The following is a 72,089-nucleotide window of genomic DNA, read 5'->3' as shown; positions in this document are numbered from 1 at the left end:
TCTGATACAACCTCCCAGGTTCCGGTACATCTCAGCCCCTACAACTGAGGCTGCCTCCCGTCAGCTCAGGCCCTCAGTTGTGACACCCAACACATTATATGCCACACAGCGCCCCAACACATTATATGCCACACAGTGCCCCAACACACTATATGCCACCTAGAGCCCTAACACAATATATGCCACCTAGCGCCCTAACACATTATATGCCACATAGCACACCCAAACAAATTATATGCCATACAGAGCACCAACACATTATATGCCACATAGCATCCCCCAAACACATTATATGCCACATAGCACGCCCAAACACATTACAAGCCACACAGCGCCCCAAAACATTATATGCCACAAAGTACCCCTAAACACATTATATGCCACATAGCGCCCTAACACATTATATGCCACATAGCGCCCCAACACAGTATATGCCACATAGCACCCCCAAACACATTATATGCCCCACAGTTCCCCAACACATTATATGCCACATAGCACCCCCAAACACATTATATACCACACAGCGCCCCAAGACATTATATGCCACATAGCGCCCTAACACATTATATGCAACATAGCATCCCCAAACACATGATATGCCACACAGTGCTCCAACACATTATATGCCACATAGCGCCCTAACACATTATATGCCACATAGTGCACTAACAAATTATATGCCACATAGCACCCCCAAACACATTATATGCCACACAGTGTTCCAAAACATTATATGCCACATAGCGCCCTAACACATTATATTCCACATAGCGCCCTAACGTACTATATTCCACATAGCACCCCCAAACACATTATATGCCACACAGCGCCCCAACACATTTTATGCCACATAGCACCCCAAAGACATTATATGCCACATAGCACCCCCAAACACATTATACGCCACACAGTGCCACAAAACATTATATGCCACATAGAATCCTAACACATTATATGCAACATAACACCCCCAAACACATGATATGCCACAAAGCGATCCAACACATTATATGCCACATAGCACCCCCAGACACATTATATGCCACATAGTGCCCTAACACGTTATATGCCACATAGCACCCTAACATATTATATGCCACATAGTACCCCCAAACACATTATATGCCACATAGCATCCCAACACATGATATGCCACATAGTGCCCTAACACATTATATGCCACATAGTGCCCTAACCCATTATATGCCACATAGTGCCCTAACCCATTATATGCCACATAGCATACCAAAACACATGTGCCACATAGCGCCCCAACACATTATATGCCACATAGCAACCCCTAACACATGTGCCACATAGTGCCCCAACACATCATATGACACACAGCACCCCAACACACTATATACCACCTAGCGCGCTAACACAATATATGCCACCTAGCGCCCTAACACATTATATGCCACATAGCACCCCCAAACAAATGATATGCCATACAGAGCGCCAACACATTATATGCCACATAGCACCCCCAAACACATTACATGCCACATAGCACCCCCAAACACATTATATGCCACACAGCGCCCCAAACACATTATATGCCACATAGCACCCCAAAACACATTATATGCCACATAGCGCCCTATCACATTATATGCCACATAGCGCCCCAACACATTATATGCCACATAGACCCCCAAACACATGATATGCCACACAGTTCCCCAACACATTATATGCCACATAGCACCCCTAAACACATTATATGCCACATAGTGCCCTAACAAATTATATGCCACATAGCACCCCCAAACACATTATATGCCACACAGTGTTCCAACATATTATATGTCACATAGCGCCCTAACACATTATATTCCACATAGCGCCCTAACATACTATATTGCACATATCACCCCCAAACACATTATATGCCACACAGCGCCCCAACACATTAAATGCCAAATAGCACCCCAAACACATTATATGCCACATAGCACCCCCAAACACATTATACGCCACACAGTGCCACAACACATTATATGCCACATAGAGCCCTAACACATTATATGCCACATAGCGCCCTAACACATTATATGCAACATAGCACCCCCAAACATTATATGCCACACAGCGATCCAACACATTATATGTCACATAGCACCCCAAACACATTATACGCCACACAGCGCCCCAACACATTATATGCCACATAGCACCCCAAAACACATTATATGCCACACAGCGCCCTAACACATTATATGCCACATAGCACCCTAACACATTATATGCCACATAGCACCCCCAAACACATTATATGCCACACAGCTCCCCAACACACTATATGCCACCTAGCGCCCTAACACAATATATGCCACCTAGCGCCCTAACACATTATATGCCACATAGCACCCCAAACAAATTATATTCCATACAGAGCACAACACATTATATGCCACATAGCACCCACAAACACATTATACGCCACATAGCACCCCCAAACACATTATACGCCACACAGCACCCCAACACATTATATGCCACATAGCACCCCAAAACACATTATATGCCACATAGCACCATAACACATTATATGCCACATAGCGCCCCAACACATTTTATGCAACATAGCAACCCCAAACACATTATATGCCACACAGTTCCCCAACACATTATATGCCACATAGCACCCTAACACATTATATGCCACATAGCACCCCCAAACACATTATATGCCACACAGCGCCCCAAGACATTATATGACACATAGCGCCCTAACACATTATATGCAACATAGCATCCCCAAACACATGATATGCCACACAGTGCTCCAACACATTATATTCCACATAGCGCCCTAACACATTATATGCCACATAGCACCCCCAAACACATTATATGCCACACAGTGTTCCAAAACATTATATGCCACATAGCGCCCTAACACATTATATTCCACATAGCGCCCTAACATACTATATTCCACATAGCACCCCCAAACACATTATATGCCACACAGTGTTCCAAAACATTATATGCCACATAGCGCCCTAACACATTATATTCCACATAGCGCCCTAACATACTATATTCCACATAGCACCCCCAAACACATTATATGCCACACAGCACCCCAACACATTTTATGCCACATAGCACCCCAAAGACATTATATGCCACATAGCAACCCTAAACACATTATACGCCACACAGTGTCACAACACATTATGGGGGTCATTCTGAGTTGTTCGCTCTGTATTTTTTTCTCGCAACGGAGCGATTACTCGCTAATGCGCAACGCAATGTCCGCAGTGCGACTGCGCCAAGTAAATTTGCTATGCCGTTAGGTATTTTACTCACGGCATTACGAGTTTTTTTCTTCGTTCTGGTGATCGTAATGTGATTGACAGGAAGTGGGTGTTTCTGGGCGGAAACTGGACGTTTTATGGGAGTGTGCGAAAAAACGCTACCGTTTCTGGGAAAAACGCGGGAGTGGCTGGAGAAACGGAGGATTGTCGGGGCGAACGCTGGGTGTGTTTGTGTTTGTGACGTCAGACCAGGAACGAAACTGACTGAACTGATCGCAGATGCCGAGTAAGTCTGGAGCTACTCAGACACTGCTAAGAAATGTCTATTCGCAATTCTGCTAATCTTTCGTTCGCAATTTTGATAAGCTAAGATTCACTCCCAGTAGGCGGCGGCTTAGCGTGTGCAAAGCTGCTAAAAGCAGCTTGCGAGCGAACTACTCGGAATGACCCCCTATATGCCACATAGAATCCTAACACATTATATGCCACATAGCACCCTAACACTTTATATGCAACATAGCACCCCAAACACATTATATGCCACAAAGCAATCCAACACATTATATGCCACAAAGCACCCCCAAACACATTATATGCCACATAGTGCCCTAACACGTAATATGCCACAAAGCACCCTAACATATTATATGCCACATAGCACCCCCAAACACATTATATGCCACAAAGCATCCCAACACATAATATGCCACATAGTGCCCTAACACATTATAAACTACACAGCGCCCTAACACATTATATGCCACATAGCACCCCCAAACACATTATATGCCACACAGCGCCCCAAGACATTATATGACACATAACGCCCTAACACATTATATGCAACATAGCACCCCCAAACACATTATATGCCACATAGTGCACCAACACATTATATGCAACATAGTGCCCTAACAAATTATATGCCACATAGCACCCCCAAACACATTATATGCCACATAGTGTTCCAACACATTATATGCCACACAGCTCCCCAACACATTATATGCCACATAGCGCCCTAACGTACTATATTCCACATAGCACCCCCAAACACATTATATGCCACACAGCGCCCCAACACATTTTATGTCACATAGCACCCCAAAGACATTATATGCCACATAGCACCCCCAAACACATTATACGCCACACAGTGCCACAAAACATTATATGCCACATAGAATCCTAACACATTATATGCAACATAGCACTCCCAAACACATGATATGCCACAAAGCGATCCAACACATTATATGCCACATAGCACCCTAACACGTTATATGCCACATAGCACCCTAACATATTATATGCCACATAGTACCCCCAAACACATTATATGCAACATAGCATCCCAACACATGATATGCCACAAAGTGCCCTAACACATTATATGCCACATAGTGCCCTAACCCATTATATGCCACATAGTGCCCTAACCCATTATATGCCACATAGTGCCCTAACCCATTATATGCCACATAGCATACCCAAACACATGTGCCACATAGCGCCCCAACACATTATATGCCACATAGCAACCCCTAACACATGTGCCACATAGTGCCCCAACACATCATATGACACACAGCACCCCAACACACTATATGCCACCTAGCGCGCTAACACAATATATGCCACCTAGCGCCCTAACACATTATATGCCACATAGCACCCCCAAACAAATGATATGCCATACAGAGCGCCCTAACACATTATATGCCACATAGCACCCCCAAACACATTACATGCCACATAGCACCCCCAAACACATTATATGCCACACAGCGCCCCAAACACATTATATGCCACATAGCACCCCAAAACACATTATATGCCACATAGCGCCCTATCACATTATATGCCACATAGCGCCCCAACACATTATATGCCACATAGACCCCCAAACACATGATATGCCACACAGTTCCCCAACACATTATATGCCACATAGCACCCCTAAACACATTATATGCCACATAGTGCCCTAACAAATTATATGCCACATAGCACCCCCAAACACATTATATGCCACACAGTGTTCCAACATATTATATGTCACATAGCGCCCTAACACATTATATTCCACATATCGCCCTAACATACTATATTGCACATATCACCCCCAAACACATTATATGCCACACAGCGCCCCAACACATTAAATGCCAAATAGCACCCCAAACACATTATATGCCACATAGCACCCCCAAACACATTATACGCCACACAGTGCCACAACACATTATATGCCACATAGTGCCCTAACACATTATATGCCACATAGCGCCCTAACACATTATATGCAACATAGCACCCCCAAACATTATATGCCACACAGCGATCCAACACATTATATGCCACATAGCACCCCAAACACATTATACGCCACACAGCACCCCAACACATTATATGCCACATAGCACCCCAAAACACATTATATGCCACACAGCGCCCTAACATATTATATGCCACATAGCACCCTAACACATTATATGCCACATAGCACCCCCAAACACATTATATGCCACACAGCTCCCCAACACACTATATGCCACCTAGCGCCCTAACACAATATATGCCACCTAGCGCCCTAACACATTATATGCCACATAGCACCCCAAACAAATTATATTCCATACAGAGCACAACACATTATATGCCACATAGCACCCACAAACACATTATACGCCACATAGAACCCCCAAACACATTATATGCCACATAGCACCCTAACAAATTATATGCCACATAGCGCCCCAACACATTTTATGCAACATAGCAACCCCAAACACATTATATGCCACACAGTTCCCCAGCACATTATATGCCACATAGCGCCCTAACACATTATATGCCACATAGCACCCCCAAACACATGATATGCCACACAGTGCTCCAAGACATTATATGACACATAGCGCCCTAACACATTATATGCAACATAGCATCCCCAAACACATGATATGCCACACAGTGCTCCAACACATTATATTCCACATAGCGCCCTAACACATTATATGCCACATAGCACCCCCAAACACATTATATGCCACACAGTGTTCCAAAACATTATATGCCACATAGCGCCCTAACACATTATATTCCACATAGCGCCCTAACATACTATATTCCACATAGCACCCCCAAACACATTATATGCCACACAGCGCCCCAACACATTTTATGCCACATAGCACCCCAAAGACATTATATGCCACATAGCAACCCTAAACACATTATACGCCACACAATGTCACAACACATTATGGGGGTCATTCTGAGTTGTTCGCTCTGTATTTTTTTCTCGCAACAGAGCGATTACTCGCTAATGCACAAGCGCAATGTCCGCAGTGCGACTGCGCCAAGTAAATTTGCTATGCCGTTAGGTATTTTACTCACGGCATTACGAGGTTTTTTCTTCGTTCTGGTGATCGTAATGTGATTGACAGGAAGTGGGTGTTTCTGGGCGGAAACTGGCCGTTTTATGGGAGTGTGCGAAAAAACGCTACCGTTTCTGGGAAAAACGCGGGAGTGGCTGGAGAAACGGAGGAGTGTCTGGGCGAACGCTGGGTGTGTTTGTGAAGTCAAACCAGGAACGAAACTGACTGAACTGATCGCAGATGCCGAGTAAGTCTGGAGCTACTCAGACACTGCTAAGAAATGTCTATTCGCAATTCTGCTAATCTTTCGTTCGCAATTTTGATAAGCTAAGATTCACTCCCAGTAGGCGGCGGCTTAGCGTGTGCAAAGCTGCTAAAAGCAGCTTGCGAGCGAACAACTCGGAATGACCCCCTATATGCCACATAGAATCCTAACACATTATATGCCACATAGCACCCTAACACATTATATGCAACATAGCACCCCCAAACACATTATATGCCACAAAGCAATCCAACACATTATATGCCACATAGCACCCCAAACACATTATATGCCACATAGTGCCCTAACACGTAATATGCCACAAAGCACCCTAACATATTATATGCCACATAGTACCCCCAAACACATTATATGCCACAAAGCATTCCAACACATAATATGCCACATAGTGCCCTAACACATTATAAACTACACAGCGCCCTAACACATTATATGCCACATAGCACCCCCAAACACATTATATGCCACACAGCGCCCCAAGACATTATATGACACATAACGCCCTAACACATTATATGCAACATAGCACCCCCAAACACATTATATGCCACATAGTGCACCAACACATTATATGCAACATAGTGCCCTAACAAATTATATGCCACATAGCACCCCCAAACACATTATATGCCACACAGTGTTCCAACACATTATATGCCACACAGCTCCCCAACACATTATATGCAACATAGCACCCCCAAACGCATTATATGCCACACAGTGCCACAACACATTATATGCCACATAGAGCCCTAACACATTATATGCCAAATATCACCCTAACACATTATATGCAACAAAGCACCCCCAAACAAATTATATACCACACAGTGCCCCAACACATTATATGCCACATAGCACCTCCAAACACATTATATGCCAAACAGCACCCAAACACATTATATGCCACATAGCGCCCTAACACATTATATGCCCCACAGCGCCCTATCACATTATATGCCACATAGCACCCCGAAACACATGATATGCCACACAGCTCCCCAACAGATTATATGCCACACAGCGCCCTAACACATTATATGCCACATAGCGCCCTAACACATTATATGCCACATAGCACCCCCAAACACATTATATGCCACACAGTGCTCCAACACATTATATGCCACATAGCGCCCTAACACATTATATGCCACACAGCGCCCTAACACAGTATATGCCACATAGCGCCCTAACACATTATATGCCACATAGCGCCCTAACACATTATATGCCACATAGCACCCTAACACATTATATGCCTCATAGCACACCCAAACTTATTATATGCCACAATGCCCCCAACACATTATATGCCACATAGTACCCTAAATATTATATGCAACATAGCACCCCCAAACACATTATATGCCACACAGCGCCCCAACACATTATATGCCAAATAGCACCCCCAATCACATTATATGCCACAGTGCCCCAATACATTATATACCACATAGCGCCCTAACACATTATATGCCAAATAGCACCCCCAATCACATTATATGCCACACAGTGACCCAACACAATATATGCCACATAGTGCCCTAACACATTATATGCCACATAGCGCCCTAACATATTATATGCCACATAGCACCCCCAAACACATTATATGCCACACAGCGCCCCAACACATTATATGCCACATGGCACCCCCAAACACATTATATGCCACAGAGCACCCCCAAACACATTATACGCCACACAGTGCCACAACACATTATATGCCACATAGCACCCTAACACATAATATGCCACATAGCACCCCCAAACTTATTATATGCCACATAGCTCCCAAACACATTATATGCCACATAGTGCCCTAAATATTATATGCCACATAGCACCCCAAAACACATTATATGCCACACAGCGCCCCAACACATTATATGCCACATAGCGCCCTAACACATTATATGCCAAATAGCACCCCCCAATCACATTATATGCCACACAGTGCCCCAATACATTTAATGCCACATAGCGCCCTAACACATTATATGCCAAATAGCACCCCCAATCACATTATATGCCACACAGTGACCCAACACAATATATGCCACATAGTGCCCTAACACATTATATTCCACATAGCGCCCTAACATATTATATGCCACATAGCACCCCCAAACACATTATATGCCACACAGCGCCTTAACACATTATATGCCACATGGCACCCCCAAACACATTATATGCCACATAGCACCCCCAAACACATTATACGACACACAGTGCCACAACACATTATATGCCGCACAGCACCCTAACACATTATATGCCACATAGCACTCCCAAACACATTATATGCCACACAGTGCCCCAACACTTTATATGCCACATAGCACCCTTACACATTAGATGCCACATAGCACCCTAACACATTATATGCCACTAAGTGCCCTAACACATTATTTATTATTTATTTATTAACAGTTTCTTATATAGCGCAGCAAATTCCGTTGCGCTTTACAATTGGACACAATGATACAACAAAACTGGGTAATAACAGACAGTTATAGAGGTAGGAAGGCCCTGCTCGCAAGCTTACAATCTATAGGGAAATAGGCATTGATACACAAGGATAGGTGCTATCTATTGCATATTTGTCCACCAGATTGCAAAGGTTCTAGGTGGGCTGCCTGATATCACATCACAGCAATGATGAACCCTGATCAGAAAGAAGGGAAAGTGAAGAAAGAGAAAATATGTGGAGGTCTGGGGGATATGTGCGGACTGTACAGTTGGGATATAATCGGATAGGAAAGCTTATGAAGGTTGAGTGAGCGGTTCTGGAATGTTATAAGCTAGCCTGAATAGGTGAGTTTTCAGGGAACGTTTGAAGGTTTGGAGACTAGGGCCTATATTTATACTAATATTCGTGTTTTGTGTAGTGTTTAAACTCGTCTTGTATCGGGTGCATTTTCATGCAACTTTTTAAAACTATATACGCCAAGTTACGAAGCAGTCGTCTTTATGGTTTTCGTGTTTTCCGATGTCGATGCCAGTCGTTTTTTTTTGGCACATTTACGGCGATCATTGTCGTTTGCGTACATGTTTTTGTTGTTTTTGCTGGTTTTTTAACTAAGTTAGACGCGACAGGGTTTTTTTTCTACCGCGGCCGCATTTTCACTTTTAGTTTCGATTTTCATCCCCGTTCGTGATTGGTTGTGTTTCAGATGGTAGGAGTGTCTGTGCGCAACCATATAAATAAGCCCCAAACCATCTGCACCTCGTGGGTTTAGTTAGTGGTGAGGAGGGAAGTTGTGCTGTGGAGGTTGGTGAGTAGTTGGTTTGGTGAGGAGTTTTTTGGGCGATTTCTGAGTGTAGTATTGTGTTTGAAAGTAGTCTTGTCATTCTTGTAGTATTGTTTTTTGTGGTTTTGTCTCATTTTTGGTCCAAGTATTTTTTATTTATAGTCCCTTGTCAGTGTGTGTGTGTGTGTGTGTGTGTGTGTGTGTGTGTGTGTGTGTGATTTGTGCTGTGGTAGTGGAGGAGTGTGTTGTTTGTTTTTTTATTTTTCTGTGTTAAGTGTTTAGACACACAATTATGTGTGACTCACAGGTGGGTGAGGTGGAGGGTGTGAGGGAGGGGGAGGAGGTCGGTCAGGTGGAGGAGGTGAGTGTGAGTGAGGTTAGTGAGGTGGAGGAGGTGGGTGAGGATGCTGCAGCAGCCTCAAGTGACAGTGATAGTGACAGTCAGAGTGCTCCGCAGCCACGCACCACTACTAAGACTGGGCGGAATGTCAAGTTTAGTTATGCAGAAAATGTGGCATTGGTGCGTGTGCTGATGAAGTATCAGAGGCAGCTATTTGGTCCTAAGTCCGCCAAGGTGCCAACACGGAAGAAGACGGTGTTGTGGGCGAAAGTTGTTGCTGCTGTCAATAGTGAGGGGTTGGTCAAGCGGACGGAGGACACGTGCCGCAAACGGTACTATGACATAAAGCGACGTGTCAAGTCCAAAATGGCCAAGGAGGCGAAGTCGGCTCGAAAAACCAGTGGTGGCCAGCCCTATATTGCAAGATATCTGGAGTATGAGGAGCCCATGCGGAGTGTAATACCTCCTGAAGTAGTCTCTGCAACCCATGTCCAGGATTCAGATAGGCCCAGGAAGAATGGTGAGCATGTGTATTTGCATTAACATTCTATTTTTTTTTTCTTCAAATGTGTGTCATGTGACGTTGCATATTAGTCCCATCTTCAAGTATGTGTCAGCAAATACCTTGTTTTTGGTAATGTTTTCTACAAAAGCCAATGTAACATCTTACTTTATTGTATGTCATGTGTTTTTTTAGGTATATTTTCCATGTGTAGTTTGGACTTGGTGTGTCATTGAATTGTCCAGCAATAATGTATTCCTTTTGCACATTTTTTATTTTTTAATTTGGACTAGGTTTTATATTTAGGTTATCCATGTGCAATGTTGATAAAACAGTGGTTGTCATGTTAGAGGCTGGAGTAGTGGAAAGTGTTTTGGAAACCACTTACATGTGTAATGTATACTGAATGTAATAATTGTTTTAAAAAAACACAGTATTTGTTTTTTCAGTTTGAGGCTGTATTTGTACCCTGACACAACACTGCTTTTTTTTTATAATTTTTTTGTTTTGTTTGGCTCATATAGTGGTAATGTGTGTTTGGAGTGCCACATCACAAAGCAATTTCTGTATTGCATTTGTAATATTTTTCCTTTCATCAAATAATGAAGATGTGTGTGTTTTGGGTTGTTAGTGTATGTATTTTGTAGTGATGTGCACCGGACATTTTTCAGGTTTTGTGTTTTGGTTTTGGATTCGGTTCCGCGGCCGTGTTTTGGATTCGGACGCGTTTTGCAAAACCTCCCTGAAATTTTTTTGTCGGATGCGGGTGTGTTTTGGATTCGGGTGTTTTTTTACAAAAAACCCTCAAAAACAGCTTAAATAATAGAATTTGGGGGTCATTTAGATCCCATAGTATTATTAACCTCAATAACCATAATTTCCACTCATTTTCAGTCTATTCTGAACACCTCACACCTCACAATATTATTTTTAGTCCTAAAATTTGCACCGAGGTCACTGGATGGCTAAGCTAAGCGACACAAGTGGCCGACACAAACACCTGGCCCATCTAGCAGTGGCACTGCAGTGTCAGACAGGATGGCACTTCAAAAAAATTGTCCCCAAACAGCACATGATGCAAAGAAAAAAAGAGCCGCACCAAGGTCGCTGTGTGACTAAGCTAAGCGACACAAGTGGCCGACACAAACACCTGGCCCATCTAGGAGTGGCACTGCAGTGTCAGACAGGATGGCACTTCAAAAAAATAGTCCCCAAACAGCACATGATGCAAAGAAAAAAAGAGGCGCACCAAGGTCGCTGTGTGACTAAGCTAAGCGACACAAGTGGCCGACACAAACACCTGGCCCATCTAGGAGTGGCACTGCAGTGTCAGGCAGGATGGCACTTCAAAAAAATTGTCCCCAAACCGCACATGATGCAAAGAAAAATGAAAGAAAAAAGAGGTGCAAGATGGAATTGTCCTTGGGCCCTCCCACCCACCCTTATGTTGTATAAACAGGACATGCACACTTTAACGAACCCATCATTTCAGCGACAGGGTCTGCCACACGACTGTGACTGAAATGACTGGTTGGTTTGGGCCCCCACCAAAAAAGAAGCAATCAATCTCTCCTTGCACAAACTGGCTCTACAGAGGCAAGATGTCCACCTCATCCTCATCCTCCGATTCCTCACCCCTTTCACTGTGTACATCCCCCTCTTCACAGATTATTAATTCGTCCCCACTGGAATCCACCATCTCAGGTCCCTGTGTACTTTCTGGAGGCAATTGCTGGTGAATGTCTCCACGGAGGAATTGATTATAATTCATTTTGATGAACATCATCTTCTCCACATTTTCTGGAAGTAACCTCGTACGCCGATTGCTGACAAGGTGAGCGGCTGCACTAAACACTCTTTCAGAGTACACACTGGAGGGAGGGCAACTTAGGTAGAATAAAGCCAGTTTGTGCAAGGGCCTCCAAATTGCCTCTTTTTCCTGCCAGTATACGTACGGACTGTCTGACAAGCCTACTTGGATGCGGTCACTCATATAATCCTCCACCATTCTTTCAATGGTGAGAGAATCATTTGAAGTGACAGTAGACGACATGTCAGTAATCATTGGCAGGTCCTTCAGTCCGGACCAGATGTCAGTACTCGCTCCAGACTGCCCTGCATCACAGCCAGCGGGTGGGCTCGGAATTCTTATCCTTTTCCTCGCACCCCAGTTGCGGGAGAATGTGAAGGAGGAGCTGTTGACGGGTCACGTTCCGCTAGACTTGACAATTTTCTCACATGCCTAGCGGAATCGCTCTGTTTTAGCTCCTCCTTCAATGTCTCCAGCTTCTTCTGCAAAAGCCTGATGAGGTGAATGACCTGACTCAGGCTGGCAGTGTCTGAACTGACTTCACGTGTGGCAAGTTCAAAGGGTTGCAGAACCTTGCAAACGTTGAAATCATTCTCCACTGCGCTTGAGTCAGGTGCATTCCCCCTCCTTTGCCTATATCGTGGGCAGATGTATAGGCTTGAATGGCCTTTTGCTGCTCCTCCATCCTCTGAAGCATATAGAGGGTTGAATTCCACCTCGTTACCACCTCTTGCTTCAGATGATGGCAGGGCAGGTTCAGGAGTGTTTGGTGGTGCTCCAGTCTTCGGCACGCGGGGGCTGAATGCCGAAAGTGGCCCGCAATTCTTCGGTCCACCGACAGCATCTCTTGCACGCCCCTGTCGTTTTTTAAATAATTCTGCACCACCAAATTCAATGTATGTGCAAAACATGAGACGTGCTGAAATTTGCAGAAATGTAATGCACGCACAATATTGGTGGCGTTGTCCGATGTCACAAATCCTCAGGAGAGTCCAATTGGGGTAATCCATTCTGCGATGATGTTCCTCAGTTTCCGTAAGAGGTTGTCAGCTGTGTGCCTCTTATGGAAAGCGGTGATACAAAGCGTAGCCTGCCTAGGAACGAGTTGGCGTTTGCGAGATGCTGCTACTGGTGCCGCCGCTGCTGTTCTTGCTGCGGGAGGCAATACATCTACCCAGTGGGCTTTCACAGTCATATAGTCCTGAGTCTGCCCTGCTCCACTTGTCCACATGTCCGTGGTTAAGTGGACATTGGGTACAACTGCATTTTTTAGGACACTGGTGACTCTTTTTCTGACGTCTGTGTACATTTTCGGTATCGCCTGCCTAGGGAAATGGAACCTAGATGGTATTTGGTACCAGGGACACAGTACCTCAAACAAGTCTCTAGTTGCCTGTGAATTAACGGTGGATACCGGAACCACGTTTCTCACCACCCAGGCTGACAAGACCTGAGTTATCCGCTTTGCAGCAGGATGACTGCTGTGATATTTCATCTTCCTCGCAAAGGACTGTTGGACAGTCAATTGCTTACTGGAAGTAGTACAAGTGATCTTCCGACTTCCCCTCTGGGATGACGATCGACTCCCAGCAGCAACAACAGCAGCACCAGCAGCAGTAGGCGTTACACTCAAGGATGCATCGGAGGAATCCCAGGCAGGAGAGGACTCGTCAGACTTGCCAGTGACATGGCCTGCAGGACTATTGGCTTTCCTGTGTAAGGTGGAAATTGACACTGAGGGAGTTGGTGGTGTGGTTTGCAGGAGCTTGGTTACAAGAAGAAGGGATTTAGTGGTCAGTGGACTGCTTCCGCTGTCATTAAAAGTTTTTGAACTTGTCACTGACTTCTGATGAATGCGGACCAGGTGACGTATAAGGGAGGATGTTCCTAGGTGGTTAACGTCCTTACCCCTACTTATTACAGCTTGACAAAGGCAACACATGGCTTGACACCTGTTGTCCGCATTTGTGTTGAAATAATTCCACACCGAAGAGGTGATTTTTTTTGTATTTTGACCAGGCATGTCAATGGCCATATTCGTCCCACGGACAACAGGTGTCTCCCCGGGTGCCTGACTTAAACAAGCCACCTCACCATCAGAATCCTCCTTGTCAATTTCCTCCCCAGCGCCAGCAACACCCATATCCTCATCCTGGTGTACTTCAACAGTGACATCTTCAATTTGACTATCAGGAACTGGACTGTGGGTGCTCCTTCCAGCACTTGCAGGGGGCGTGCAAATGGTGGAAGGCGCAAGCTCTTCCCGTCCAGTGTTGGGAAGGTCAGGCATCAATTGGACTCTCCTTGGGGATTTGTGATTTAGAAGAACGCACAGTTCTTTGCTGTGCTTTTGCCAGCATAAGTCTTTTCATTTTTCTAGCGAGAGGATGAGTGCTTCCATCCTCATGTGAAGCTGAACCACTAGCCATGAACATAGGCCAGGGCCTCAGCCATTCCTTGCCACTCCGTGTTGTAAATGGCATATTGGCAAGTTTACGCTTCTCATCAGACGCTTTCAATTTTGATTTTTGGGTCATTTTACTGAACTTTTGTTTTTTGGATCTTACATGCTCTCTACTATGACATTGGGCATCGGCCTTGGCAGACGACGTTGATGGCATTTCATCATCTCGGCCATGACTAGTGGCAGCAGCTTCAGCACGAGGTGGAAGTGGATCTTGATCTTTCCCTATTTTAACCTCCACATTTTTGTTCTCCATTTTTTAATGTGTGGAATTATATGCCAGTATCAATAGCAATGGCCTACTACTATATATACTGTGCACAACTGAAATGCACCACAGGTATGGATGGATAGTATACTTGATGACACAGAGGTAGGTAGAGCAGTGGCCTTCCGTACCGTACTGCTATATATACTGGTGGTCACTGTCAGCAAACTGCAAAACTAAAATGCACCACAGGTATAGAATCTAGATGGATAGTATACTTGACGACACAGAGGTAGGTAGAGCAGTGGCCTTCCGTACCGTACTGCTATATATACTGGTGGTCACTGTCAGCAAACTGCAAAACTAAAATGCACCACAGGGATAGAATCTAGATGGATAGTATACTTGACGACATAGAGGTAGGTAGAGCAGGGTCCTTCCGTACCGTACTGCTATATATACTGGTGGTCACTGTCAGCAAACTGCAAAACTAAAATGCACCACAGGTATAGAATCTAGATGGATAGTATACTTGACGACACAGAGGTAGGTAGAGCAGTGGCCTTCCATACCGTACTGCTATATATACTGGTGGTCACTGTCAGCAAAACTCTGCACTGTACTCCTCCTATATAATATACAGCTGCTCCCCAGTCCCCACAATTAAGCAGTGTGAGCACAGATATATGCAGCACACTGAGCACAGATATGGAGTGTTTTTCAGGCAGACAACGTATTCTGGTGGTCACTGTCAGCAAAACTCTGCACTGTACTCCTCCTATATAATACAGCTGCTCCCCAGTCCCCACAATTAAGCAATAAGCACAAATATTTTTGCATCAAGAATTCAAGATTAATAAACGGAGAGGACGCCAGCCACGTCCTCTCCCTAACATTTTCAATGCATGAGTGAAAATGACGGCGACGCGCGGCTGCTTATATAGAATCCGAATCTCGCGGGAATACGACAGCGGGATGATGACATTCAGGCGCTCTCGGGTTAACCGAGCCATGCGGGAGAATCCGAGTATGCCTCGGACCCGTGTAAAATGGTGAAGTTCGGGGGAGTTCGGTTTCCGAGGAACGAACCCGCTCATCACTAGTATTTTGACTTGTGTCCTATGTCTGTGTCCTGTACATGTTTTCCTGTGTTGCACTTTTCATAGTGCATATGGCTATTGGACAATGTTTATTGTTGTATGTAGTGGTTTTTTGATTTACGGTCCTTATGTTTTTATTCCAAAAAAACAAGCATTTTTTAAAGAATTAATGTTTATAAGCATAATGGGTGGATGTATCAACAATAGCATGAATACATGTTTTTTTGTTTTTGTTTTACAGTGTTGGAAAAAAGCAGTACTGGTCGTCCTACAGTAACTCCCATGACATCTGATGATGATTATGAAGCTGCGGATGCAGGTAAAGTGTCCATTGTAGTATAGGGTATGTTTGTAAAGGAATGGCCATAACAAAATTTAAATTTCAATACTAGGTCCATCAAAAGAAGTCTGGAGCAGCAGAAGTCGGACTTCTGTAACACACCACCAAAAAAAACATGTGGCAGCAAAGAAAGCAAGGTCTGATGTCCAGGGCCAACCACAGCAGGCTACCCCACCACGAAGATTATCGGCAGTATGTTCGGTCCCCCCACTCCAAATTTTGTACACCCCTCCAAGACGTGAACCACACTCCCCTCATCTTGATTGTGAGTATCAAACTGAAATAAATGTATTAAATTTCTGATCGTAATAAAACTTTCACTTAAACGCATTAAGTCAAAACACATCAAAATATGATATACTTACCGAAGTCAATAAAACTTGAAATGGAATCCTAGCAAAATGGCCTTGTCCACATCCTGTAAATATATGTATGTCCACTTCAGCCATACAGTAGCACATTGTGTGTAAGATGCTGCAACAGAAACTCATGTGTAATTTTGTGAAATAGTAAGGTTGTTTTTCAATTTATCACATGTGTGTTTGACCTAACATTGCCAAATACATATAAAAACATTCCTATGTTTGTTTTTGAAAAACTATAAGGTAACACATTATGGATTACAATGAGTTTTTATGGTGGAGTATGTCTGATCTACAAGAAAAATAATGTGTTTGCTTTCACAATGAAGTAACCAGACACATTTGCCACAAACAGGCATATGTATGTATTTACATTATGAGTGATGATGTTGGTAGGCAGGATATGTGAAAGCACCAGTCAATGACATGTGTTCCATGTTTAGTGATTTGTTATAATTTATCAAACATATGGATAACTAACGGATATTTTTTTACAATTACAGCTTCTAGTCCTGGTAACAGCATCCCTCCGCAACAACAGCAACACAGTGACATGGATGAGACAATCATGTTAGAAATGCAGCCATTAAGCCAAGGAATGAGCCCCCCAGCACCTGTGAGTACACCACCACAGCAAAGCACTCCACCAACACAACACAGCCCAACAACACCAGTAACACAAGGCCCTGATCACGTATTTTGGGACATTTGGGCTAGACAGCAGGCCACTAATGAAGATTGCCTGCGTAGGCAGACACAAATGTTTGCAAGCCTACGATGTCACCTCAGAAGATTAAACAGAAATATGAGTAGACATTATGAACAAACCACAAGAATTGACAATACCATGGAACTCATGCATGCAGACATTACACAGGTCATGGCCAACTTACAGCGCATAATGGAAGAACAGCACAGACTAATGGAAGAACAGCACAGACTAATGGAAGAACTGCACAGACAACAGCAAAGCTATATGAACATTTTTCAAAACAATCAAAAGATAAATGAAAATGTATTCCGAATTGTAGACAATCAAAATGCTGCTACACGTGAACTCAATGCCACCCTCACTAACCTCAATGAAACACTCAGATCCATGCACAAACAGCAAACAAGCAGCAGTTCTGGTACAACTACTCCAAATATCACGCCAGTGTCATCACAACCAAGACGCTCCACCAGAGCATGCCAACATGACAGTGCTAAAGGCAAAGGGCAGGACAAGCAGCCACCCAAAAAAAATTAACTAATAAACCTCACATTTTAAATTTCAGAGAGCTAAATCAAAATACTTAGTAAGTGTATGTTTGTCAAAACAGATATAACACTTAGCTCCTTGACAATTTGTACAACATCATTAATTATAAGTGGTACAAACGACAACAGGAAATTAGTACGCACATTTATTATTTACCATCTTTGAATTCTTTTGGAGGAGGGAAATGTTTGAGCTGCACATAGATGTTAGCAGGAAGTAACCAGACCACTTGATTTTTTTCTAATCATTACTCTTTGTAGATTCCAATCAATCTCAGATCCTGCAGACACAATAATTGGCAGCCAGCCAGAATGTCTTTAGCAGGAAGTAACCAGATCACTTGATTTTTTCTAATCATTACTCTTTCTAGATTCCAATCAATCTCATATCCTGCAGACACAATAATTGGCAGCCAGCCAGAATGTCTTTAGCAGGAAGTAACCAGACCACTTGATTTTTTTCTAATCATTACTCTTTCTAGATTCCAATCAATCTCAGATCCTGCAGACACAATAATTGGCAGCCAGCCAGAATGTCTTTAGCAGGAAGTAACCAGACCACTTGATTTTTTTCTAATCATTACTCTTTCTAGATTCCAATCAATCTCAGATCCTGCAGACACAATAATTGGCAGCCAGGCATAATCATCCATGACCAATGCAACTTACAATGTGAATTAAAACTGGTTTACATTTCTTCTGTAGACGACTTTACAAGAAAAACGTAATAGAGTTGTATAAAAGTGTCCTAATATGTTTGTGTAAATTTTTACATTTTTAAAACCAAAATGAATGACATTATTGTTGTGGCATGTTTGTGTGTGTAAAAAATGAGAAATCATATTTAAAAACCTGAGGCACAACCCACAAAATGAAAATGAGTTTAACTTTTAACACTAATGTGTGTAATAATGGATATATGTTGAAAAATGTGTATTGACTTTTAAAACTCCAAATTTACTCCAGCAAACATAAGGCAATAAATTATTTTGGATGAGACAAGTTTGTGTCCCTTTTATAGGCATGATAAGTAGAGATGAGCGGGTTCGGTTTCTCTGAATCCGAACCCGCCCGAACATCATGTTTTTTTACACGGGTCCGAGCGACTCGGATCTTCCCGCCTTGCTCGGTTAACCCGAGCGCGCCCGAACGTCATCATCACGCTGTCGGATTCTCGCGAGGCTCGGATTCTATCGCGAGACTTGGATTCTATATAAGGAGCCGCGGGTCGCGGCCATTTTCACACGTGCATTGAGATTGATAGGGAGAGGACGTGGCTGGCGTCCTCTACGTTTAGAAATTAAAATAGATAGGAGAGTGAGAGTGAGACACTTCATTTACTTACTGGAGCTTAGGAGGAGTTATACTAGTGACTGATGACCAGTGACCTGACCACCAGTGCAGTTTTATAATTTATTATTATTTAATAATCCGTTCTGTTCTTGTTCTCTGCCTGAAAAAAACGATACACAGTGACTCAGTCACACTCACATACCATATCTGTGCTCAGCCCAGTGTGCTGCATCATCTATGTATAATATCTGACTGTGCTCACACAGCTTAATTGTAGGGGAGACTGGGGAGCAGTTATAGGTTATAGCAGGAGCCAGGAGTACATATTAAACAGTGCACACTTTTGCTGCCAGAGTGCCACTGCCAGTGTGACTGACCACTGACCACTGTGACCAGTGACCTGACCACACTGACCACCAGTATAGTATATTGTGATTGAATGTCTGCCTGAAAAAGTACACTCGTCGTGTGACTTGTGTGGTGTTTTTTTATTCTATAAAAATTAAAAAACTCATTCTGCTGACAGACAGTGTCCAGCAGGTCCGTCATTATATAATATATACCTGTCCGGCTGCAGTAGTGATATATATATATTTTTTATATCATTATTTATCATCCAGTCTATACTAGCAGCAGACACAGTATGGTAGTTCACGGCTGTAGCTACCTCTGTGTCGGCACTCGGCAGTCCATCCATAATTGTATACCACCTACCCGTGTTTTTTTTTTTCTTTCTTCTTTATACATACTACATCTCATTATCATCCAGTCTATATTAGCAGCAGACACAGTACAGTACGGTAGTCCACGGCTGTAGCTACCTCTGTGTCGGCACTCGGCAGTCCATCCATAATTGTATACCACCTACCCGTGGTTTTTTTTTTCTTTCTTCTTTATACATACTACATCTCATTATCATCAAGTCTATATTAGCAGCAGACACAGTACAGTACGGTAGTCCACGGCTGTAGCTACCTCTGTGTCGGCACTCGGCAGTCCATCCATAATTGTATACCACCTACCCGTGGTTTTTTTTTTCTTTCTTCTTTATACATACTACATCTCATTATCATCCAGTCTATATTAGCAGCAGACACAGTACAGTACGGTAGTCCACGGCTGTAGCTACCTCTGTGTCGGCACTCGGCAGTCCATCCATAATTGTATACCACCTACCCGTGTTTTTTTTTTCTTTCTTCTTTATACATACTACATCTCATTATCATCCAGTCTATATTAGCAGCAGACACAGTACAGTACGGTAGTCCACGGCTGTAGCTACCTCTGTGTCGGCACTCGGCAGTCCATCCATAATTGTATACCACCTACCCGTGGTTTTTTTTTTCTTTCTTCTTTATACATACTACATCTCATTATCATCCAGTCTATATTAGCAGCAGACACAGTACAGTACGGTAGTCCACGGCTGTAGCTATCTCTGTGTCGGCACTCAGCAGTCCATCCATAATTGTATACCACCTACCCGTGGTTTTTTTTTCTTTCTTCTTTATACATACTACATCTCATTATCAACCAGTCTATATTAGCAGCAGACACAGTACAGTACGGTAGTCCACGGCTGTAGCTACCTCTGTGTCGGCACTCGGCAGTCCATCCATAATTGTATACCACCTACCCGTGGTTTTTTTTCTTTCTTCTTTATACATACTACATCTCATTATCATCCAGTCTATATTAGCAGCAGACACAGTACAGTACGGTAGTCCACGGCTGTAGCTACCTCTGTGTCGGCACTCGGCAGTCCATCCATAATTGTATACCACCTACCCGTGGTTTTTTTTTTCTTTCTTCTTTATACATACTACATCTCATTATCAACCAGTCTATATTAGCAGCAGACACAGTACAGTACGGTAGTCCACGGCTGTAGCTACCTCTGTGTCGGCACTCGGCAGTCCATCCATAATTGTATACTAGTATCCATCCATCTCCATTGATTACCTGAGGTGCCTTTTAGTTGTGCCTATTAAAATATGGAGAACAAAAATGTTGAGGTTCCAAAATTAGGGAAAGATCAAGATCCACTTCCACCTCGTGCTGAAGCTGCTGCCACTAGTCATGGCCGAGACGATGAAATGCCAGCAACGTCGTCTGCCAAGGCCGATGCCCAATGTCATAGTACAGAGCATGTCAAATCCAAAACACCAAATATCAGTAAAAAAAGGACTCCAAAACCTAAAATAAAATTGTCGGAGGAGAAGCGTAAACTTGCCAATATGCCATTTACCACACGGAGTGGCAAGGAACGGCTGAGGCCCTGGCCTATGTTCATGGCTAGTGGTTCAGCTTCACATGAGGATGGAAGCACTCAGCCTCTCTCTAGAAAACTGAAAAGACTCAAGCTGGCAAAAGCACCGCAAAGAACTGTGCGTTCTTCGAAATCCCAAATCCACAAGGAGAGTCCAATTGTGTCGGTTGCGATGCCTGACCTTCCCAACACTGGACGTGAAGAGCATGCGCCTTCCACCATTTGCACGCCCCCTGCAAGTGCTGGAAGGAGCACCCGCAGTCCAGTTCCTGATAGTCAGATTGAAGATGTCAGTGTTGAAGTACACCAGGATGAGGAGGATATGGGTGTTGCTGGCGCTGGGGAGGAAATTGACCAGGAGGATTCTGATGGTGAGGTGGTTTGTTTAAGTCAGGCACCCGGGGAGACACCTGTTGTCCGTGGGAGGAATATGGCCACTGACATGCCTGGTGAAAATACCCAAAAAATCAGCTCTTCGGTGTGGAAGTATTTCAACAGAAATGCGGACAACAGGTGTCAAGCCGTGTGTTGCCTTTGTCAAGCTGTAATAAGTAGGGGTAAGGACGTTAACCACCTCGGAACATCCTCCCTTATACGTCACCTGCAGCGCATTCATAATAAGTCAGTGACAAGTTCAAAAACTTTGGGCGACAGCGGAAGCAGTCCACTGACCAGTAAATCCCTTCCTCTTGTAACCAAGCTCACGCAAACCACCCCACCAACTCCCTCAGTGTCAATTTCCTCCTTCCCCAGGAATGCCAATAGTCCTGCAGGCCATGTCACTGGCAATTCTGACGAGTTCTCTCCTGCCTGGGATTCCTCCGATGCATCCTTGCGTGTAACGCCTACTGCTGCTGGCGCTGCTGTTGTTGCTGCTGGGAGTCGATGGTCATCCCAGAGGGGAAGTCGTAAGCCCACTTGTACTACTTCCAGTAAGCAATTGACTGTTCAACAGTCCTTTGCGAGGAAGATGAAATATCACAGCAGTCATCCTGCTGCAAAGCGGATAACTGAGGCCTTGACAACTATGTTGGTGTTAGACGTGCGTCCGGTATCCGCCGTTAGTTCACAGGGAACTAGACAATTTATTGAGGCAGTGTGCCCCCGTTACCAAATACCATCTAGGTTCCACTTCTCTAGGCAGGCGATACCGAGAATGTACACGGACGTCAGAAAAAGACTCACCAGTGTCCTAAAAAATGCAGTTGTACCCAATGTCCACTTAACCACGGACATGTGGACAAGTGGAGCAGGGCAGGGTCAGGACTATATGACTGTGACAGCCCACTGGGTAGATGTATGGACTCCCGCCGCAAGAACAGCTGCGGCGGCACCAGTAGCAGCATCTCGCAAACGCCAACTCTTTCCTAGGCAGGCTACGCTTTGTATCACCGGTTTCCAGAATACGCACACAGCTGAAAACCTCTTACGGCAACTGAGGAAGATCATCGCGGAATGGCTTACCCCAATTGGACTCTCCTGTGGATTTGTGGCATCGGACAACGCCAGCAATATTGTGTGTGCATTAAATATGGGCAAATTCCAGCACGTCCCATGTTTTGCACATACCTTGAATTTGGTGGTGCAGAATTTTTTAAAAAACGACAGGGGCGTGCAAGAGATGCTGTCGGTGGCCAGAAGAATTGCGGGACACTTTCGGCGTACAGGCACCACGTACAGAAGACTGGAGCACCACCAAAAACTACTGAACCTGCCCTGCCATCATCTGAAGCAAGAAGTGGTAACGAGGTGGAATTCAACCCTCTATATGCTTCAGAGGTTGGAGGAGCAGCAAAAGGCCATTCAAGCCTATACAATTGAGCACGATATAGGAGGTGGAATGCACCTGTCTCAAGCGCAGTGGAGAATGATTTCAACGTTGTGCAAGGTTCTGATGCCCTTTGAACTTGCCACACGTGAAGTCAGTTCAGACACTGCCAGCCTGAGTCAGGTCATTCCCCTCATCAGGCTTTTGCAGAAAAAGCTGGAGACATTGAAGGAGGAGCTAACACGGAGCGATTCCGCTAGGCATGTGGGACTTGTGGATGGAGCCCTTAATTCGCTTAACAAGGATTCACGGGTGGTCAATCTGTTGAAATCAGAGCACTACATTTTGGCCTCCGTGCTCGATCCTAGATTTAAAGCCTACCTTGGATCTCTCTTTCCGGCAGACACAAGTCTGCTGAGGTTGAAAGACCTGCTGGTGAGAAAATTGTCAAGTCAAGCGGAACGCGACCTGTCAACATCTCCTCCTTCACATTCTCCCGCAACTGGGGGTGCGAGGAAAAGGCTCAGAATTCCGAGCCCACCCGCTGGCGGTGAAGCAGGGCAGTCTGGAGCGACTGCTGATGCTGACATCTGGTCCGGACTGAAGGACCTGACAACGATTACGGACATGTCGTCTACTGTCACTGCATATGATTCTCTCAACATTGAAAGAATGGTGGAGGATTATATGAGTGACCGCATCCAAGTAGGCACGTCACACAGTCCATACTTATACTGGCAGGAAAAAGAGGCAATTTGGAGGCCCTTGCACAAACTGGCTTTATTCTACCTAAGTTGCCCTCCCACAAGTGTGTACTCCGAAAGAGTGTTTAGTGCCGCCGCTCACCTTGTCAGCAATCGGCGTACGAGGTTACATCCAGAAAATGTGGAGAAGATGATGTTCATTAAAATGAATTATAATCAATTCCTCCGCGGAGACATTGACCAGCAGCAATTGCCTCCACAAAGTACACAGGGAGCTGAGATGGTGGATTCCAGTGGGGACGAATTGATAATCTGTGAGGAGGGGGATGTACACGGTGATATATCGGAGGATGATGATGAGGTGGACATCTTGCCTCTGTAGAGCCAGTTTGTGCAAGGAGAGATTAATTGCTTCTTTTTTGGTGGGGGTCCAAACCAACCCGTCATATCAGTCACAGTCGTGTGGCAGACCCTGTCACTGAAATGATGGGTTGGTTAAAGTGTGCATGTCCTGTTTATACAACATAAGGGTGGGTGGGAGGGCCCAAGGACAATTCCATCTTGCACCTCTTTTTTCTTTAATTTTTCTTTGCGTCATGTGCTGTTTGGGGAGGTTTTTTTGGAAGGGACATCCTGCGTGACACTGCAGTGACACTCCTAGATGGGCCCGGTGTTTGTGTCGGCCACTAGGGTCGCTTATCTTACTCACACAGCTACCTCATTGCGCCTCTTTTTTTCTTTGCGTCATGTGCTGTTTGGGGAGGGTTTTTTGGAAGGGACATCCTGCGTGACACTGCAGTGCCACTCCTAGATGGGCCCGGTGTTTGTGTTGGCCACTAGGGTCGCTTATCCTACTCACACAGCTACCTCATTGCGCCTCTTTTTTTCTTTGCGTAATGTGCTGTTTGGGGAGGGTTTTTTGGAAGGGACATCCTGCGTGACACTGCAGTGCCACTCCTAGATGGGCCCGGTGTTTGTGTCGGCCACTAGGGTCGCTTATCTTACTCACACAGCTACCTCATTGCGCCTCTTTTTTTCTTTGCGTCATGTGCTGTTTGGGGAGGGTTTTTTGGAAGGGACATCCTGCGTGACACTGCAGTGCCACTCCTAGATGGGCCCGGTGTTTGTGTCGGCCACTAGGGTCGCTTATCTTACTCACACAGCTACCTCATTGCGCCTCTTTTTTTCTTTGCGTCATGTGCGGTTTGGGGAGGGTTTTTTGGAAGGGACATCCTGCGTGACACTGCAGTGCCACTCCTAGATGGGCCCGGTGTTTGTGTCGGCCACTAGGGTCGCTTATCTTACTCACACAGCTACCTCATTGCGCCTCTTTTTTTCTTTGCGTCATGTGCTGTTTGGGGAGGGTTTTTTGGAAGGGACATCCTGCGTGACACTGCAGTGACACTCCTAGATGGGCCCGGTGTTTGTGTCGGCCACTAGGGTCGCTTATCTTACTCACACAGCTACCTCATTGCGCCTCTTTTTTTCTTTGCGTCATGTGCTGTTTGGGGAGGGTTTTTTGGAAGGGACATCCTGCGTGACACTGCAGTGCCACTCCTAAATGGGCCCGGTGTTTGTGTCGGCCACTACGGTCGCTAATCTTACTCACACAGCTACCTCATTGCGCCTCTTTTTTTCTTTGCGTCATGTGCTGTTTGGGGAGGGTTTTTTGGAAGGGACATCCTACGTGACACTGCAGTGCCACTCCTAGATGGGCCCGGTGTTTGTGTCGGCCACTAGGGTCACTCACACAGCTACCTCATTGCGCCTCTTTTTTTCTTTGCGTCATGTGCTGTTTGGGGAGGGTTTTTTGGAAGGGACATCCTGCGTGACACTGCAGTGCCACTCCTAAATGGGCCCGGTGTTTGTGTCGGATCAAAATGACCCCCAAATTCTATGATTTAAGCTGTTTTTTAGGTTTTTTGGAAAAAAACACCCGAATCCAAAACACACCCGAATCCGACAAAAAAAATTCGGTTAGGTTTTGCCAAAACGCGGTCGAACCCAAAACACGCCCGCGGAACCGAACCTAAAACCAAAACACAAAACCCGAAAAATTTCCGGCGCTCATCTCTAATGATAAGTCAGGTGTGAACGATTTGTAAGTGTCAACACATGTAAACACGGCTGAAAAAAGTAGGCATATTTTTTTGCCGCATTTTTTAACGAATCGCAAAAAAAAATACAACCGCAATTGAGCACTCAGAGACTAACACCCAAATACGAATGAATAGTGAATAACCGTGTTGCATGAAATAACAGCCGCGTTTGACCGATGGTCTAGTATTCATTCGTATTTCTGAACTTTGTCATTCAAACCATTACGAATAGTCCAAACACTGCCGAGATTGGTGCTTAGTGAATTCCCATGTTGGGACTTAGAAAAAAAAACACAAATCGGACAAACACGATTTTTTAGTAAATATTGGCCTAGGGGAGAGTCTTATTGTGCATGGTAGGGCATTCCACATTATATGCCACACAGCGCCCTAACACATTATATGCCACACAGCGCGCCAACACAATATATGCCACATAGCGCCCCAAACACATTATATGCCACATAGAGCCCTAACACAATATATGCCACATAGCACCCCTAAACACATTATATGCCACACAGCGCCCCAACACATTATATGCCACATAGCACCCCAAACACATTATATGCCACATAGCACCCCCAAACACATTATATGCCACACAGTGCCCCAACACATTATATGCCACATAGCAGCCCCAAACACATTATATAATGGAGGTGACACACCTCTGTTTTAGGAAACGGCTGCCGTCGAAGCCCCCCCTGCCTCCAAACTTCCAACCATTCAGCTTCTAACTGTCTTTTTTTCAAACAAAGCCTGTAACACGGCAGTTAGTAGCTGATTGGCTGGTACTTTATCTCTCTCCGAGGCTTAGTTCCTTTGGGAACAAGGGTACATAAACTAAAATTCCTTTTTTGCCCCGATTCACCAATACAATCAGGCCAGTCAGAGTCGGCCTTAGGTATAGGCAAAATAGGCAAATGCCTAGGGCATTTGGTATGCTTAGGGGCACCAGCAGCTTCTGCTGATTAAAATGATATGCGGCATGCCTATATTCTGTGTGTGACTGCGACTGTATCTGCATACGAAATGCTACGTTGCAGTGTATTCCTGGAAATCACTGTAATGTAGCATTTCATATGCAGATACAGCCGCAGTCACACACAGAATATAGGCATGCCACATATCATTTTAATCAGCAGAAGCTGCTTGTGCGTCCTAGCCACATAATAATGCAAATAAGATGCATTTTCCTAAACAAAAGGCGCCCGACGTTAGCAGAGCTGCTATCTGACTCATGCCAGGCATCTCCTGCAGAACTAGCGGCGGTGGTAGGGGGCACCAGCCAAAATCTTGCCTAGGGCATCATATTGGTTAGGGCCGGCTCTGAGGCCAGTAGAGTTATCTCCAGAAACTGGCAAACAGGGTGTCTGCAAATCTACCCCTGGCAAGTCTGCAAGTACGCATAGAGTCAGACAGGCCCAGGCTAGATTTAAGGGTCAGGGCACCTCTATGCACAGCAGCAATGGCCTCTCTCCTTTATTTGTTATTGGTTATCAGGCCTCATTTGATGATTGCCAATTTAATATAATAAAAAAAAGCCATTAACTGTGCCATTTTTTTATTTTTCATTATGCATACATATTTTATTAGTAGGACAGCTTCCAGGGGCAGTGTGTGCATGTCCTACCCTTTTTCACTGCACTCAAGAAGGCATTTGGTAGAGTAGAGTGGAAATATTTTGTATTGTACATTTTGGGCCTACAGTACTAAAACATATATCCAAGTGCAGCGCCAAAACAAGCGCTGCCCCCCAACAAGTGCCTCTGCCCAAACAAATGGCACGCCCCAATAAGTGCTGCCCCTCCAACAAGTGCTGCCCCCCAACAAGTGCCGCCGCCAAACAAGTGCCGCACATCAAGTGCTGCCCTCAACAAGTGACGCCCCCAACAAGTGCCGCCCCCCCAACAAGTGCCACACCACAAGTGCTGCCCCCCAACAAGTACCACCCCCCAATAAGTGCCGCCCCCCCAACACATGCCACTCCCCAAATAGGTGCCACCCTCTCAACAAGTGCTGCCCCCCAACAAGTGCCGCCGCCGAACAAGTGCCACACCCCAACAAGTGCTGCCCCCCCAACAAGTGATGCCCCAACATGTGCCACTCCCCAACACATGCAGGTGCCACCCCCCAATAAGTGCTGACCCCCAACAAGTGCTGTCCCCCAACAAGTGCTGCACCCCAACACATGCCACTCCCCAAACAGGTGCCACCCCCTCAACAAGTGCCGCACCCCAACAAGTGCTGCCCCCAACAAGTGCCGCACCCCAACAAGTGCTGCCCCCGAACAAGTGATGCCCCCAACATGTGCAACCCCCCAACACATGCCACTGCCTAAACAGATGCCACCCCCCAACAAGTGCCGCACCCCAACAAGTGCTGCCCCCAACAAGTGCAGCCCCCCAAGTGCCACCTCCCCAACAAGTGCCATACCACAAGTGCTGCCCCCCAACAAGTGCTGCCCCCAACAAGTGCCACCCCCCAACAAGTGATTTCCCCAACATGTGCCACCCCCCAACACATGCCACTGCCCAACAGGTGCTATCCCATCAACAAGTGCTGCACCCCAACAAGTGCCGCCCCCAACATATGCCACCACACAAGTGCCGCCCCCAACACATGCCACTGCCCAAACAGGTGCCACCCCCCCAAGTGCTGCCCCCCAACAAGTGCAGCCCCCCAAGAGTGCTGCCTCCAACACATGCCACTGTCCAAACAAGTGCCACCCCCCAATAAGTGCTGACCCCCAACAAGTGTCGCCGCCAAACAAGTGCTGCACCCCAACAAGTGCCACACCACAACACATGCCACTGCCCAAACAGGTGCCACCCCACAAAAAGTGCCGCACCCAAACAAGTGCTGCCCCCCAACAAGTGCAGCCCCCCAAGAGTGGCGCCCCAACACATGCCACTGTTCAAACAAGTGCCACCCCTCCAATAAGTCCTGACCCCCAACAAGTGCTGACCTCCAACAAGTGTCACCGCCAAACAAGTGCTGCACCCCAACAAGTGCCACACCACAACACATGCCACTGTCCATACAGGTGCCACCCCCCAAGTGCCGCACCCCAACAAGTGCTGCCCCCCAACAAGTGTAGTCCCTCAAAAAGTGCTGCTCCCCAACACATGACACTGCCCAAACAAGTGCCACCCCCCAATAAGTGCTGACCCCCAAAAAGTGGTGGCCCTGAACAAGTGCTGCCCCCCAACAAGTGGGGCACCTCAACAAGTGCTGCCTCCCAACAAGTGGCACCCCTGAACAAGTGCTGTCCCCCAACAAGTGCTGCACCCCAAAAAGTGCTGCCGCCCCAACAAGTGCCACCCCCAAGTGCTGCCCCCAACACATGCCACTGCCCAAACAAGTGCCACCCCCCAATAAGTGCTGTCCCCCAACAAGTGCTGTCCCCCAACAAGTGCTGCACCCCAAAAAGTGCTGCCCCCCAAGTGCCACCCCCAACACATGCCACTGCCCAAACAAGTGCCATCCCCCAATAAGTGCCGCACCCCAAAAAGTGCTACCACTTCAACAAGTGCTGCCCCACAACACGTGACACCCCTAGGTACATGCCTTGTGTGCCTAATGGAAATTCACCACTGCGACAGCCACACAAGCACATATACGCCATACAGTATATAGCGTTTTTTTAATATTTTGTGCTCATGATACGCGGTTGTATTAGATAGGATTTTTTTTTTAAAATTGTATCAAAGTGTAGAAATAAATGTGTATTTTTTAAAGCATACAAATTCCTTAAACTATGGATGTGTGAGTGTGTGACACTTGTCAGAGGTACTCCGGGCACAGCTGCCGCTGGCATCCACCTGTGCACAACTTGTGACTGTTGCAACATTTCCACATTGAGCACATTTTACAGCTGCGAGCAGATTTTTGGTAACTATAAAAATAAAAGACTTGATTGTTTCACACACGTTACAATTTTAATGTAAATGATACAGTATTTGCAGCGCCAGCTCCGTGCAGTACAGTTATAAGCCGGAACGGAACAATATAATTATAGCGGACAAACTTGAAACACTTCAGATTACAATATTGCAGCACAGGGATGGAAGGATTCCGCTGCCTGGGAGAAGTTTGGACTGGTCGAGTCACTGAATGGTGATGTGATTCAGCATCTGTCTCCAAATAAGTGTGAGGAACACGTGTTCCTCATTTCCTGCCGCCTCTCCACTCAGCATTATTTTATGTCCTCTCAGCCAAATCAGCTTGATGTGGCATACACAATGGATCAACGTGACATATGTCACCATCAAACTTTGTCCAACTGCACTTTCCTTCCATACATTATTGTGCCAGATGAAGAGAGCGGAACTGACTGATTCACAAAAGGCTCTGCGCTTTCTCATGTAGGCTTCTCATATTTTCATTATTTCAATAGCACCAGTTCCAGCTACTTAAACAACACTTATTATTTTGATTTATTTTTCTGTACGTACTGTATGGCCTAATTCATGTTTGTATGTGTAACCCTGATTTAGGGTTTAAACAACACTTATAGGGCGGGATGTACTAAACAGAAAATGCGGTAAACTCCCTGTTTACCGCATTTCCTGATGTACTAAGCCCCGGCCGCCAGGTCAGCGCCGCGGCGGGGTACGCCAGCTTTAGCTGGCGTACATCCATAGAAGCCTATGGGGCTTCTCTCCGCGGCGCTGTGTGAGGGATCCGATCGGATCCCTCCCAGCATGCCCTGCGGCCGCCCCCGTCACCCCGCGCATGCGCAGACTGACTTCTGGGGCCGAATCCCGGAAGTCAGGCTGCCGCTGCGCATCGCGGAGGACAGCTCTTATCGGAAGAGCTGTCCTCCGCAATGCTGATCGCATATGTTAGTACATATGCGATCAGCATCGTGGCGCAGGGCGGCGATGGGCGGCGATGTACATTAGTACATCCCGCCCATACTGAGGGAGTTATAATATGGTGACTAATATGGAGTATAAGCATATATATTATTCATATATAAAAGTTAATGGATGTTGTAATACTGTATGCATGTTGTGAGGTAAATAATACAGTTCACAGATATGTAATTGTATGTACATTGATGTAAATGTAGTGGTGAATACAATTAAGGCTTATTTTATGGTTTCACAGTGTATCTAAAGGGTTAATGTCCTTGTGCTCCTAACTGTCAATCACCTAGTGGGGTGATTGCCAGTGGGCGGGGCATCACCTCAGAGTGGGTCATGTGACTACTAGAGAGGGGTGGAGAGGAGCTGTGAGTATAGCTGAGGGAGAGACTGCATATCCCTTGGTGAGAGGACAGAGTTTTTTGCTGCTCCGGCCGTCACTCGCATTAGAGCTGAGCGGTCGGAGGGGGCTTAGTGTGTGTAGCCAGAACAGGGCTTCCTTACTGTAAAGGTGGTGACAGCAGCATTGAGACTCAGCACTGTTCATAGAACCCGGCATCAGCGCTAGTCAACTCACCCAGCAGTATTGGAAGGACGCACCTATGACAGGGAGACAGAGAGGCTTCCTTCCTACCTATTACCAGCACAGACTCTGACAGCCACAACAAAGAAGCCAGGACCAGCAGCAGAGGCTCCATTCTGTGTGGCTGTCAGTGTAAGGGAGGAGTCGGGGGAGCAGCCTGCAGGAGGCGGAGACTGACCAGCAGCAGAGGCTCCATTCTGTGTGGCTGTAAGTGTAAGGGAGGAGTCGGGGGAGCAGCCTGCAGCAGCATCACTAGATCGTAGAAGTGTGAGTGTATAATCCAGCCATTTATATTACCCCTACACTAAGCACAGCAAGCCATAGGTGACTATGGTACATAGTCAATTTCATATTGGGACTAAGGACTCCAGGGCTAGGCCGCAATAATGGCTATTAAGCAGGAGGATAGTAATGGGTCACAGTAGTCAGAGTGACCTATAATGACAGTTCCATGTATGGCTTAATCATAGTGCTAAGGAGAAGGTAGAAAGCACTGGGTATATATATGTAACAGGAGGAGTGGAGTGAAACTTGAACTGTTTAACGCTTCATAAATAGTTTTAAAGCTCCCCCCCATATATCAGCATCACATCAGTCAAAGGAGAGCCAGAGACATTGTTCCGCAGTTCTAAATAGAAAGTAACACCCTAAAGCTGCCACCTAATGTGTGTATTTATGCCCCTGAATTAGCAGAATTAGAGTCAAGGACATTAAAGGTAGCCATACTACAGTGACATTGGATGAATGTTAAAGCCTCTTAGCCACAAAGGATTAGAATATCATCCCGATTCAAGGACTAGCTTGTGGCACTTTAATACAACTGTGTTATATGTATATTCGTGAACCCGTAAGAAGGACTGACACGTAAGAGACTATTAGTTTTAAAGTTAAAGGATTTGAGCTCGCTGTGACTATGATAAGAGAAACCATCTCTTGCAGATATATTTAATATAGACTCATCCTAAGAGACAACAATAATTTGAGGCATACAGGAATCGAAAAGCTATATATGCTCTGAAATATAGAAAGCATCAGCTACTTCAAATGGACACAAGGACGCAGCATAACAAAGGTTTATCATACCAGCTTCTTAGGAGTTTAGTTTAATACTGGACAATTACGGTAACATTTTTACTGAGGAAAGGATACAGATTCCTTGGTAATCAACTGTTGATGTTACTATCTATGAGCTAAATAGATACTTTCTGTTATCTGCCAAGGAGGAACTATAAGTAACCTTATAGGAGAAAGTAATCGCTACCATAAGTAGACTGAGCCAAACATCTTTCTCTTTAACTGAAGGAAGAACTGATAGTTGATACTAAAACATAGTGTCAGACATTCTGTATTAACTGCTGTTATTTTTAGGAAGTTTATGGGCCCTTATAGTGCACTATCATATTAAGAGTACCCGGGTCACTCTAACACCTAAGGGTGTCTTGAAAAGAAAAAGGATTTGTTGTATTGCATGCAGGTACTGTGTATAGGCCTAATTGACCGGGGGTTAGCATGGATTAATGACTTAAAGGGGAATGTGTAATTGATTAAATGTTAATGTATACTTAATCCATTTGGTACTGGTCATTAAAGTGTTATACTTTCCATGTGTGTCTGGTCCGTCTGGAAGTTGATCTGAAGATCCTGGAAGAAAGAGACAGGTATATTAGATAATATATCTATGATATAAGGGAATCATCCCCTAAGGATAGAGATCAGGCTTACTCAAGCAAGCCTTAACGGTAGTTAAATACTACACATAGCTTGAGTGGAGGCACAGCTATTAGGTAACCATCCCTTAATAGAATACATAGACAGCTCTCGTTCAAGGTATTGAGGGTAGGGTTACATATGCAATTGCAATTGAAATTTTCTAGGCTACGGAACTGCTAGTGTTGGAAGGTGAAGCTGCCGCCCTGAAATGAAAAGAGACGCCGCCGGAACCATCGCAAACTCATTCGCAATTGCGTACACATTCGCAGCCTATACACAAAAAATTAGGCACATCAGAGCTAAAGACGCGCTAGATGATGTGCTCTATGAACGACGTTGCCTAGTGTTTCCCCCTCCTGGGCGGGACGGTCATCGGCTGGGCATACACACTGAGCGATATGACGTTCATGTCGCTCAGTGACATCACGCAGCAGCCGGGCCGTGCAGGCAGCTCTTGGACGACAATTTAAGATTGAGCCGCCTGCATGGCTGACAGCGAGGGTCGTTAATGACCCACGGGGCCGCACATCTCTGGTCGGTGGCGGCATACACACTTGCCGAGAAAATGAGCGACGCCGCTCAGGAAGGGTGGAAATGAGTGAAGCCGCTCGGGAAGGGTGAAAACGAGCGACGCTGCTCAGGAAGGGTGAAAACGAGCGACGTCGCTCAGGAAGGGTGAAAATGAGCGACACCGCTCGGGAAGGGTGAAAACGAGCGACGCCACTCAGGAAGGGTGAAAACGAGCGACGCTGCTCAGGAAGGGTGAAAACGAGCGATGCAGCTCAGGAAGGGTGAAAATGAGCGACGCCGCTCAGGAAGGGTGAAAATGAGCGACATCGCTCAGGAAGGGTGAAAACAAGCGACGTCCCTCAGGAAGGGTGAAAACGAGTGATGCAGCTCAGGAAGGGTAAAAACGAGCGACGTCGCTCAAGAAGGGTGAACACGAGCGACGTCGCTCATTTTCTCAGCAAGTGTGTATGCACCTTAAGAGTTGGTCTGGGGTTACGCAGACTGGACACAGCAGTCCTGTCAATCACTTCTCCATAATATCTTCATTGCAAGTGAGATCGCAGCGGCAGCTTGGCGCCAGCACATTGCAATCGCAGCACATGTGCATACCTCACAACTTTGAACTTGGACCAAGCGGGACACACGCACGGCGAATCCGCGCCCCCCTTTTGTCACTAAGGGGGCATGCCCAGCGCTCTGTGAGCCGCTGGCATGCCCCCTCTCCCTCGGTCTCCAGTGAATAGACGCTGTGCGGGACAGTTGGGAGGTATGCATGTGCAGTCTGCCGATACTCCCATTGCAAACAAACGTGAATCAGGCCCATGGATAGAGAAATAGGATGCTTACATAAATCGCTATGACCCTATATACTGACCTGCAGACTAATACTGCCTATAGCACATAGACGCCATACAGTAGATTTGCGATTTTCCCCACAGTGACCAGGTGTCACTGGCTGCATGCTCATCTTTGCAAATACAGTATGGGCCTAATTCAGACCGGATTGGTGCTGTGCATTTTCGCACAGCAGCCAATCAGGTCTGAGCTGCGCATGCCGGACAACCGACGGCCGTCTCACCCCTGCGATCGCCTCTGCCTGATTGACAGGCAAAGGCATTCGCTGGGCAGGAGGGGGCGGGCCGGCGGCATTTGGCCGCCATTTTAGGGGTGCAGTCCGGCAACGCAGGCGTGCCTGGATCAAGCGGGGGGCGGGCTGCAGCGGCTGCATGATATCACGCGCAACCGCTGCGACCCTCACAGTGACAAGTAGCTCCCTGCCAGTGCGCAGGAGCTGCGCTGGCAGGGAGCTACACTTCAAGTACAAAAACATTGCCGCTGTGTGATGCTTTTGTACTTGTGCGGGGGGGGGGGGGAGGGGTCGGGACAGACATGCGGGGCGGACTAGCCCTGTGCTGGGCATCCCCCCGCATGTCTTTGTGACTGATCGTAGATGTGTTAAATCTAGCACATCTACAATCAGAATTGGGCCCTAAATGCAGAATTCAAAGTCATTTGTTTCTCTGTCATTTCTCTCTGGCTGGTAGTAGGATGTTTCTCGGTGGCAGACACACGCTAGAGAACTGCCTGGTGGCTGTGCCGTGGGCGTGTAGCCAGGGTGAGTCAGGGCTGTAGAAAGATTTCCTAGGCCCCGTAATAAAAGAAGGTATGGCCTAATTGCAGAGGTACGTGTGTGGGGGTAGGGGGCGCCATATGCCTCTTAGCCTGGGTCAGATGCAGGGAATAAGCACAATCGGTACGATCAGTGGCGGAACTACCGCCAGTGCAGGCAGTGCCTTGCACTGGGGCCCGCCACTGTCCAGGGGCCCAAAGCATGTAATAAGTCAAACTGACTCATTACATGCTGCTGTGTGCTGCGGGCAACCGCTGCCCGCAGCACACAGCTGCCACCGAGGAGAGGAGTGCAGCGGCTACGGGCAGGAAGGGGGGAAGGAGGAGGAGGGAGGTGGAGGAGGGAGCTGCAGCAGCGCTGTGTAATAGGTGCAGGCGCTGCTGCTGCTGTCCCTCTCCTTCCCCCATAGGCTGTCCTATGGTGAAGGAGAGGGACAGCAGCAGCAGCGCCTCCACCAATTACATAGTGCTGCTGCGGCTCCCTCCTCCCCCTCCCTCCTCCTTCTCTCCTGCCTGGGATCCCTGCCAGAAGCTGCACCGAGGAGCCTGACTGGAGAGAGTAAGTATAATCTTTCTTTCTTTCTTTCTTTCTTTCTTTCTTTCTTTCTTTCTTTCTTTCTTTCTTTCTTTCTTGTCTGCCTTAATGTGTAAAAAGGGGGGCGCTGTCTGCCGTAATGTGTAAAAAGGGGACGCTGTCTGTCGTAATGTGTAAAAAGGGGACTCTGTCTGCCGTTATGTGTAAAAAGGGGACACTGTCTGCCGTAATGTGTAAAAAGGGACGCTATCTGCCGTTATGTGTAAAAAGGGGGACTCTGTCTGCCATTATGTGTAAAAAGGGCACACTGTCTGCCGTTATGTGTAAAAAGGGGGACGCTGTCTGCCGTAATGTGTAAAAAGGGGCGCTGTCTGTCGTAATGTGTAAAAAGGAGAAACTGTCTGACGTAATGTGTAAAAAGGGGGACGTTGTCTGCCGTAATGTGTAAAAAGGGGGACGCTGTCTGACATAATGTGTAAAAAGGGGGACACTGTATGCCGTAATGTGTAAAAAGGGCACGCTGTCTGCCTTAATGTGTAAAAAGGGGGACGCTGTCTGCCGTGTTGTGTAAAAAGGGGATGCTGTCTGCCTTAATGTGTAAATAGGAGATGCTGTCTGCCGTAATGTGTAAAAAGGGGACTCTGTCTGCCGTTATGTGTAAAAAGGGGACGCTGTCTGCCGTAATGTGTAAAAAGGGACGCTATCTGCCGTTATATGTAAAAAGGGGGACTCTGTCTGCCATTATGTGTAAAAAGGGCACGCTGTCTGCCGTTATGTGTAAAAAGGGGGACGCTGTCTGCCGTAATGTGTAAAAAGGGGTGCTGTCTGTCGTAATGTGTAAAAAGGAGAAACTGTCTGACGTAATGTGTAAAAAGGGGGACGTTGTCTGCCGTAATGTGTAAAAAGGAGGACGCTGTCTGACATAATGTGTAAAAAGGGGAACGCTGTATGCCGTAATGTGTAAAAAGGGCACGCTGTCTGCCTTAATGTGTAAAAAGGGGACGCTGTCTGCCGTGTTGTGTAAAAAGGGGATGCTGTCTGCCTTAATGTGTAAAAAGGAAACGCTGTCTGCCGCTATGTGTAAAAAGGGGAACGCTGTCTGCCTTAATGTGTAAAAAGGGGGGCGCTGTCTGCCGTAATGTGTAAAAAAGGGACACTGTCTGCCTTAATGTGTGAAAAGGGGGGTGCTGTTTTGCCGTAATGTGTAAAAAGGGGACACTGTCTGCCATAATGTGTAAAAAGGGGGACACTGCCGTAATGTGTAAAAAGGGGGACGCTGTCTGCCGTAATGTGTAAAAAGGGGACGCTGTCTGCCGTAATGTGTAAAAAGGGGACGCTGTCTGCCGTGATGTGTAAAAAGGGGAATCTGTCCGCCGTAAGGTGTAAAAAGGGGATGCTGTCTGCCGTAATGTGTAAAAAGGGGACGCTGTCTGACGTTATGTGTAAAAAAGGGGGACGCTGTCTGCCGTAATGTGTAAAAAGGGGAATCTATCCGTCGTAATGTGTAAAAGGGGCTCAACCTGGTGTAGTGGTGCTACTGTGAGGCGTAATTTGAAGAATGGAGACTACTGTGCACCGTTTTATGAATTGGTATTATTTTGTGGCCACACCCCTTCCCCACTAAGCCACGCCACTATGTATTTTTGCACGTGCCTACGGCGCGCACTGCCCCTGTTTTGCATGGAGGGGGGGCTCTGATGCCATTTCTTGCACACAGTGCTAAAATGTCTAGTTACGGCATTGTTGCTAGGTATCCATTTCTCTGGCCTTGAGCAGGTCCACCTCACCAGATCCTCTCCAGGGGTGAGGGGGTGGACTTGGATGGGATGGGGGGGGGGGGGGGGGGCAAAGCATTTTGTCGCACCTGGGCCCACCGCTCGCTAGTTCCGCCAGTGAGTCCGATCTCTCCCGTCCCTGCAGGTAGAGGAGACTGCTGCAGTCAGCAGCAATCTCCCTGGACATACTGCAGCCCAGCACACAGCAGCATGTGGTGGGCTGGGGAAAGAGGCTGCTGCGAGCTGACAGGTAAGAGGAGGGGCGCAGACTCTGGTCCTTCCCAGAAGCCCGGGTAATTAGTACCCGCTCTCCTCCTCTCGGTGCCACTGGAGTTGGTCACTATTCTGAGTCGCACATATGAGTTCTGGATCCTTTGCACCTACAATGGGGTAGGTGTTAGTTCCAATTACAATGATGGCAGATGACCTTCCCTAGAGGGCTACTCATAGATTCATTAGCATTTGTAGGGAGTCATAGCTTTGCAGTTGCTGGTGTGGCGCAAAATGTATGATTATACAAAGTGGTCGAAGTGTGCGATATGCAGCGGTATGACATACAGGCACTTCAATCGCACTGACCTGGAAGGTGCGGCTTGGAGCGGCTGTATAGCTGGGGAGGGTCTTTAATGCTGCATGTGTGATAGACACACACTCCGGACCCCTGCAGCGCCGCCCGCCTGTGTAACGCAGCGTCCTGCCTGAAAGTCCCCTACTGCTGCTCCTGGCTCCCGTCTCCTGTGGGTTTGCTGTAGACGGAACTCCAGTTCCTGCACCCCTCTTCATAACTCCTTCACTGTCCCCTCCCCCCTACCTTGAAAGCTGCTAAAACTACTGGCTCCCGTGGGGTTGCAGCTGGATAAAACTATGCCGTCTGTTCCCCTCCTCATCTCCCCTACTTCTGTGCTCATCTACCCCTCACTTGACCGCTGTTCCTGGCTCCGACAGGGTTGCATCTGGATGCAACTATGTTCCATGCTACCTTCATCATCTACCCTACTTCTGTGACTTCCCTCCACTGCCACTAGATTCCTCTCCACCTCTTCCACCTACAGACGCCATCTAATCAGTTAGCCTGCCTGGAACAGAAGGGGGAGGGAGGGAGACGTAGGGGTCCCCATATTTTTAAAACAGCAGCGGGCTCCACCAGCCAGGGAGGTAATGCCACAGCCAGGAGACATGCTTATATTGGACCTCATGGCCACATCATTAACCACTCTAATTAGTTAACCCTAGTTTGATTTGCCTATTGTTTAAATCAAGCTTGAACAGCAAGTGTGTAATTTCACTTAATCTACAGACGAACTTCCCTGGCCAATCCAAAAACTTGTCAAATTTTGCAATAAATGGTAAACTTTTAGGGGATTGTGTTCTCAGTATAACTACGCCCCCAATGTTCGGCTAAGGTAATATCCCTATTCCTAATATCCTGCCATACAATTTTAATTCTCCGGGGTAGGAAAAAACATAGTAGTATTTGATGTCACTCGATGGTTACTGAAAATATTATGCTCATATTTGTACGAGGTGTGGCTGTTAAATAACGAGACTGTACTCGTAAAAAATTAACCATACTATGTGATTTAAAAGGGAGTGGGGAAAACATTGACCTTGGACGATCCCAAAATGGTTTTGCAAGTTTCAACCCTATCGCACAGGTAGTTTACTGTCACATAGCATTCATAGTTGTGTTTTTCATTAGCGTCATAAAAATGCTTAGTTAAGTAGAGCAATGTGTTAACTTTAAATTTTTGTATGTCACGTGCACTTGTGTTTGAGTTGTACAAAAGATTTAGTGATGGTCATGAGGATGTTGAAGTTGATGAATGTCCCGGAAGGCGTTGCACATCAAAAACAAATGGACAAAATTGAGAAAATTGTTAAAGTTGACCATCAACTCAGCATCCGAATGATTGCAGAAATGGTAAACATCTACAAAGAAACTTTAAGGAAAGTTCTGCATCAAGATCTTAACATGACAAAAGCTTGAGCAGAGATGGTTCCAAGGCTTCTCACTGTTGAGCAGAAAGAAAATCAAAAGCAAATTTGTAGAGACATTTGTACAGATTTGTACAGACATTTTGGAACACATTCAAGTGGAAGCGACGTGAAAGCAAATCCAAATTAAAAGCTATGTTAATTGTTCTCTTTGATATCAAGGGTGTTATTTTGGCAGACTGGAAACTAGAAGACGCAACAGTGACACAACATAACAACAACAATCTTTGTGAGAAAGAATCAGAAGAAAAAGGCCAGAGTTGAGGAAAAATGGTTTCATCCTCCATCAGGAAAATGCACCGGCCCACACAGCTCTCTCTGTGAGATAGTTTTTGGCCGAGAAGCAGAATGCAGTGCTAGAACACCCACCATACTCGCCAGACCTAGCACCGTGTGACTTGTTTCTTTTTCTTTAAGTCAAATCTGTACTCGAGGAAACCGATATTGCATCAGTTACTGAGGTAAAGAAGGAAATGATGGAGCTGCCGGGACAGCTGACAGATTATGCGCTACAGCATGGCATGGCTTTGACCACTGGAAAATAAGAATGCACTGGTGTGCGTATGCAGAAGGAGAGGAGATAAAAGGGAATGGAGTTCAAATGTACCTAATGTAAATACATTTATTTATAGTATCAGTCTCATTTTGGTTGACAGGAAGTGACCGTTCGTGGGTAGTAACATGGCGTTTGCGGGGAGTGGTTGGGAAAATGCAGGTGTGACATTGCCGTTTTTCGTGGTGTCATCTGCATGGTCAGCTGTAGCTGTCAATTGTGCTTGCTTTTTGAGTATGCATTGTGATTCTGCTAATGCATAAGCAGATTTGCGAACGCATCGATGGGTGTCTTTTACCTTTTCTGGGGGCCCTTTACATGCAAATTTGGCATTAGCAGGTTTGTGAAAATTGCTATTTCAGCCTCAATAGTGATCCATAGTGAATTAGTCTCAAAGTTTCTTGCACCTACAGGGGAGAGTTGATATGCCATTGCAATGCTGTTGGAACAATGGGAGTCATTCCGAGTTGATCGCTCGCTAGCAGATTATAGCAGCTGTGCAAACGCTATGCCGCCTCCCACTGGGAGTGTATTTTAGCTTACCAGAAGTGTAAATGGTTGTATTGCAGGGCGCCTGCAAAAATTTTTTTGTGTAGTTTCAGAGTGGCTCAAAACCTACTTAGCGCTTGCGATCACTTCAGACTGTTCAGTTCCTGTTTTGACGTCACAAACACGCCCTGCGTTCGTCCAGCCACGCCTGCGTTTTTCCAAACAGTCCCTGAAAACGGTCAGTTGACACCCAGAAATGCCCACTTCATGTCAATCACTCTGCGGCCAGCAGTGCGACTGAAAAGCTTTGCTAGACCCTGTGCGAAACTACATCGTTCGTTGTAATAGTACTTCGCGCGTGCGCATTGCGCCGCATACACATGCACAGAAGTGCCGTTTTTTCCCTCATCGCTGCACAGCGAACTAATGCAGCTAGCGATCAACTCGGAATGACCACCTATAACAACAACAACAACGGTCAACAACGGTACACCAAATTGCCCCCAATTTGCCCCCTGATTTTGCAGTGAAATCACATAGTTTTGTTTGCAGCTTCTTATAGCTACCGTAAGTGTGCACTACCTGCGCCATCCAAAATGTCATGGTACTGTAGGTGCAGGGAACTATGACTGTAATATTTTATTTTCGCACCCCCGTTATAATAAATGGAAGACAAAATAGTAAGTTATCTACTTTCTGATACCATTTATTTCTACGGAGAAGCACTCGGTGATCTTCCAGAAAGGAGGAATCCAAACCAAATATTTTCTTTAACACAAATATAATAGGTTTGATGTGAGGGCTACTGACTATTGTCCATCAGCCCGCGTGTGACAGCTCCTTATTTTGAAGCCATTTCCAGGTCCATAATTTCTACTTTCCTTTTTCCCTTTTGGGCTTTTTATGTGAGTGGGACCAAGCAAACACTGACTAAGGTAATTTATCTAGTGACCTTTTAGTTCTTTCAAAGCAAAGTGATTTAATAGCACTTAATCTGTCAAGGGCCTGGAGCTTTGTAATAACGTTTTATTAAGGCGTTTTTCATGGTGCATTAGAAGAAGTCTTAAAGACTAAAGCGGAATCTTACACAATGACTTTTTTTTCTTCCCTTCTAGACTCTGTTGAAATAGAAGAAATGTAGGAGCACTATTTCTGTATACACAACTTTTCCTAACATTTGGAGTAAGATGGACTGACAGAGGCAGATGGGCTGATTTGCATATATGCAAATGATCCCTGTTTTTTTGTATTGATTCCCTAGGAGATCATATGACTTCATCTGATGAGTCTAATGTCAAGAAAAAAAGATAGAAAGGCGACAAGGTACCCAATTATTAAAGAGGAAACAAAGTCTAAAAACTTTTTGAAGCTCCTCTTTTTTATTTACAGTTGTTATATCTGAATTTTTATTTATTTTTTGTAATGTTCAGCAATGTGGAGTCACCTGTGATAACTTATTGTTATGTGCACTGCAAAGTGGAGGGGGGTGGCAGATTTAACATGTGCAGAGAGAGTTAGATTTGGGTGGGGTGTGTTCAAACTAGAGATGAGCGGGTTCGGTTCGCCGAGAACCGAATCCTCCCGAACTCCACGTGTCAAACACGGTTCCGAGCCCGGCTCGGTTATTCCCGCCTGACTCGGAAAACCCGAACAAGGCAAAACGTCATCTTCCCTTAGTCGAATTCTAGCGAGATTCGGATTCCATATAAAGAGCCTTGTGCTGCATCGTGCTGCTCAGTGTCAGTTCTCAGTAGTATCATCAGTGCTCAGTATCACTGCTCATTGTCTTGTGCTACATTGTGGTGCTCAGTAATACTACATTACTAATACTAGTACAGTGTCTTGTGCTGCATCGTGCTGCTCAGTGTCAGTTCTCAGTAGTATCATTAGTGCTCAGTATCAGTTCTCAGTAGTATCATCAGTGCTCAGTATCACTGCTCGTTGTCTTGTGCTGTATCGTGCTGCTCAGTGTCAGTTCTCAGAAGTATCAGTGCTCAGTATCACTGCTCATTGTCTTATGCTACATCGTGGTGGCAGTAATACTACAGTACTAATACTAGTACCGTGTCTTGTGCTGCATCGTGCTGCTCTGTGTCAGTTCTCAGTAGTATCATCAGTGCTCAGTATCACTGGTCAGTGCTCAGTGTCTTGTGCTGCATCTTACTGCTGTAGGGTGCTGTGGTAGTGTCCTGTCACTGTGCGTAGGTCATCATCATTCCAGTCACAGTGGTATCTATCTAGTGGTATCTAATTCCAGACATTACTGCCATCTAATTCCAGATATATTACTGGCATATAATTCAACACATTAAAAAATGGAGAACAAAAATGTGGAGGATAAAATAGGGATAGATCAAGATCCACTTCCACCTAGTGCTGAAGCTGCTGCCACTAGTCATGGCAGAGACGATGAAATGCCATTAACGTCATCTGCCAAGGCCGATGCCCAATGTCATAGTAGAGAGCATGTAAAATCCAAAAAGCAAAAGTTCAGTAAAATGACCCAAAAATCGAAATAAAAATCGTCTGAGGAGAAGCGTAAACTTGCCAATATGCCATTTACGACACGGAGTGGCAAGGAACGGCTGAGGCCCTCTCCAATGTTCCTCGTGACTAGTGGTTCAGCTTCACATGACAATGGAAGCACTCATCGTCCCACTAGAAAAATTAAAAGAGTTTAGCTGGCAAAAGCACAGCAAAGAATTGTGCGTTCTAAATCACAGATCCCCAAGGAGAGTCCAGATGTGTCGGCGGGTGCGATGCCTGACCTTCTCCACACTGGACGGGAAGAGGTGGCTCCTTCCACCATTTGCACGCCACATGCAAGTGCTGGAAGGAGCACCCACAGTCCAGTTCCTGATATTCAAATTGAAGATGTCACTGTTGAAGTACACCAGGATGAGGATATGGGTGTTGCTGGCGCTGAGGAGGAAGTTGACGAGGAGGATTCTGATTGTGATGTGGTTTGTTTAAATCAGGCACCCGGGGAGACACCTGTTGTTTGTGGGATGAATAAGGCTATTGACATGCCTGGTCAAAATAACTCAGGCCTTGACAACTATGTTGGTCTTAGACGTGCATCCGGTATCCACCGTTAGTTCACAGGGACTTAGAGAATTGCTTGAGGCAGTGTGTCCCCGGTACCAAATCCCATCTAGATTCCACTTTTCTAGGCAGGCGATACCGAGAATGTACACAGAGACCTCAGAAAGAGTGTCTCAGTGTCCTAAAAAATGTAGTTGTACCCACTGTCCACTTAACCACGGACATGTGAACAAGTGGAGCAGGGCAGATTAAGCACTATATGACTGTAACAGCCCACTGGGTAGATGTATTGCCTCACGCAGCAACAACAGCAGCGGCGGCACCAGTAGCAGCATCTCGCAAACGACAACTCGTTCCTAGGCAGGCTACACTTTGTATCACCGCTTTCCATAAGAGGCACACAGCTGACAACCTCTTACGGAAACTGAGGAACATCATCGTAGAATGGCTTACCCTAATTGGACTCTCCTGGGGATTTGTGATATCGGACAATGCCACCAATATTGTGCATGCATTACATGTGGGCAAATTCCAGCACGTCCCATGTTTTGCACATACAATTAATTTGGTGGTGCATAATTTTTTGAAAAACGTCAGGGGCGTGCAGGAGATGATGTCGGTGTCCCGAAAAATTGCGGGCCACTTTCAGCATTCAGTCACCGCGTGCCGAAGACTGGAGCGCCACCAAACACTCCTGAACATGCCCTGACATCAGCTGAAGCAAGAGGTGGTAACGAGGTGGAATTCAACCCTCTATATGCTTCAGAGGATGGAGGAGCAGCAAAAGGCCATTCAAGCCTTTACATCTGCCTACTATATAGGCAAAGGAGGGGGAATGCACCTGACTCAAGCGCAATGGAGAATGATTTCCATGTTGTGCAAGGTTCTGCAACCCTTTGAACTTGCCACACATGAAGTCAGTTCAGACACTGCCAGCCTAAGTCAGGTCATTCCCCTCATCAGGCTTTTGCAGAAGCAGCTGGAGAGATTGAAGGAGGAGCTAAAATGGAGCGATTCTGCTAGGCATGTGGGACTTGTGGATGGAGCCCTTCATTCGCTTAACCAGGATTCACGGGTGGTCAATCTGTTGAAATCAGAGCACTACATTTTGGCCACCCTGCTCGATCCTAGGTTTAAAGCCTACGTTGTATCTCTCTTTCCCACAGACACAAGTCTGCAGATATTCAAAGACCTGCTGGTGAGACATTTGTCAAGTCAAGCATAACGTGACCCGCCAACAGCTCCTCCTTCATTTTCTACCGCCACTGGAGCTACCAGGAAAAGTATAAAATTTCAAAACCCACCAGCTGGCGGTGATGCAGGGCAGTCAGGAGCAAGTGCTGACATCTGGTCCGGACTCAAGGACCTGCCAACGATTAGTGACATGTCTACTGTCACTGCATATGATTCTGTCACCATTGAAAGAATGGTGGAGGATTATATGTGTGACAGCATCCAAGTAGGCATACTGGCATACTGGCATGAAAAAGAGGCAATTTGGAGGCCCTTGCACAAACTGGCTTTATTTTACCTAAGTTGCCCCCCCCTCCAGTGTGTACTCCGAAAGAGTGTTTAGTTCAGCCGGTCACCTTGTCAGTGATTGGCGTACGAGGTTACTTCCAGAAAATGTGGAGAATATGATGTTCATCAAAATGAATTATAAATTCCTCTGTGGAGACATTTACCAGCAATTGCCTTCAGAAAGTTCACAGGGACCTGTTATGGTGGATTCCAGTGGGGACGACTAAATACTCTGTGAGGAGGAGGAGGATGTACACAGTGAAAGGGGAGAGGAATCGGAGGATGAGGTGAACATCTTGCCTCTGTAGAGCCAGTTTGTGTAAGGAGAGATTGATTGCTTCTTTTTTGGTGGGGGCCCAAACCAACCAGTCATTTCAGCCACAGTCGTGTGGCAGACCCTGTCGCTGAAATGATTGATTTGTTAAAGTGTGCATGTCCTGAATATACAACAGAAGGGTGTGTGGGAGGGCCCAAGGACAATTCCATCTTGCACCTCTTTTTTTATTTATCTTTGCATCATGTGCTGTTTGGGGACTATTTTTTTAAGTGCCGTCCTATCTGACACTGCAGTGCCACTCCTAGATGGGCCAGGTGTTTGTGCCGGCCACTTGGGTCGCTTAGCTTAGTCATCCAGCGACCTCTGTGCAAATTTTAGGACTAAAAATAATATTGTGAGGTGTGAGGTGTTCAGAATAGACTGGAAATAAGTGGAAATTATGGTTATTGAACTTAATAATACTATAGGATCAAAATTACCCCCAAATTCTATGATTTTAGCTGTTTTTGAGGTTTTTAAAAAAATCACCCAAATCCAAAACACATCCGAATCCAAAACCGGAAAGGGTGGTTTTGCCAAAACGCGTCCGAATCCAAAACACGACCGCGGAACCGAATCCAAAACCAAAACACAAAACACAAAAAATGCACGCTGCACATCTCTAGTTCAAACTAAAGTCTAAATTGCAGTGTAAAAATAAAGCAGCTAGCATTTACCCTGCACAGAAATAATATAACCCACCCAAATCCAACTCTCTCTGCACATGTTATATCTGTCCCCCCCCCCCTGCAGTGCACATGGTTTTGCCCACTTGCTAACAAATTTGCTGCTACGATCAACTCTGAATTACCCCAGCATATTGTCCTCTATTTTTATAAACTGTGATGCATGAGCAGGGCCGTCTTTTCGTATGGGCTCAATGGGCTCTTGCCCAAGGGCCCCAGGAGTATAAGGACCCTAGGCTGATAGCTGAAGGTCCCCTCTTTCCAGGGGTACCAGATTTTTGCATATCGGACCTGGGGAACAGGAGATATCCAACTTGAAAGCAGTGGTCCCCATCCAAGTCTGTTAATTGCTCTTCCCAACCAGATATCCCGGGTTCTGTCTGATTTAGCGTTTTTCTGAAGGTATAATCCTAAAGCTGCGACTCTCCCCTATTGGTGGACACTGGCAACTTGTCTATTCTATGCCCAGAACCAGAGATATCAGCCTTCAAGCAGCTGCTCACTGCTCCAGCGCCACACGCTTAATATGCAGTTTTAGATTTTCATTGGTATATTGCTCTGGCTCCTGAACTCTAATCCCCAAGTCCCCAGAACCTTCTGAAAGGTGGGACTCTCTGGTTTTTAAATCCCATTCAAAGCTAAGAAATACATTTTCAGGAACTTGAGATATCTGCAGTCAAGCAAGCTGCCCTCTTACCGGAAATTGATAAATATTAAGCCCTCTCCACTATCCACCCCTCCCCTACGTATTAAACACTCCCTACCACCCTGGAAGTCATGTACCAGGGCCCCTTCATTCTGCCCAATGCCCCCTTCTACAGTTTAGCCCCATCTGTGCAGTAAAGGAGTAATTAGCAGAAATTACTGCTCCAGGTCCTACATGCTGAGTGGAAGATAGAACACCCCCTAGCGCCCGCAGGACTTCAAAGCTGCCGCTGATAGCACCTCCCACCCCTACCGCTGGAGGATGGGTAGGGGGCCCAGTGCATTGCTGTGCCCAGGGGCCTACACCGCTGTTAAGACGGCCCTGTGCATGAGTGGTTTTGAAATTAAATAAACTCTGATAGTAACAGTACAAACCAGTTAGATACATTGTGCCTTTTAGTAACCAACATTATCTTTAAAAAAAAAAAATTGTACAAAGTACTGTATCTTGATATTTTGTTGCAATAAATTCACTTTTTATTACCAGGTCACCCACAGTTAATTTTCTTTCCTGTAGCACATGGGTATGGGGGATCAGTATGGAAATCCAGCGGTTAGGATCCTGATTGAGAAGAAGACTACAGGGGTGAGTAAGGTGTGCTATACTCTCTCCCCTACCCCCTAACCCTCCATACCCACTGCCTAACCCTAACCTCCCCTTTAGTACCTAACCCTAACCCTACCCCCATATGTGCCTAATCCTAACCTCCCGTCCCCGCTGCCTAAACCTAACCTTCCCAGCCCGCAACCTAACATTAACCCTCCGAGGGGGATGCCTAGCCCTAACCACCCCTCACTGCACCCTAACCCTCCCGGGATGCAACCTAACCCTCCCCTCCCTTCCCCCCCCCCCCCCCCCCCCGAAGCCTAAACCTAAGAACCCCCTACCCCCGGCTTAACTCTGCAGCAGCGCGGTGTCAAGATGTTCGGCATCCCGGCTGTCGGGACTCCGACACCGTATGTCTGCCTATTTGGGTTGCCGATGTTGGCATTCCAAATAGTGTTGGGATTCCTGCGTTGGTAATTTGACTGCCAGAATCCTGACAGATGGAATTCTGACTGCATCCCGGGTATGGATCATCTGATCTACAGTACATAACTAAGGTCTACAGTCATTAGGTCGCCGACTATTGGTCGACATGCATTAGGCCGACAGGGTCAAAAGATCGTCACATGAATGGTTGACCCGAGAAAAGGTTGACAGTAGGAAAGGCTGACTGGGTGAAAATGACGACACAAAAAAAGGTAGACACAACTTTTTAATGTTTTTTTCAGTGTCACTTTCACCACCACAGCCAGGGCCGGTTCTACACGTTGTGGTGCCCAGTGTGAAAGTTTCCACTGGCGCGCCCCCCCACGGCAAAACAGTGTGTGATAAATAGGGGCGTGGCTTCATAGGGGAGGGTCGTGGCCACAGTTATGCCCACAGTAGCTGTGCCTCCAGATTTGCCCAAGTAGTTGTGCCCCCGTTGATTTGCCCCCCAGTAGATTTGCCCCTTGTAGCTGTGCCCCCAGTAGATGTGCCCCCTGTACTTGTGTCCCCCTGTAGATTTGCCCCTAGTAGCTGTGCCCCCAGTAGCTGTGCCCCCAGTTAATTTGCCCCCAGTAGCTGTTCCCCCTGTAGCAGTGCCCCCCTGTAGCAGTGCCCCCCTGTAGCTGTGCACCTTGTAGCAGTGCCCCCTGTAGTAGTGCCCCCAGTAGCTGTACCCCTTGTCGCTGTGCCCCCAGTTGATTTGCCCTCAGTAGCTGTTCCCCCTGTAGCAGTGCCCCAGTATGTGCCCCCTGTAGTTGTTCCCCTTGTAGCTGTGCCCCCTGTAGTAGTGCTGCCTGTAGTAGCTCCGCTTTGAAACCCTAAAAAAAAACAAAAAACAATACTTACCAGCCTCGTTCCTGCTTACGGACCACTGCTGCCACTGCTGCTGCTGTCTCCGGGCGCCATCTCCTCTCTATGGGAGAGATGTCATGACGTCTCTCCCATAGCTGCGCCGCACTGACACTAGGGGTAAATTTTGATCTCTAGCATTAGTCAGCAACGCCGGCTGCAGTCGGGAGCCGGGGGCCGGGCAGCGGGGAGGAAGGATTGGTAGCGGGTCTTGCCACGGCGGCTGCGCCCTCAGGGTAGCGGCGCCCCGTGCAAAAAGCCTGCTTATCTGTGGCAAGAGCCGCTACCGACCACAGCGTATACCCTTATCTCACGCTGAGACTCAGCAGCGCTACAGGAGGAACCCCTGTTAGTGGGAACCAAACATAGAAATACAGACAATAGGTCTTCTTAATTTTTGGACCTTTTCAGATCACCCCAATGGGGGCCTTTGAATATATCTATCTATCTATCTATCTATCTATCTATCTATCTATCTATCTGAAAGCTGCTTGGTTATGGTTTTGTTTGTTACCCAGTCAGAAATCAGCTGCCATTTTGAGTCTGTTAAAATCCTCGAACAGCGTGTAGCAATTGTCGTCTTCCTTTCTTTCCCCCCGTGTTGTGCATGGCTGGTAACACAGCGCGCTATGGGAGACAATGGTCTATAAATCATTTGCGGCGTCCCGTGGGAACAGGTTTGTTTATAAAGAAGGTGTAGAAACACATAAAGAGTAAGTGAATCAAGCCCTCAGCTGGCATTTAATTGATAAGAAGTAAAGCTAATATTAGATAACAAATAAATGGTCTGTTGCACAGGCATTTAATTAAACACCAAATTAATGCAGTAATGACCTAGTAGAACTAACAGCCAGGAACATTTACTGCAGGCAGGCATCTGGAAGGCTGCAACTTTTTTTCCATGTAGAAATACATTATAGAGAGATCTATTTATTTGTAATCAATTCTTCTTCCTTTATTTTTTTTTTAACTCTAAAAGAGTCATTAAAAAGTGATGAGAAAACTAGTTTGGAGTTAGTCCAAATATCTTCAATCCGCTACTTAGTGGAAAATGGCTGCTTGTGACTGAGTCGCATCCAAGTTACAATTAAGGTTCACTTGTCCCTGGAAATCCATTGAGATGGATAACTGTGATATTAAGGGTGCTCGCTCTGGTGGAAGCTCGAAACGCAGATCTAGTAGGTAAAATGTCAGTAGCGGATCTTGTTACGAGCACACAGGATTTTTGCCCGGGGCGCCACCTTCCGGAGGGCTCCGCGCCATGGCAAGATCCTCTACTGTTGGTCAGTGCCCCCCGGTGCTGTGCGGCACTGTGAAGGAAACTAGATGGGTAGACGCTACCCATCTAGTTTCCCTTCGTGTAGAGGACCTTTGCTGTGCGGTGCGCGATGACATCATCGCGCACCGCACAGCATTGTGGGACTGGCACATAGACGCTAGGGGTCATAATTGACCTCTAGTGCCTATGCTGTGCTATGGGATGTCATGACGTCTCTCCCATAGATCCGAGGAGCGGCGCAGAGCGGCGGAGGTCAGCAGCGGTCGGGAATCAGGAGCGGGGATAGTAAGTATTCATTTTTTTATTTATAATTTATTAATTTTTTACGCGGCACTACTCTACAGGGGGCACAAATGGGGGCACAACTCTACAGGGGGCGTAACTGACCACGCCCCTATTTTTGCCCGGGGCGCCACAATGGCTAGAACCGGCCCTGTAAAATGTGACCACAAAATATCTGCAGTTCCCAAATGTGTGCTCAAGTTCAAAACATGGGACCCCTGGGCTATCAGTGTCACTATCCATGTGGACATCTATTGGGAATAGTAACCTGTGGCATGAGGGTGCACTCTTTAATGTACTGAACAAGCTTAATGATGTTCTGGAGCAATTTAGCTATTATAATCCAGGGGGTCCCATGTTCTGAATTTGAACCCTGAATTTGTTATCAAGCAATTTTTTGCCACCAGTGGCAGAACTATGCCAGATGTGGGAGCTATAGGATCCAGAATTGATGGAGCAATGTTGGATTGCCTTCCTGGTCTGAGAACTCCGATCACTGCCCCCGGGCATGTGACATCATGACGTCACATAGTAAGTACTGGCAGAGCACTGGTAGCAGGGTGTGTAGCCCCTGGGCAAAACCATGCACTGGGGCCCCTATCCATCCACCAGCAGTAGGGGTGGGGGTACTATAAGTGGCAGCTTTTATGTCCCACAGGTGTTCTATCTTCCGCTCAGCAGTCATTTCTGCTAATTACTCCATTAATGCACAGGTAGTGGGAGATGGGGCGGGAGGGAGAACACTAAACTGTAGAAGGGGGCATTAGGCTGTATGAAGGGGCCCTGGTACATGACTTCCAGAGTGGTAGGAGGTGTTTAACATGCAGGGGAGGGGTGGATAGTGCAGTGGCCTTAATATACATCATTTTCCGGTGGGAGGGCAGCTTGCTTGACTGTAGAAAGCTCCAGTTCCTAGAAATGGATAGCTATCAATGGAATAAAAACTAGAGAGTCCCACCCTTCAGGAGGTATTGGGGACTTGGGGATTAGAGTTCAGTAGCCAGAGCAATCCACCGACAAGAATATAAAACTGCTAAACATCCTAACGGCTGATGAATGTCCTTGTGCATTAATCAATAACCCAAACACTTTATCTTACATAAAATAACAACACAGAGACTTAGATTTGGCAGAGAAATGTTAGCTGATTTATTTAAACCACTTTAAACTTTAACTAGGTGTAAAGAAAATTATTAGATAATGGTGGCAAAGAAAGAATGGCTGAAACTCATTCCCCAAACCACAAAACTGCAAAATACGTCCCAAACAAACTAACAACAAAAAAGGTATCCATTCAACCTTCTACCATGACTACCCACCTATCTGGGTGATGTTGCTGCCCCCGTCTAGGTAGTCCAGCCATTATACACAGTCAACGAACATGAGCGCGCCAAGAAACTATGAATCAAGCAACAAACAATCCATCTATGACCCAAAACAGGTAACCTGACGTTCTTTCCCACCAAAAGTGAAGTTCCGGGTCCCAGAAACTTCGCTCCCCCACCATAAGCCTACCTCACAGAAGACACCACCAAAAAGAGATCCACCAGAATAGGTAATCCTTCCCTGTCTAAATGCACTCCATAAAGATAACGATAACGGAATCTGATCCACTCATGCGGTACCACGGCACCACCATTATCCAGAACCAGTTTAGCCACAGCAGAGTTAAGCTTCTTCCTGGCCTCATCAATGGCCCAACCATCAGCCACTCCATGCCAAAACAAACTGGGAACAACAAAAGACCACACCAAAGTGCATGGTGGCCACTGACAAGCATCACATCCTCCAAAATGACACAACGCAACCACAACGGGGGAGATGGGAGAACCAGAGAGTTGTTCTTTGTATTAAAAATGGTGCACCACGGGAACACTACAGTGCAGTGAATACCAGGAATAAAGCACAACTATAAACTTTTAGAAATACCAGGTCTTCAAATCTGTCACAGTGACTCCCAACAAGCCAATACCAGAAAAAAGATGACTCCTCCTCCAGCTAGCCCTAAAGAATGAAACAACCCCCTCTATCCACGTATCCCTATTGGATCATCCTATCACCTGATACCCATAATGCCATCCCCAGCCTCAGATGTTTAACCCTCTGCGTTCCTGTTTAGTCACTAGGCTCCTCATCCCAGGCTGTGGAGCTGGAGCAGGTACCAGCAGCTGGAAAGCTGATATATCTGGTTCTGGGCATAGAAGAGACAAGCTGTCAGTGTCCACCGAAAGAGGAGAGTCCCAGCTTTTGGAGCATACCCTCAGTAAAACTCTAAATCAGACAGAACCCAATATATCTGGCTGGAAAGAGCAATTATCTGGTTCAGATGGGAACCACTGCTCTGAAGTTGAATATCTCCGGTTCCCCAGGGCCGATTTTCAAAAATCTGGAACCTCTGAAAAAAGAGGACCTCCAGCTATCAGTCTAGGGCCCTTATACTCCTGGGACTATAAGGCAACTGCCCATTGAGCCCATACAAAAATACAGCCCTGCGTCCAAAGTGAAAAAGGGAGGATGGCATTCACAGTCATCACAAAGCAGGCCATACCCGGGTTTCACCTTTCCCGGCGTTGACACAGAAACGCTGGCTCCTCTGAAGTGACAAGAGCCATTTCCTGCAGTATGAGATTATCCTGAAGCAACCAGCTCCTGTCACTGAGAAGGAGTCGTCATTGCAGGTGCTAGTCTCCAGGGGCAGCCCAGAACCTCCAGGGATGCTGGGCACGCTCCCTGAGCGAGGTCCTCATGGGCTTCCTGCTAGGCCACACCCCTGCAGTGACATCAGCATTGAACTCCCACATGATGACGCCCTTTTTTCAAGGTCACACCCCTTTTTGACATGTCACATGAGGGGGATACTAATGGTCCCATTGGTTGTCACTGACCCAGGTGTCACCACTTTTGGCCGCACCGGCACATGTGATATCATGACCTCACAGAGCAAGCACTAGAAGGGTACTGGGAGCAGGAGGATGGCTGCTTAGCACGTCCAGGGTAAAGAATGATGGCTGACAAAGTCTCAAATGTGCCATCAGGGTAGTGACAATGCCACTCCTTAGGGCTTGTGCCCTGGGCGATGGCACTAGTTGTACACCACTTGATATGGCTTCCAAGTTCCTATTGAAATATTACTATCATTCATATTAACAAGAATTAAATATGAATGATGTCATTAACTGTTCTTGCAATAAAAAGATTTATTTTTCAGACAAGGGTCTCCGCAGTCCCTCGTCATATTAATCTTTAATCTGTTTTTCACTTTATTTATTCCATCAAAACTTCACTACAGGAAGGTCAAAAAGTTATTTTATACTGGATCGAAGTCATTTCATTCAAGATGCTGAAGATACGTACAGTAAATGGCTGCTTAATAGGAAATTTGCATTCGACAAGTTCCGTAGTGACAGCAAGCATAAGAACAGAAAATAAACTTTTTCTTCTTTTACATAAATAACAGACCAGTGCGCTGATTCCATTGAGATCTGAGTTGTGGTAATCACCTGGGAATGGGCAAATCTAAAAACAAAACATTAGCTATTGGGAAATACTATGCGTCGCTGAAAACATCCGGACGATGTGATTGTGCTATTCCCAAGCGCTGCACTACCCTATACCCAAGACACCGCTACCTCTGTAAAGGCCGATGCTCAGCTGAATATGTGTGTGTCTTTGCAGCTGTGTTCATACCCATCATCATCATCATCATCATCATCATCAATGTGCACTTGAATCCAGTGGCGCCGAGAGAGGGGGGAGAGGGTACAAATTACCTGGGCCCAGGTATGATAGAGGGGGCCAGTGGGGGACCAGGTCCACCTTCCCCTTACCTGAAAGCAGCAACTGCAGCTTTTCTTCTCAGGCCAGCACACGTTGCAGTGTGGCCACGTAAGTGCTTAAAATACAATTTTTTCTGTATTGTTTTCTAAGAGTGCATGTCCATACCTCCTGTGATTAGGCTATGCCCCCTGAAAAATACCAGGTCCCAGCCATGCTCTCTACTGGGAGGCATGCCATTCTCCTGTGAGTGGGTGCTTCTCATGTGCTAGACACGCCCCTAAAGAGGTGTGGTCATGCCCTCAGCATGCTGTGATCCCACCCCCACCAGTGGGGGGCCCAGGAACTTGTTGTACCAGGGCCCAGGATTTCTCTTGGCAGCCCTGCTTGCACCAGCCCTATACTAGTTGCAAACTGAGTCCTGCCCATAGCAGTTGGGTATCCTTGTTCCGGAACATGTGTAGAGTGAAAACAAGTAACAATCTGCAATGGGGTTTCTATTCAACTCTGCGTGCGCCCAGTTGGGTTCATTGCGATGCCTCTAAATAATTATTTATTTAGTATTTTTTATTGTCTGCAAGCCATCGGAGCATATACAACATAAGGTATGTACATGTAATGTGTATGCAGGGCCGCATCAGGACAAAAATCCACCACATGCCGGCCCCGCCCCCACACATGTAACAATGACATAACGACAAGGGGGAGGGGCTAAAGCTGGGCACCTGGAGTGACCTAAGGACACCTGCCGTGGCTTTGCAGTGGCTTACATGCTACAGGGTGCAGCCTCTAACACCCTGCAAGTCAAAAACAGATGCCGCAGCGGCAGTGCCACCCTCTAGGACTCTTCGTACAACACTTTGGATTCTGAAAATTACAGAATTTTATATTTTATTTTTAATTGACATTACAGAATTAGATGCAACCAAATCCGAGGGCTCCTTTTTCTAAAGGGTTCATGACATCCATCCAGTATTTAGCGACCAGCAGTAAGTTTAGCTTACCGCTGTCTTTGACTGTACCGCATAAGGCATCTATAGACGGTGTAAGAGGTACACAGTCTCCATTGCCTCAGTGGGGACACAGGAAAACCTTTCAGGCTCTGCTGAGTCCCCAGAGAGTTGAGGCCTAAGCAAACATCCATCACACATGATCATCTGACTAGAATCCGACGCCGGCCCAGGTAGGCATAAGGCAACTCTAGAGGAGTGGGACTTACCTCATCAGACAGGTAAGTGACGGTAAATACCGGCAACATATTTTCTAGTATCACAGTGATACTAAACAAGATATGCTGCCAGTTCTTTCTTGGTATTATGGATAAATGGAAAATTAAGAATAAAAGAAGAATCAAATATGGACAGGGTTGGACTGGCCCACAGGGGAACAGGGGAAACCACCGGTGGGCCATACCACTTGGACCCCCACCTCTTCCTCTATAGATCAGGTTCAAAACTGTACACTTGAATTACTTATTAGTACATATGTTACCTTATACTGCACAGGACTATGGTGTATTTTCTACAGTGCATTGCTGTAATTAATCTGGTACATTATCATGAATGCACTAGCAGTATTTACTACAGTATATATATATTTATCAAGGGGCCCAGACCATGCACTCTCCAATGGTTAGCCAAACCTCTATGGCAACTTGCCACACCCCCTGTGGAGACTGGCCACACCCTTAAACACGGGCCCCTACCACTGCATTTCCCCGGTGGGCCCTTCATACCCCAGTCCGACACTGAATATGGATGATAGTTGTATACAAATTTAGTTATAATGACTAAAAATGCTAATAACCTACTTGTTTCCAAAATGATGACATGATTACGACCTCAATACATTCTTATAATTCTTTCCCTATCAGTGAATAGCCCCCATCCCCCGCCTCCCCTAAAAACGAGAATCCAAGAAACGTAAAACAGCGACATTAAAGTGCGCCCCACGTTTTAAAAGTAAACTTATTGTGTGGCTGTAGTTTGCATTGAGTCGGCGTCTTCCATTTTATCGGTAACAATATATCACTGGGACGCTGCCCCATGCTGCGCGGTGAGAGCAATGCTCTGTCTAATTTGCTTGTAAAGAAAGCATACCATTTGATTACAATATGTTTCCTTTACATCAGGCAACAGGATTCCTCGGTTTTTTCAGCATTTATGGGACAGAAGCAACAGTTTCCTACTACTGAGAGAATATGCTGCCAGCATATGTTGTATTTTCAATGTCCTTGTGATTGGGAAATGTCAGTGTGTCGTGATTGAGTCATTGTAAAAATATACAGTACGTAATAAAGTCTAGAGAGTAACGAAACCCTCAGACAGTAAATAGCGCTTCATAAAAAAGCCATCAGGCTTTAGTGCGAGGGGGAAATGGATTTTTTTTACGTTGTCTGAATTCAGTGCGCTCTTTAGACTGTTTTGATACGTCTGTTTGCAAACGCTCCTATGTTGTAACCCGTGCCGTTAAAAGAAAGAAGAAAATATATAAGAAACAGATAAAGAAACCTATTTACCCAAGATTTAAGTTGTTGTTCCTTAAAAAAATTTTTGCAGCGTTAAAGCATGCGCCGTTATTTATCTACGTGATAAATGACATCGCGCTGTTCCGCATTGGCTGGATTAAAGCTCAGTTTTAGTTTTCGCTGGAATACTATGCTGCATTGATGTATATTCCCGTTATTCTTTGTCCAGTGTGCCCTATGTACACTACTCAAAAAAATAAAGGGAACACTTAAACAACACAATGTAACTCCAAGTCAATCACACTTCTGTGAAATCAAACTGTCCACTTAGGAAGCAACACTGATTGACAATCAATTTCACATGCTGTTGTGCAAATGGAATAGACAACAGATGGAAATTATAGGCAATTAGCAAGACACCCCCAATAAAGGAGATGTTCTGAAGGTGGTGACCACAGACCACTTCTCAGCTCCTATGCTTTCTGGCTGATGTTTTGGTCACTTTTGAAAGCTGGCGGTGCTTTCACTCTAGTGGTAGCATGAGACGGAGTCTACAACCCACACAAGTGGCTTAGGTAGTGCAGCTCATCCAGGATGGCACATCAATGCGAGCTGTAGCAAGAAGGTTTGCTGTGTCTGTCAGCGTAGTGTCCAGAGCATGGAGGCGCTACCAGGAGACAGGCCAGTACATCAGGAGATGTGGAGGAGGCCGTAGGAGGCAACAACCCAGCTACCTCCGCCTTTGTGCAAGGAGGAACAGGAGGAGCACTGCCAGAGCCCTGCAAAATGTCCTCCAGCAAGCAACAAATGTGTATGTGTCTACTCAAATGATCAGAAACAGACTCCATGAGGGTGGTATGAGGGCCCGACGTCCACAGGTGGGGGTTGTGCTTACAGCCCAACACCGTGCAGGACGTTTGGCATTTGCCAGAGAACACCAAGATTGGCAAATTCGCCACTGGCGCCCTGTGCTCTTCACAGATGAAAGCAGGTTCTCACTGAGCACATGTGACAGACGTGACAGAGTCTGGAGACGCCAAGGAGAACGTTCTGCTGCCAGCAACATCCTCCAGCATGACCGGTTTGGCAGTGGGTCAGTAATAGTGTGGGGTGGCATTTCTTTTGGGGGCCGCACAGCCCTCCATGTGCTCGCCAGAGGTAGCCTAACTGCCATTAGGTACCGAGATGAAATCCTCAGACCCCTTGTGAGACCATATGCTGGTGCGGTTGGCCCTGGGTTCCTCCTAATGCAAGACAATGCTAGACCTCATGTGGCTGGAGTGTGTCAGCAGTTCCTGCAAGACGAAGGCATTGATGCTATGGACTGGCCTGCCCATTCCCCAAACCTGAATCCAATTGAGCACATCTGGGACATCATGTCTCGCTCCATCCACCAACGCCACGTTGCACCACAGACTGTCCAGGAGTTGGCGGATGCTTTAGTCCAGGTCTGGGAGGAGAACCCTCAGGAGACCATCCGCCACCTCATCAGGAGCATGCCCAGGCATTGTAGGGAGGTCACACAGGCACGTGGAGGCCACACACACTACTGAGCCTCATTTTGACTTGTTTTAAGAACATTACATCAAAGCTGGATCAGCCTGTAGTGTATTTTTCCACTTTAATTTTGAGTGTGACTCCAAATCCAGACCTCCATGGGTTAACAAATTTGATTTCCATTGATAATTTTTGTGTGATTTTGTTGTCAGCACATTCAACTATGTAAAGAACAAAGTATTTAATAAGAATATTTCATTCATTCAGATCTAGGATGTGTTATTTTAGTGTTCCCTTTATTTTTTGGAGCAATGTAAAAAGTAGTGATGTGCACCGGACATTTTTCGGGTTTTGTGTTTTGGTTTTGGATTCGGTTCCGCGGCCGTGTTTTGGATTTGGACGCTTTTTGGCAAAACCTCCCTGAAAATTTTTTGTCGGATTCGGGTGTGTTTTGGATTCGGGTGTTTTTTTTTACAAAAAACCCTCAATAACCATAATTTCCACTCATTTTCAGTCTATTCTGAACACCTCACACCTCACAATATTATTTTTAGTCCTAAAATTTGCACCGAGGTCGCTGGATGGCTAAGCAAAGCAACACAAGTGGCCGACACAAACACCTGGCCCATCTAGGAGTGGCACTGCAGTGTCAGGCAGGATGGCACTTAAAAAAAATTGTCCCCAAACAGCACATGATGCAAAGAAAAAAAGAGGCGCACCAAGGTCGCTGTGTGACTAAGCTAAGCGACACAAGTGGCCGACACAAACACCTGGCCCATCTAGGAGAGGCACTGCAGTGTCAGGCAGGATGGCACTTCAAAAAAATTGTCCCCAAACAGCACATGATGCAAAGAAAAATGAAAGAAAAAAGAGGTGCAAGATGGAATTGTCTTTGGGCCCTCCCACCCACCCTTATGTTGTATAAACAGGACATGCACACTTTAACGAACCCACCTCATCATCATCCTCCGATTCCTCACCCCTTTCACTGTGTACATCCCCCTCCTCACAGATTATTAATTCGTCCCCACTGGAATCCACCATCTCAGGTCCCTGTGTACTTTCTGGAGGCAATTGCTGGTGAATGTCTCCACGGAGGAATTGATTATAATTCATTTTGATGAACATCATCTTCTCCACATTTTCTGGAAGTAACCTCGTACGCCGATTGCTGACAAGGTGAGCGGCTGCACTAAACACTCTTTCGGAGTACACACTGGAGGGAGGGCAACTTAGGTAGAATAAAGCCAGTTTGTGCAAGGGCCTCCAAATTGCCTCTTTTTCCTGCCAGTATACGTACGGACTGTCTGACGTGCCTACTTGGATGCGGTCACTCATATAATCCTCCACCATTCTTTCAATGGTGACCGAATCTTATGCAGTGACAGTAGACGACATGTCAGTAATTGTTGGCAGGTCCTTCAGTCAGCACTCGCTCCAGAATGCCCTGCATCACCGCCAGCGGGTGGGCTCGGAATTCTTAACCTTTTCCTCGCAGCCCCAGTTGCGGGAGAATGTGAAGGAGGAGCTGTTGACGGGTCACGTTCCGCTTGACTTGATAATTTTCTCACCAGCAGGTCTTTGAACCTCTGCAGACTTGTGTCTGCCGGAAAGAGAGATACAACGTAGGTTTTAAATCTAGGATCGAGCACAGTGGCCAAAATGTAGTGCTCTGTAGTGCTCTGATTTCAACAGATTGACCACCCGTGAATCCTGGTTAAGCGAATTAAGGGCTCCATCCACAAGTCCCACATGCCTAGCGGAATCGCTCTGTTTTAGCTCCTCCTTCAATGTCTCCAGCTTCTTCTGCAAAAGCCTGATGAGGGGAATGACCTGACTCAGGCTGGCAGTGTCTGAACTGACTTCACGTGTGGCAAGTTCAAAGGGTTGCAGAACCTTGCACAACGTTGAAATCATGTGCTTGAGTCAGGTGCATTCCCCCTCCTTTGCCTATATCGTGGGCAGATGTATAGGCTTGAATGACCTTTTGCTGCTCCTCCATCCTCTGAAGCATATAGAGGGTTGAATTCCACCTCGTTACCACCTCTTGCTTCAGATGATGGCAGGGCAGGTTCAGGAGTGTTTGGTGGTGCCCCAGTCTTCGGCAAGCGGTGGCTGAATGCTGAAAGTGGCCCGCAATTCTTCGGGCCACCGACAGCATCTCTTGCACGCCCCTGTTGTTTTTTAATAATTCTGCACCACCAAATTCAATGTAAGTGCAAAACATGGGACGTGCTGGAATTTGCCCAGATGTAATGCACGCACAATATTGGTGGCGTTGTCCGATGTCACAAATCCCCAGGAGAGTCCAATTGGGGTAAGCCATTCTGCGATGATGTTCCTCAGTTTCCGTAAGAGGTTGTCAGCTGTGTGCCTCTTATGGAAAGCGGTGATACAAAGCGTAGCCTGCCTAGGAACGAGTTGGCGTTTGCGAGATGCTGCTACTGGTGCCGCCGCTGCTGTTCTTGCTGCGGGAGGCAATACATCTACCCAGTGGGCTGTCACAGTCATAGAGTCCTGAGTCTGCCCTGCTCCACTTGTCCACATGTCCGTGGTTAAGTGGACATTGGGTACAACTGCATTTTTTAGGACACTGGTGACTCTTTTTCTGATGTCTGTGTACATTTTCGGTATCGCCTGCCTAGAGAAATGGAACCTAGATGGTATTTGGTACCGGGGACACCGTACCTCAAACAAGTCTCTAGTTGCCTGTGAATTAACGGTGGATACCGGAACCACGTTTCTCACCACCCAGGCTGACAAGACCTGAGTTATCCGCTTTGCAGCAGGATGACTGCTGTGATATTTCATCTTCCTCGCAAAGGACTGTTGGACAGTCAATTGCTTACTGGAAGTAGTACAAGTGGTCTTCCGACTTCCCCTCTGGGATGCCGATCGACTCCCAGCAGCAACAACAGCAGTGCCAGCAGCAGTAGGCGTTACACTCAAGGATGCATTGGAGGAATCCCAGGCAGGAGAGGACTCGTCAGACTTGCCAGTGACATGGCCTGCAGGACTATTGGCTTTCCTGTGTAAGGTGGAAATTGACACTGAGGGAGTTGGTGGTGTGGTTTGCAGGAGCTTGGTTACAAGAGGAAGGGATTTAGTGGTCAGTGGACTGCTTCCACTGTCATCCAAAGTTTTTGAACTTGTCACTGACTTCTGATGAATGCTGACCAGGTGACATATAAGGGAGGATGTTCCTAGGTGGTTAACGTCCTTACCCCTACTTATTACAGCTTGACAAAGGCAACACACGGCTTGACACCTGTTGTCCGCATTTGTGTTGAAATAATTCCACACCGAAGAGGTGATTTTTTTTGTATTTTGACCAGGCATGTCAATGGCCATTTTCGTCCCACGGACAACAGGTGTCTCCCCGGGTGCCTGATATAAACAAACCACCTCACCATCAGAATCCTCCTTGTCAATTTCCTCCCCAGCGCCAGCAACACCCATATCCTCATCCTGGTGTACTTCAACAGTGACATCTTCAATTTGACTATCAGGAACTGGACTGCGGGTGCTCCTTCCAGCACTTGCAGGGGGCGTGCAAATGGTGGAAGGCGCAAGCTCTTCCCGTCCAGTGTTGGGAAGGTCAGGCATCGCAACCGACACAATTGGACTCTCCTTGGGGATTTGTGATTTAGAAGAACGCACAGTTCTTTGCTGTGCTTTTGCCAGCTTAAGTCTTTTCATTTTTCTAGCGAGAGGATGAGTGCTTCCATCCTCATGTGAATCTGAACCACTAGCCATGAACATAGGCCAGGGCCTCAGCCGTTCCTTGCCACTCCGTGTCGTAAATGGCATATTGGCAAGTTTACGCTTCTCATCAGACGCTTTCAATTTAGATTTTTGGGTCATTTTACTGAACTTTTGTTTTTTGGATTTTACATGCTCTCTACTATGACATTGGGCATCGGCCCTGGCAGACGACGTTGATGGCATTTCATCGTCTCGGCCATGACTAGTGGCAGCAGCTTCAGCACGAGGTGGAAGTGGATCTTGATCTTTCCCTATTTTAACCTCCACATTTTTGTTCTCCATTTTTTAATGTGTGGAATTATATGCCAGTATCAATAGCAATGGCCTACTACTATATATACTGCGTACAACTGAAATGCACCACAGGTATGGATGGATAGTATACTTGACGACACAGAGGTAGGCAGAGCAGTGGCCTTCCGTACCGTACTGCTATATATACTGGTGGTCACTGTCAGCAAACTGCAAAACTAAAATGCACCACATGTATAGAATCTAGATGGATAGTATACTTGACGACACAGAGGTAGGTAGAGCAGTGGCCTTCCGTACCGTACTGCTATATATACTGGCGGTCACTGTCAGCAAACTGCAAAACTAAAATACACCACAGGTATAGAATCTAGATGGATAGTATACTTAATGACAAAGAGGTAGGTAGAGCAGTGGCCTTCCGTACCGTACTGCTATATATACTGGTGGTCACTGTCAGCAAAACTCTGCACTGTACTCCTCCTATATAATACTGCTGGTCCCCAGTCCCCACAATAAAGCAGTGTGAGCACAGATATATGCAGCACACTGAGCACAGATATGGAGTGTTTTTCAGGCAGACAACGTATACTGGTGGTCACTGGTCAGCAAAACTCTGCACTGTACTCCTCCTATATAATATACTGGTGGTCCCCAGTCCCCACAATAAAGCAGTGTGAGCACAGATATATGCAGCACACTGAGCACAGATATGGAGTGTTTTTCAGGCAGACAACGTATACTGGTGGTCACTGGTCAGCAAAACTCTGCACTGTACTCCTCCTATATAATATACTGGTGGTCCCCAGTCCCCACAATAAAGCAGTGTGAGCACAGATATATGCAGCACACTGAGCACAGATATGGAGTGTTTTTCAGGCAGACAACGTATACTGGTGGTCACTGTCAGCAAAACTCTGCACTGTACTCCTCCTATATAATACTGCTGGTCCCCAGTCCCCATAATAAAGCAGTGTGAGCACAGATATATGCAGCACACTGAGCACAGATATGGAGTGTTTTTCAGGCAGACAACGTATACTGGTGGTCACTGTCAGCAAAACTCTGCACTGTACTCCTCCTATATAATACTGCTGGTCCCCAGTCCCCACAATAAAGCAGTGTGAGCACAGATATATGCAGCACACTGAGCACAGATATGGAGTGTTTTTCAGGCAGACAACGTATACTGGTGGTAACTGTCAGCAAAACTCTGCACTGTACTCCTCCTATATAATACTGCTGGTCCCCAGTCCCCACAATAAAGCAGTGTGAGCACAGATATATGCAGCACACAGCACAGATATGGAGTGTTTTTCAGGCAGACAACGTATACTGGTGGTCACTGTCAGCAAAACTCTGCACTGTACTCCTCCTTTATAATACTGCTGGTCCCCAGTCCACACAATAAAGCAGTGTGAGCACAGATATATGCAGCACACTGAGCACAGATATGGAGTGTTTTTCAGGCAGGGAACGTATACTGGTGGTCACTGGTCAGCAAAACTCTGCACTGTATTCCTCCTATATAATACTGCTGGTCCCCAGTCCCCACAATAAAGCAGTGTGAGCACAGATATATGCAGCACACTGAGCACAGATATGGAGTGTTTTTCAGGCAGAGAACGTATACTGGTGGTCACTGGTCAGCAAAACTCTGCACTGTACTCCTCCTATATAATACAGCTGCTCCCCAGTCCCCACAATAAAGCAGTGTGAACACAGATATATGCAGCACACTGAGCACAGATATGGAGCATTTTTCAGGCAGAGAACGTTTAATACTGGTGGTCACTGGTCAGCAAAACTCTGCACTGTACTCCTCCTATATAATACTGCTGGTCCCCAGTCCCCACAATAAAGCAGTGTGAGCACAGATATATGCAGCACACTGAGCACAGATATGGAGTGTTTTTCAGGGAGACAACGTATACTGGTGGTCACTGGTCAGCAAAACTCTGCACTGTACTCCTCCTATATAATATACTGGTGGTCCCCAGTCCCCACAATAAAGCAGTGTGAGCACAGATATATGCAGCACACTGAGCACAGATATGGAGTGTTTTTCAGGCAGACAACGTATACTGGTGGTCACTGGTCAGCAAAACTCTGCACTGTACTCCTCCTATATAATATACTGGTGGTCCCCAGTCCCCACAATAAAGCAGTGTGAGCACAGATATATGCAGCACACTGAGCACAGATATGGAGTGTTTTTCAGGCAGACAACGTATACTGGTGGTCACTGTCAGCAAAACTCTGCACTGTACTCCTCCTATATAATACTGCTGGTCCCCAGTCCCCATAATAAAGCAGTGTGAGCACAGATATATGCAGCACACTGAGCACAGATATGGAGTGTTTTTCAGGCAGACAACGTATACTGGTGGTCACTGTCAGCAAAACTCTGCACTGTACTCCTCCTATATAATACTGCTGGTCCCCAGTCCCCACAATAAAGCAGTGTGAGCACAGATATATGCAGCACACAGCACAGATATGGAGTGTTTTTCAGGCAGACAACGTATACTGGTGGTCACTGTCAGCAAAACTCTGCACTGTACTCCTCCTATATAATACTGCTGGTCCCCAGTCCACACAATAAAGCAGTGTGAGCACAGATATATGCAGCACACTGAGCACAGATATGGAGTATTTTTCAGGCAGAGAACGTATACTGGTGGTCACTGGTCAGCAAAACTCTGCACTGTACTCCTCCTATATAATACTGCTGGTCCCCAGTCCCCACAATAAAGCAGTGTGAGCACAGATATATGCAGCACACTGAGCACAGATATGGAGTGTTTTTCAGGCAGAGAACGTATACTGGTGGTCACTGGTCAGCAAAACTCTGCACTGTACTCCTCCTATATAATACAGCTGCTCCCCAGTCCCCACAATAAAGCAGTGTGAGCACAGATATATGCAGCACACTGAGCACAGATATGGAGTGTTTTTCAGGCAGACAACGTATACTGGTGGTCACTGGTCAGCAAAACTCTGCACTGTACTCCTCCTAGATAATATACTGGTGGTCCCCAGTCCCCACAATAAAGCAGTGTGAGCACAGATATATGCAGCACACTGAGCACAGATATGGAGTGTTTTTCAGGCAGACAACGTATACTGGTGGTCACTGGTCAGCAAAACTCTGCACTGTACTCCTCCTATATAATATACTGGTGGTCCCCAGTCCCCACAATAAAGCAGTGTGAGCACAGATATATGCAGCACACTGAGCACAGATATGGAGTGTTTTTCAGGCAGACAACGTATACTGGTGGTCACTGTCAGCAAAACTCTGCACTGTACTCCTCCTATATAATACTGCTGGTCCCCAGTCCCCATAATAAAGCAGTGTGAGCACAGATATATGCAGCACACAGAGCACAGATATGGAGTGTTTTTCAGGCAGACAACGTATACTGGTGGTCACTGTCAGCAAAACTCTGCACTGTACTCCTCCTATATAATACTGCTGGTCCCCAGTCCCCACAATAAAGCAGTGTGAGCACAGATATATGCAGCACACTGAGCACAGATATGGAGTGTTTTTCAGGCAGACAACGTATACTGGTGGTCACTGTCAGCAAAACTCTGCACTTTACTCCTCCTATATAATACTGCTGGTCCCCAGTCCCCACAATAAAGCAGTGTGAGCACAGATATATGCAGCACACAGCACAGATATGGAGTGTTTTTCAGGCAGACAACGTATACTGGTGGTCACTGTCAGCAAAACTCTGCACTGTACTCCTCCTATATAATACTGCTGGTCCCCAGTCCACACAATAAAGCAGTGTGAGCACAGATATATGCAGCACACTGAGCACAGATATGGAGTGTTTTTCAGGCAGAGAACGTATACTGGTGGTCACTGGTCAGCAAAACTCTGCACTGTACTCCTCCTATATAATACTGCTGGTCCCCAGTCCCCACAATAAAGCAGTGTGAGCACAGATATATGCAGCACACTGAGCACAGATATGGAGTGTTTTTCAGGCAGAGAACGTATACTGGTGGTCACTGGTCAGCAAAACTCTGCACTGTACTCCTCCTATATAATACAGCTGCTCCCCAGTCCCCACAATAAAGCAGTGTGAACACAGATATATGCAGCACACTGAGCACAGATATGGAGCGTTTTTCAGGCAGAGAACGTTTAATACTGGTGGTCACTGGTCAGCAAAACTCTGCACTGTACTCCTCCTATATAATACTGCTGGTCCCCAGTCCCCACAATAAAGCAGTGTGAGCACAGATATATGCAGCACACTGAGCACAGATATGGAGTGTTTTTCAGGCAGACAACGTATACTGGTGGTCACTGGTCAGCAAAACTCTGCACTGTACTCCTCCTATATAATATACTGGTGGTCCCCAGTCCCCACAATAAAGCAGTGTGAGCACAGATATATGCAGCACACTGAGCACAGATATGGAGTGTTTTTCAGGCAGACAACGTATACTGGTGGTCACTGGTCAGCAAAACTCTGCACTGTACTCCTCCTATATAATATACTGGTGGTCCCCAGTCCCCACAATAAAGCAGTGTGAGCACAGATATATGCAGCACACTGAGCACAGATATGGAGTGTTTTTCAGGCAGACAACGTATACTGGTGGTCACTGTCAGCAAAACTCTGCACTGTACTCCTCCTATATAATACTGCTGGTCCCCAGTCCCCATAATAAAGCAGTGTGAGCACAGATATATGCAGCACACAGAGCACAGATATGGAGTGTTTTTCAGGCAGACAACGTATACTGGTGGTCACTGTCAGCAAAACTCTGCACTGTACTCCTCCTATATAATACTGCTGGTCCCCAGTCCCCACAATAAAGCAGTGTGAGCACAGATATATGCAGCACACTGAGCACAGATATGGAGTGTTTTTCAGGCAGACAACGTATACTGGTGGTCACTGTCAGCAAAACTCTGCACTTTACTCCTCCTATATAATACTGCTGGTCCCCAGTCCCCACAATAAAGCAGTGTGAGCACAGATATATGCAGCACACAGCACAGATATGGAGTGTTTTTCAGGCAGACAACGTATACTGGTGGTCACTGTCAGCAAAACTCTGCACTGTACTCCTCCTATATAATACTGCTGGTCCCCAGTCCACACAATAAAGCAGTGTGAGCACAGATATATGCAGCACACTGAGCACAGATATGGAGTGTTTTTCAGGCAGAGAACGTATACTGGTGGTCACTGGTCAGCAAAACTCTGCACTGTACTCCTCCTATATAATACTGCTGGTCCCCAGTCCCCACAATAAAGCAGTGTGAGCACAGATATATGCAGCACACTGAGCACAGATATGGAGTGTTTTTCAGGCAGAGAACGTATACTGGTGGTCACTGGTCAGCAAAACTCTGCACTGTACTCCTCCTATATAATACAGCTGCTCCCCAGTCCCCACAATAAAGCAGTGTGAACACAGATATATGCAGCACACTGAGCACAGATATGGAGCGTTTTTCAGGCAGAGAACGTTTAATACTGGTGGTCACTGGTCAGCAAAACTCTGCACTGTACTCCTCCTATATAATACTGCTGGTCCCCAGTCCCCACAATAAAGCAGTGTGAGCACAGATATATGCAGCACACTGAGCACAGATATGGAGTGTTTTTCAGGCAGACAACGTATACTGGTGGTCACTGGTCAGCAAAACTCTGCACTGTACTCCTCCTATATAATATACTGGTGGTCCCCAGTCCCCACAATAAAGCAGTGTGAGCACAGATATATGCAGCACACTGAGCACAGATATGGAGTGTTTTTCAGGCAGACAACGTATACTGGTGGTCACTGGTCAGCAAAACTCTGCACTGTACTCCTCCTATATAATATACTGGTGGTCCCCAGTCCCCACAATAAAGCAGTGTGAGCACAGATATATGCAGCACACTGAGCACAGATATGGAGTGTTTTTCAGGCAGACAACGTATACTGGTGGTCACTGTCAGCAAAACTCTGCACTGTACTCCTCCTATATAATACTGCTGGTCCCCAGTCCCCATAATAAAGCAGTGTGAGCACAGATATATGCAGCACACTGAGCACAGATATGGAGTGTTTTTCAGGCAGACAACGTATACTGGTGGTCACTGTCAGCAAAACTCTGCACTGTACTCCTCCTATATAATACTGCTGGTTCCCAGTCCCCACAATAAAGCAGTGTGAGCACAGATATATGCAGCACACTGAGCACAGATATGGAGTGTTTTTCAGGCAGACAACGTATACTGGTGGTCACTGTCAGCAAAACTCTGCACTGTACTCCTCCTATATAATACTGCTGGTCCCCAGTCCCCACAATAAAGCAGTGTGAGCACAGATATATGCAGCACACAGCACAGATATGGAGTGTTTTTCAGGCAGACAACGTATACTGGTGGTCACTGTCAGCAAAACTCTGCACTGTACTCCTCCTATATAATACTGCTGGTCCCCAGTCCACACAATAAAGCAGTGTGAGCACAGATATATGCAGCACACTGAGCACAGATATGGAGTGTTTTTCAGGCAGAGAACGTATACTGGTGGTCACTGGTCAGCAAAACTCTGCACTGTACTCCTCCTATATAATACTGCTGGTCCCCAGTCCCCACAATAAAGCAGTGTGAGCACAGATATATGCAGCACACTGAGCACAGATATGGAGTGTTTTTCAGGCAGAGAACGTATACTGGTGGTCACTGGTCAGCAAAACTCTGCACTGTACTCCTCCTATATAATACAGCTGCTCCCCAGTCCCCACAATAAAGCAGTGTGAACACAGATATATGCAGCACACTGAGCACAGATATGGAGCGTTTTTCAGGCAGAGAACGTTTAATACTGGTGGTCACTGGTCAGCAAAACTCTGCACTGTACTCCTCCTATATAATACTGCTGGTCCCCAGTCCCCACAATTAAGCAATAAGCACAAATATTTTTGCATCAAGAATTCAAGATTAATAAACGGAGAGGACGCCAGCCACGTCCGCTCCCTAACATTTCCAATGCACGAGTGAAAATGGCGGCGACGCGCGGCTGCTTATATAGAATCCGAATCTCGCGAGAATCCGACAGCGGGATGATGACGTTCGGGCGCGCTCGGGTTAACCGAGCCATTTGGGAGAATCAGAGTATGCCTCGGACCCGTGTAAAATGGGTGAAGTTCGGGGGGGTTCGGTTTCCGAGGAACCGAACCCGCTCATCACTAGTAAAAAGCATGTACTGTTCGGGGATCCAGTCAGGATCTCGGCGGTCGGGATCACGGGAGTCGAAATACCAGAATTCCAATACCGCCCAAAATGCCGACACCAGCATCCTGAACACACCACAATCCCAACAGCCGGGATCCAGATCCATTGTTTGCCGGACTGCCGGATAGGTAAGCCGTGCAGTGCCGTTTCTTGCGGCGGGCGAGCCGTGCAACCGCACGGGGCGCCCGCCGTGGCACTTCTTGAACACTTTAAAATCCATTCCCACCTCCTCCGTCCTCCCGAGTACCCAGCTCGGGGGGGGGGGGGGAGTTTCGTGGAATGACGCGGTGCGTCGTGACGTCACGACGCAATTGCATCATTCCACGAAACTCCGCCCCCCGAGCTGGGTACTCGGGAGGACGGAGGAGGGGGAGCCAAGACGGCGGCGCCACGAAGAGGAGGGAGAGGCGGCGAAGAGCGGGAAGAACCGCTTCAACTGTAAGTCAGCCTCTCCCTCTCTCTCTCTCTACCCCCCTCTGCCACCTGCCACCATGTATACAAAGGGGACACCTGCCTGCCATAATATGTTAAATGGGGGCACCTGCCTGCCATAATGTGTTAAATGGGGACACCTGCCTGCGTACTGTGTAAAATGGGGACACCTGCCTGCGTACTGTGTAAAATGGGGACACCTGTCTGCGTACTGTGTAAAATGGGGACACCTGCCTGCGTACTGTGTAAAATGGGGACACCTGTCTGCGTACTGTGTAAAATGGGGACACCTGCCTGCGTACTGTGTAAAATGGGGACACCTGCCTGCGTACTGTGTAAAATGGGGACACCTGTCTGCGTACTGTGTAAAACGGGGACACCTGTTTGCGTACTTTGTAAAATGGGGACACCTGCCTGCGTACTGTGTAAAATGGGGACACCTGCCTGCGTACTGTGTAAAATGGGGACACCTGTCTGCGTACTGTGTAAAATGGGGACACCTGTCTGCGTACTGTGTAAAATGGGGACACCTGTCTGCGTACTGTGTAAAATGGGGACACCTGCCTGCGTACTGTGTAAAATGGGGACACCTGCCTGCGTACTGTGTAAAATGGGGACACCTGTCTGCGTACTGTGTAAAACGGGGACACCTGTTTGCGTACTTTGTAAAATGGGGACACCTGCCTGCGTACTGTGTAAAATGGGGACACCTGCCTGCGTACTGTGTAAAATGGGGACACCTGTCTGCGTACTGTGTAAAATGGGGACACCTGTCTGCGTACTGTGTAAAATGGGGACACCTGCCTGCGTACTCTGTAAAATGGGGACACCTATCTGCGTACTGTGTAAAATGGGGATACCTGTCTGCGTACTGTGTAAAATGGGGACACCTGTCTGCGTACTGTGTAAAACGGGGACACCTGTCTGCGTACTGTGTAAAATGGGGACACCTGCCTGCGTACTGTGTAAAATGGGGACACCTGCCTGCGTACTGTGTAAAATGGGGACACCTATCTGCGTACTGTGTAAAATGGGGACACCTGCCTGCGTACTCTGTAAAATGGGGACACCTATCTGCGTACTGTGTAAAATGGGGACACCTGCCTGCGTACTCTGTAAAATGGGGACACCTATCTGCGTACTGTGTAAAATGGGGACACCTGTCTGCGTACTGTGTAAAATGGGGACACCTGTCTGCGTACTGTGTAAAACGGGGACACCTGCCTGCGTACTGTGTAAAATGGGGACACCTATCTGCGTACTGTGTAAAATGGGGACACCTGCCTGCGTACTCTGTAAAATGGGGACACCTGCCTGCGTACTGTGTAAAATGGGGACACCTGTCTGCGTACTGTGCAAAAAATGGGGACACCTGCCTGCGTACTGTGTAAAATGGGGACACCTGCCTGCGTACTGTGTAAAATGGGGACACCTGCCTGCATACTGTGTAAAATGGGGACACCTGCCTGCGTACTGTGTAAAATGGGGACACCTGCCTGCATACTGTGTAAAATGGGGACACCTGCCTGCGTACTGTGTAAAATGGGGACA

The sequence above is a fragment of the Pseudophryne corroboree genome, chromosome 1 (genome assembly GCF_028390025.1).
Source record: "Pseudophryne corroboree isolate aPseCor3 chromosome 1, aPseCor3.hap2, whole genome shotgun sequence".
Classification (NCBI taxonomy): Eukaryota; Metazoa; Chordata; class Amphibia; order Anura; family Myobatrachidae; genus Pseudophryne; species Pseudophryne corroboree.
This window is presented reverse-complemented; position numbering follows the sequence as displayed.